Here is a 71228-nt window from a genome sequence, read left to right as displayed (position 1 = left end):
CAACGTCTCTTTACAATGATTTTACCACATGGCAGTGAGCTCTTTATATGACAGGTTTATGCAACCTGAAGTCATTATTACTCATTCCAATCCACAGGACCTCCGTCACATCATGAGTTTTCATCATCATCATTGTTAAAATAGTAGTAGTAATAGTAATAGTGCTGCTGGTTAACATTCAATATACTTGATTACAAACAAAGTTATATATCAAGTCTAGTATGGTGCACAGGTTTTATTTTTAACGTCCTATTGAAATGTAAAGAATTATTTATTTTTTTGAATCAAAATAATCACATTTTTGGAGGCTGCAACGTGTTCGGAAACTCATGAAACTGTTGCATGGCATGTTTCACCGATATGCATGGAAATTGGTACACACGTATCGTGACCAGACAAACAAAAAAGCTTCTTGGACCCACCCCCAAACCCAACAGGAAGTCAGCTATTTTGTGGTCATTTTTGTGATTTGCACTCTCAACAAATTTCTCCTAGGGAATTGATTGGATCGACAGGTTTTTTTCAGTGCAATCAAATTAAAAAAAGTTGTGCTATTTGTGACTGTGCGTCTGTGGCGTGGTGTCAAATTTCAACATATTGCCAAGAAACAGGAAGTTGTCATAACTTCAGTGATTGTGTCCAATCTGCACCAAACAAAGAGTCCCGCCCTGAACACGTCTACATGCCAATATTCAGTATGTAAATGCTTCTTCTATCCCTGTGCAGAGGTGCAGAGAACAGCAGAGCCAATCAGCTTAATGCAAAAAGACAAAGAGAGATAAGATAAAAGAGGAGAGGAGGAAGAAGAGGATGAACTTAATCTACTTCTCTGAGCGAGGAGAAAAGGCTGAGACATGACTGAGGTCAAAGAACTTTGCATTGATGAACAGAACAACAATTTTTTTAAGGTTTGTATCAGATGATAAAAGTCATTTTATATTTCATGGCTTTTCTCTCAGCTGACAGATTAACACAAAGAGCTCCTCTCTGTCTCACAGATTTAAAGCTAAAAACTTCAAATTTCACTTCACAGATTTGAGATTTCACCTGAATGTAAACATCAGGACTCGTATTCCAGCGGTGGGAAGTAAGTTCAGCATGTGGGTCCAAAATGTTGGACCTGACCGCAGTGGAAACCCGGGGCCTCCCCAGCATTTAGAAGCTGACAGATGCTGACTTGCATATGTTGGACAATTAGCATAATCCGGGTAAAACCCTGGGTACTGAGGTTCTGCTGAACAGCTGCATTACTGCGTGTCTGTGTAAACACGTAGCTAGCTTAACGCTAAGAAAACAGTCCTTGTTGTTGGGTTCTACTGAATTAGGGTACTGGCACCTGTTTTGGTCTAGTTCAGCCACCGGTTGCTTGGTTGTTCCCTTTGGACCGAGCTAGGCTAGCTGTTTCCAGTCTTTATTCTAAGCTAAGTTAACTAGCTGCTGGTTGAACACCTTCAGCAACAAACGAGCACAACAAAAATAAATTCCTTCAGAGTAAAACATCATCCCAGACTGAAGCTTCCAATCTAACTATTCATTGTTTTACTTTTTGTATATTTCTTGTATATAGTCTTGTGTTGTATTATCACAATAATAAAACTTTATTTTAGCCACACAGACACACACACACACAGACACAGACACACACAGACACAGACACACACACACACACACACACACACACACACACACACACACACACACACACACAGGAAGTGTCCCAGTTCAGCCTCAGTGTAATATAACAGACTGTTATTATTATTGTGGGGACGATGATATTATTTACTGTGAGATCAGTCAGCTCCCCAAAGGACAACAACTTTATTACATTCAGAGTTCATTAAAGCTGCAGCGTGTGCACACACACACGCACACTCACACACACACACACACACACACACACACACACACACACACACACACACCACACTCACACACACACACACACACACACACACACACACACACACACACACACACACACACACACACACACTCACACACACACACACACACACACACACACACACACACACACACACAGGATATTACATCATCAGCAGGTCAGAGTGATCATGTGCAGCTGATCAGATGTTTCTTTACATTCCAGTAAAAAACCCAGAAACAAACCGATTGTACAGTGTGTGTGTGTGTGTGTGTGTGTGTGTATAAATAAATAAATAACTCTCAGCCTGGGGGTCGGGGGGCCACTAGGATGGGTGTAAGAAAAGGTTTTCAGGTCTACCTCTCAGCATTACGTTCTGTGAAGGAAGCGAAGCGGACCTGCTGAAGGCATTGATCGAGGATCATTTGATTCACAAATAAATTCTATCAACACAGAGAATTTGAGCAGTGGACCTGGAGGCTGAAGGAATATGTTGAGTTTGATAAACATAGCTATGGCTAGGACTATTTAGCATAAATTAGCCATCCTACCCTTCAGTGTAGCAAAGCAGTGGATCAGAGGGGTAAAGTTTCATTTGACAAATGGACTCAGCTTGAGAGAGCGTTTCATTTGTGCCATGGAGAGAAAAGGAAGATACTTTATCCAAAAACATTGGTGGACACATTTAAAAATCATTCCCATAGATAGGCTCGTACATTGCAGGGTTCTCAACTGACCCGTCTTACTGACCTCTCTTTGGTTCCTTGTTGCCCCTGTGGAGGGCGACTAATACCAGTCAGTGATAGTGGGTCATTTCAGTGCTTTTTCAACCACTGTAGGAGTTGTTCCTCTTTAACTATGTGTTTTAGTATGAATTAATGCAGTGTAACTAGTTGTCTGCAACATTTAATTCTTCAGTTTGTTCTTTATTAATTCTACAGATTAATAAAGAATTCCAGAGAAAATGGCCAAACTAGACCATTGCACATCAAAATCTCCCATCAAGATCAGGTGGCCACACCCCAATCTGCAATATAACTGCTATATAATGGTCTGTTCAGATAGCTGATGAAAAAACATTAAAAGATAAAAATGATTGTGAGAAACTTTCAGGGTCTCCAAACTATTAAAGTCTGTATGATTGTTAAAAATGATAAAAAATACATTATACAGAGAGAATTCATCCAAACATCCTGCAGTTATTGTGTTCATTGTGTTGGTTCATTGTTCGGTTGATCAGCTGTTCTCTGCTGTTGTTGTTATTGTTGCAGACATATGGATATGATATCTGTCTGTTTCTGTTTGTCCTGACAGACTCAGAAAGGTCTGCTGATCCTGTAATTACCCACAGAACTGTTTGAACTGACACTTTTGTCCTGAAATGTCACCTCGTCTCCACACAGCTCGAGTGATCCGTCCTGCTTCGATAATTAACAACATTTTCATTGAAATAACCGCACTTGTTGTCGTCTGTGATGGTGATAATAATATTGTACTGCTGAGAATAAACTGTGTGTTGTGTTTTTTTATCATTTCACCTTCATTGTTTCTCCTCTCTACTTCCTTCTGCAGTAACAGTGAAAGGCCAACAGCGCCCCCCGGTGGCGTCAGTCTCGGACTCACAGTGGAACAGCACACATACAGTTATGAAGCAGTAGTTTGCAGTGGAGGTTCAGAAGGTGGAGAGTTTCGTCCAGATGATCTTTATGGATTATACTGATACAAGCAGGGCTCTCCTGTGGTTCTCCCTTGTGGTTCTCTCCCGGGTTCTCACAAGGTGCTACTATGACTGATTGGTTTCCACCTGTGGCCTTGCTGCTCATTAGTCCAACACTTCTGAAGCTGGCCAATCATTATGCCAAGCCCTCAGTATAAGAAGCCTGAAGAGTTCACTCTCTCTGACACTGTGTACATCCTCGATCGAACGAGTTGTTGCAGGCCGTACCAAAGCACTTATTTCTGTACTGAGGATCATCAGCTGTCGCTGTCATCAGAAACAGAAGAAAAGGTTGTCTCAAATCTCTAAAAACATATCTTCCTTCCCTTTTACCTCCTTCTTGTTCCCTTGTGTCTCTCCACCCATCCCTGGAAGGAGGGACTAAGTGAAGATGCAAAAAAGCGCCATGAGACGCACCCTGCTCTGCTGTATTCTGTGTGAGCTCACACTCTCGGGTTACTGGCTGCTGCCACTGTTGTGATGTATTGGTAAAGCTCTTTTTTAAGATAAGACAGTTGAGCCTTTTTAGGGCCCGAGCAGTAACACTGCAGGTTATTATTATTATTATTATTATTTCAATACTAAATAAATCACATTTTAGCGGCCTTAACATTCAAAAATTCATGAAACTGCACAAAATTTGATGTTAGCAAAATGGATATTATTTTTTTATTTTTATTTTCATTTTGTTTGGATTTTTTCTTCTCAGTTTAGTTTTAGGTTAAATATAAAACACTCAACAGACAAACATGATACAAATGTGATAAATTATAAAAGTGAAGAACGGTGCCTGTCCATCCTGAACAGCAAGTCTACCAAAACAGTCCAAAAACAACAGAGATCACTTCAGAACCTCCACTGGGTCCTTGTTCAATGAAGAGTTCAGAATCCTCATCATCACTTACAAAGCCCTCCACAACCCCCTCTGACCTCACTGACCTCCTGCGACCTCCTCACCCCTCTCACCCCTCTCACCCCTCTCACCCGGCCCTCCCTCACTCACATCCTTTAAAACTGCCCTCACAACCATCAGTTTGATTCTGCTTTTAATCTGTGATCTTTCTTTGAGTACCTTTTTGTTTTAAAGTATTATTATTATCGATATCAATGTGATTTTTTTGTTGTCAGTCCTGATGAACGTGATCCGATCAGTGTGATTTGACAGCGACCATTTGGAGACTGACAGTCTGCTGATACACTGAGCCAACGCTGACATCTGGTGGACGGAAGTAAAAACTGCAATCAGCTCCTGTAAAAGATGCCGTTGTTGATCCTCTTTTACAGTGAATACGAGGAGGTCCTGATGCACAATTAAAGTTCTCAGAAATAAACACATTGATGCAACTAGATCATTGTTACAGTGAGATAATATGCATAGAGAATAAAGTGAAAAGTTTAACCCTGAAATGAGGGTATGAATTTAACATTTTCCCTCTTTTAAATAGTTCAGGTGTCATGCTAAACAATTAATCAGCTACTTTCTAGTTTTGTATAAAAAGTAAAAAAGTGAAAGAAAAAGTTATTCACATGTTTTGAGCGGCCTTTATGTAACTTCTGCACATGTCAGAACATTTCCAAACCTACAGCCCTTGTGGGGTGTTCCTGGTCTGCAGAGGTCAGTACCTATCAAAAGTGGTCCAAGGAAGGAACAGAACCGGAGACAGTGTCATGGGGGGCCGGGGCTCATTGATGCAGGTGGGGAGTGCAGGCTGGCCCGTGTGGTCCAATCCAACAGACGAGCTATAGTAACAATACTCTGCTTAAACCTGCTTAATAACATCTTTTGCCTCAGTGCTTTTGTTCATGTATGCTGGGGGATACAATGAATTGTGCTCTTGTTGGAATGATGAGTTCCATTTTAAAGTAAAAAGCAACGGGCTACTATTTCTTTAGCCTATATTTGTAACATATAATCTCCAAGTAAAGTATGCCGAATTAGCTGTTAGCAGCTCCTTTTAGCAGCGTACCTGTTGATGTATACATTACTTTGACACTGAAGAAAACTTAAAAATGTGATTATTCTAAAGCAGCTTCTGCACCTATATTTTTGAGAGGATAATAACTTCCTCTGAAGTCACGCTGACTCTAAAGATAATGATGAATCTTGCAGCACAGTGCTCCTTCCATTTCACACCTGAGAGACATTTTGTGTTGTTTCTGTATTATTTGATGCTCTGACGGCACCAGTATGGAACGGTCAGCAGAGGGCGTAATGAGCTTTGCTATGTCAGTGCACCTTCAGGGTCAGGGTAAAAAGCTGCGAAGGTAAAAGGTAAAATGTGATAAACAGCATTATAATGAAGCTCTGTAGCTCTGCAGAGACCTGGACTAAAGAATCTTGTTCTCTACATTTAAGAAAACAATGTTTGTTTGGTCCCACAGACCCCAACAGATCATCACCATCACTTCAGTTGTTTTTCAGTGAAAAAAAAAGACATCAGTTAAACTCAATAGTTCAATATTACAATATAAAACAAAATCTCGATAAATATTCACACAAAATAATCAAGCTGAATAACTCGTTCAGAAACATTTAAGAGTTCACACAGTTGGCGTATATATCAGCATGTCCTGAAGGAAACTACAGGAAATTGTTCATTTTAAAGTGGATATTATTATTATTATTATTTAATATGATGTGATGACAGTATATATTAATATTATTGATCAGAGTGTACACTGACAGAGCTTCAGTCTCTGATCAACAGCCTCGTCCTGCATCAGAAACCAAACAGCTGATGGAATAATGAGAGAATCCTGTTATACTGAAACCCTGAAAGATAACTGAAAGTCCTACTGACAGTCAGACTGTGGACATATGACGGCCTTTAACTGTGTGTCTGTGTGTGTGTGTGTGTGTGTGTGAGAGAGAGAGAGAGAGAGAGAGAGAGAGAGAGAGAGAGAGAGAGAGAGAGAGAGGAGAGAATTGCTTTAATGACAGATATTAATGATTACCGCTCTGGAGTTACGATGTAATGTCTGAAGGCTGAGGACTTTAACTCAATTTGAGAGTCTGAGTGCAGTGAAACAGAAACAGTAACTGATGTTACGGGATTCTGCTTCGGTGTTTTGGAAGTTACGGCAAAGACAACCAACTATTTTATCCAAAAAACAACAAGACTCACTCACATTTGTCCTCTTGATGAAGCAGATCTTCACTAAGTAAATATTCACCCAGAACATCATATAAAGAAAAGAGTTTCTGCTTCCACTGCAGGAGCTCAAACATCATCTGTCTGGATCCAACTATATATAGGAGCACCAAATCTCACCACTCTTTGTTATCTGCACACACACCAGAGGAGGTGATAATTACTGCACACACACACTAACTCACTCACAGACATACACACACACACACACACACACACACACACACACACACACACACACACACACACACACACTCTGGTTCTCTGTTTGCAGCTGCTGATGACACCTCCATCACACATACTGCAGGCATTAACATTAACATCCTGTAATAACACAGCTGTCCATCAGTGCAGCTGCAACACATACACTCTCACACTCTCTCTCTCTCTCTCTCACACATACACACACACACACACACACACACACACACACACAGTGCAGTGATTACAGTCAAACAACAGAACAATAAACAAGTTGTTGTTGTTGTTCTACGATATAAATGGAGGATGTATAGTATTGCAGTAGAGCAGCAGAGTTTGTGGAACCTTCCTTACCATGAAATAAAAACATTAAACCAACACATGACACTTTTCTGTAACACTTTTCAGCTACCTATTGGAAGGAAGGAAACGTACCATAACCTTTAGCCCAAAGCCTTCCCTTTAGTAACATCTGGGCCGCAGTTAACAGCACATCTAATCATTCATTTACGCCAGTGTAAGCATATATAACATATAAATATCTTTAATTAAACATTAATTAAGATTTTATGTTAAATGAAAGCTAAAAACTCGACGAGTCAGTTAAATTCTGTTATTTTAGTATTTTTGTATAGTATATTATTATATTTAGAAAGATATTTTCCAGGTAATAACTCTTTTAACCATGCCTCCTAAATTTTGCCCCCAAGACACGTTTGACCAATGTGTATGAAAATCGTCACGCACAGGAACGCCAACAGGAAGTCGGCCATTTGAAGTTTTTGTCATTTTGTGGATTTTGTGCATTTAAACAAGCTCCTCCTATCAGCTTCAGATCGGGTCAGTCGGTCGAAACATCATCACGATTAAAGGTTGAGCTCTTTGTGTCCATGAAACAGGAAGTCCAGTCTCCACAAACCTCCGCCCTGAACACATCCACATGCTGTGGTGCACCATCGCTGCCTGCAGCTTTAATTAGGTTTATTTTGGTTAAATATGCTAATTAAAATTCTCTGTCTGGTATATTTCAGGATTCTAGTTAATTGATTGTTTTCCAGTCCTTTAAATATCTTTGTTTATTATCTTTGTCTATTTGTTTCACTTGTGAGTACAGAATTATTTTCATCACTCTGGAACATGAATGTCATTTATTTTTATCTGGGCTCGGACGGCTTTGTTGGAATGTGGCCGAGCTCTCAGTGTGTTTTTACTCCAGATGTACTTTTTCAGTCTCAGTGCTCTTGTTTAATGAATGAGCCCCAAACTTCACTTCAATGTAGAAGTATTGGTTAAAATCTTTATTGGGGGGTTTAATTTGAATAGGAATTTATTATTATATTATTAGAGTGCATAAGCTCTATAAGCTTGATCAGCCCGTGCACTTAAAGCTCTCTCTCTCTCTCAGCCGATCTCTTCTTCAGTGAACTTCCATGTAAACAAACTCTCCATCCCCACATAGGTCCCCCCCCCACCCCACCCGCTTCTCCATCATCGCCTCCGTCTCCCAATGAGCTCGGGTCCATCGCTATAGCAACTGGTTGCCACGAGCGACGAGACACAGCCAGCGCCAGCCAGCATCCTCCTCGCAGTTGTTGTCGACGAGGCAGAGAGGAGAGAGAAGGTGCGGCAGCAGAGCAGCAGAGGAAGACGTTTTCTCCTCTCGCCAAAATAAAACCAACAAAATAAATACATAGAAATACATTTAAAAACATCCAATTAGACGGCTGGATCCTCACGTTTCTGCTTCCACCTCTGGAGAGGAAGCGAGAGGATGGGAGGATGGTGACAACTTGTTCTTCCAGGAAAGTGTTGGAGTGCAGGCGGTGACCCCCAGTAAGACCCCCGCCGCCGCTGCAGGGTGAGTCCCAACTTCCCTTCACGTTATTTCACCTGAATGCTGTCTGTCAGGGGTTCTGTGGGTCTGCGCGGGTTCAGGGTGGTGCAGAGTGGTGAGCCGTGTCGTGGACCTTTCTGTGTGTGATGGCGTCTGCAGCCTCAACGCTTTCAGGTTGTTTAGTCTGCCTGTGTGACCCCAGAAATTTTGTCAACAGGTCTTTAATATGTTTCAGCAGCGGGAGGTAAATGTTTAAAGACCAATAATCAATATATTTTAGATTTATTTCATTCATTCAAACAAAAAGATAAATGCAGAGATCCAGTTTGGTGGTGGGAATAGGTCAGGACCAACCAAAGGGATCCATAAATAACAATGTAAGGCAACTCCACACCCTGTTTTAGCTTCAACACGCCCCTTTACAGGGAATGAAAATAGCTGTCGCAGGCAGACGGTATCTCATCTCTCAGTATCGACTCCAGAAATCCAGAAACAGGTACAAATCAGAGATGTGATCACCAGGTAAGTTTAATTTGATCTTTTTAAAAGGAGAGAAAGTGAGTAACTCCGGTGTGGCTGCAGCAACAGTTCTTTATTTATTTATTTATTATTGATTCATTTTATTTTCTTCTTCAGTTTATAAATTGTCAAAAAACAGAAAAATTTGATCTTGTTTCATTCACTTTTTACGTCTTTATGGATCTGGCCCCCTGATGGCTGGCTGCAGTAAAGGTCATAAAGCCGGGGCGTGGCTTTTTAACCGTGGTGCCAATCCCAATCACCACAGCTGATTACCGGCACCAAATGACGTCAACAGTCGTATACGAGAGTAAAGATCAGCCTTTCCTTTAAGATCCCTTAATTCTTTAACCTGGTTTAAATAAACAGTGTTTTGTGTGATTTGCAATAAATTGATCAAAATGTGGCTGAAACGTTCTGATGCTGATTTGTAAAAACGTCTGAATTCATGGTGAAGACGAGAAGACCTCATGTGTCTCCATTTATGGAGACATGCTTGTGGGAAACCAGAACGTAATGAAATACTAAAGAAAGTGTCTCTCCCTAACGCACATACACTCTGATGTCTGTATCAACTGGACTTCAATGGTGTCTAGAATCAGTCCCTCCAGGATCTCACAAGCATGTTGTGTTAGGTGGTCTTTATGCTAAGCTAAGCTAACCACGCCCTGGTTAATATCCTCCTTCTCATCTCACCGCTGGAGTGAATATTCACCAGGACTGTTCCTTTAAAGGAGAGATGAATCAGCACGCTGAGGTCAGAACAGGTTCAGGTTCTATCCAGTTGATCCAGATCAATGGTAGACCTGATCCCAGAGCCCAGAGCTGACGTCTGTGAGGTCTTCAGGCCATGAGAGGATGTGAGAGGAACTTTTTTACAGATCACGTAGACATGTTTCTTTGCACCATCAGAGGTGAAAATGTGCCGACTGAAAACTAAATCTGTCGACGCGTTTCATCCAAAAACAGCCCCGCGGCGGTCTGCACGCACTCAGTACGAACCTGAGAGCGAGACAGTGAAGATGGAGAGAAAGAGAAAGAGGAGTATTTATATCCACACTGACCTCTTTTAACTTCATTTATATTTAGATTTCTGATAAACTGATCTGTGATGGAAATAACAGCGAGACAGAGGGAGGCAGAATGGTGCAGATGAATTTATAAACCATCAATCAGCACTAAATCTGACGGTGGAGGAATCCAACAAACATTTACTTTATTTACTTTATACTTTTGCTCCTATTCAAATATTTTACCTTTTATCACAATGATTGAATAACTTTAGTTTCTGTGGCGTCAGAATATTAAACAACACACCCATCAATTAAATACATTTGTGATTTATGTAAAGTTTAATCAATTTTGGGTTAAAGATATTCACAATACAGGAATGGTTCCCAACCTGGGGGTCAGGGCCCCCACTAGAGGTCGCCAGAAGTTCATGTGGGTTTGCAAGGTCTTCTTGGTTTTAGAGGCTGAAAAAAAACTTTAATATACATTTGGTCAGTTTTAACTTTTATATTCATTTCTGTGAAGAAAACAAAACAAAATTTGTACTTTTTAGACTACGTGACTTCAGTTTTTGAACTCTTTATTCTTCATTTAGAATGAATTGCTGAAAGAAAACAGAAACAGACTGTTTGTGTTGTTTTTCCTTTTTAAATTCAAAATGAATCTTTGGATAAAACCTGATATATGGAGCCATGTTTGCAAAACTATTCAGATGTGTGAGTGGAGAGTTCATCGCAATCCGTGATTTGTAAATGAGTTAAATTTTATAAAACAAATGCAAATTACAAAAGAACACACATTTCACACGCCGCGATAAAACGCCGTCGGTATTCTACAACGTGTGCTACGTCAAAAAAAAACTCGGTTTACTATCCTCCCCTCTCTCTCTCTCTCTCTCTCTCTCTCTTTCCACTGTGGTCAATGATAGTCTCTCGACCGCCGGTGTCCAGCAGTCCACCTGCTGAGATGACTTATTGACGAGCTGTCAGGCATCGCCGTGGCAACAATACCTTCCCCTCATTAGCAGCACATACAGCGTTGTTGTAGAGACGGATCGATGTGTCCACTGTCAGCACACAGTGTTCATTCACACATAATGAGTCTGATTTCCATCTGTCCGACTGGAAGCTCCCAGTGAACAGCAGCTGCTGACGGACGGGTTGACTGCAGAGAATAAAGGACTGACACCCCGGGGCTAAGTCAGCTAACGCTGTCGTCAAACTGTCCTCTGTCCGTCTCTGAGGTTGTGTTCACTGGGAGGCTGCTGAGCCCCGTTCAGTTGCTAACGCTAACAGCAGCTACATTAGCAGTTAGCGGAGGACGTCAGAGGGAAAACCAGACATTATTCTCTCCATACAATCTGATCCACTTTCATTATTCTCTCCATACAATCTGATCCACTTTCATTATTCTCTCCATACAATCTGATCCACTTTCATTATTCTCTCCATACAATCTGATCCACTTTCATTATTCTCTCCATACAATCTGATCCACTTTCATTATTCTCTCCATACAATCTGATCCACTTTCATTATTCTCTCCATACAATCTGATCCACTTTCATTATTCTCTCCAGTTTGAATCTCTGATGAAGTTGTGTTTGTACAGTAATCAGTGAGCTCTGCTAGCTAACTAATGGGTCTTCGCTCTGTGACGAGTGAATATCAGATATTATAGTTTAGTGTCACAGGAAGACACAATGACTGGATTTAATATAAAAATACAAAGACATTGATTATTTGTGAAATGGCAGACATTGTTAAATACAGGAACAATTTAACTGAGGATGTTAAAATGACTTTAAAGTTCTTCTGCTCAGGACGACCTCTGAACTCTGTGACGCTACAAATAAAAGTGTCAGTTTAATTAGGAGCCAAAGTACACACACACACACACACTCACAGACACACACACACGACACACACACACTCACAGACACACACACACACACACACACACACACACAGACACAGACACAGACACACACACACACACACACAGACACACACGACACAGACACAGACACACACACAGACACACACACACACACACACACACACACACACACACACACACACAGACACACACACACACACACACACACACACACACACACACACACACACACACACACTCACTGTTCCTCTGTTGTTTCTATAAATAAATAAATAAAATGTATTTCTTCTGCTGCGAACACTTAAAAGTCTAAAACTGCCTAAAAATAAAACTTTTAATTTTACTCGAATAGAAGAGGAAGAGACCTTTCTTCTTCTACTAATGTACGGCCAAATTGCTCCACACACACACACCCCTACGCACACACAGACAGACTCTCTCACACACACACACACACACACACACACACACACACGCACAGGCAGGTGGTTAGTAATGGTTATTGATTGGTAGTCGTCTCTTCTGATCTCTGCCTGTAATTGATCAGTGCTGCTGTCACCGGGCGTCGGCTGGACGCCAACTCACACACACACACACACACAGTTTGACAGTAATAAGGGGGTAATGGCGGTCAGTAGCGAGAGTTACATAACATGATGATGATGATCATAATATTATTACACACACACACACACACACACACACTGACAGAGAGGATCATCTTTCAAACAGATTGTAGCTCAGCGCCGCTCATCCACCTTCCTACAGAGAGGGAGGAGCTGTGGGAGTGTGGGTGTGGGTGTGAGTGTGAGTGTGAGTGTGAGTGTGTTTGTGTGTGTGTGTGTGTGTGTGTGTGGGGGGGGGTGTAAAGCATGTCCTGTACTGTAACATTTGATTATTAATCATTTTAGACTCAAATAGTGAATCAATCATTGTTGTGCTCAAAGCTGCAGCAGGTCATTTATTTATTACATACATCAGAACATGAGACAGATAATCTGTGAGAACATCAGGTTCCTCTGGTTCCTCTGGTTCCTGCTGATATCTTCATTATTAATTATTATTGATTATTAATTGTTTGAATGCACTGTTTATCCAGTTTGAACCCACAGTTTTACCATCCACCGCAGTCGAGGCTTCAGTCACTAACACACACAGACACACACACACACACACACACACACACACACACACACACACACACACACACACACACACTGACAGCATTTAGCACTCATTTGTCAGAAGCAGACGGCGACAAATCCGACGTTTTCCCGACAGAGAGGAACATAGTTCATGTGTCGACTTCCACAGTGTCTGCTGACAAATCACAGCCTCACACTCCTCTAATCCAGAGAGCTGTGATCACCACACACACACACACACACACACACACACACACACACACACACACACACACACACACACACACACACACGTTTGATATGCTAATTATCCTGTAACAATGTCAGGTGATTTGTTTGGAATGAAGTCAGTCCGTGGGAATAAGTGCAGATATACGGTATGAGAGACTGTGGCTCTGCTCGTCGCTTCTGTTGATATTAAAGAATAAAACTGCTCACACAGGATCTGTTGATTCCAGATAAACAGTGAAATGTGTTTGTGAACAGATCTGAGGAGAGAAATAGTCAACAACAGAATCTGGATCCATATCTGATCAGCACTGTTTGACAGTTTGATCTGAGTTTGGTGCGTTGAGCTGGACGGACTCACTGAGAATGAGCTGTCAATCACAAGGTAGCCCCGCCCTAAAGCATACCCTGCTTTATGGTCTGTTTTACTCTAAATGGGACCATCAGTTACTAAATGAACATCATGCTGTATGGAAGAAGACTGAAACTAGAGACTGAGACCAGAAACTCATCAGGAAACTGTTTACTGAGATAATAAATGAAGTGAGAAGTTGACTCATTCTCCATAAGACTGAATGGTATCAGTGTGTTATTGCAGCCAGTGGAGCCGCCCTGCCACTTCCACTTCCTGGAAGCTCTGTCCGTTATAAATATTTATACATATATTTGTGTGTGTGTGATGAGCAGTAAATTGATTGAACACCATCATCTCTCCGCTGTGTGAGACTCAGAGGAACTACATCAGAATAAGTCAATAAATAAATAAAATAAGCTCCATCAGTGGGCGGAGACTGCTCAGTTGTCATGGAGACGGAGTAAATTCAAAGGTTCACTTACTCACTTTTCTGAGATGATGATGACACGTGAGCCAGCTCCACTCACTGACGGTTGAAAGCTCTAAAAAGCAAGTAAGTGAGCCTTTGAGCTCTTATCACACTTTAGATGATGTTGTGATGTGCTCTTGTTTACCCAGCATGCATCTCTCTCTGGCAGGCTGTATTATGTATTAACACAACAGGTTCTAATGAATGAATGTGTACAAATAATAATGAATTCATCTGTTTTCAGTTACACTCTGAGGGTTTTCATTATGTGTGTTGTGTGTGTGTGTGTGTGTGTGTGATGAGCAGTAAATTGACTGCATGAATAAAACACCATCATCTCTCCACTGTCAAATGCAAACGGGAGACTCAGAGGAACTACATCATCTCCTAATTGAATTCTGTCTTGCATGAAAGCAGGACACACACACACACACACACACACACACACACACACACACACACACACACACACACACACACTCCTCCCTGCTGTGTGAAAACATCGGAGCAGTAAATTGATGAATAATCCAGAGTTGGATTCATTGTTAGTGAATTACATCTCAGTTTCCTCCAAAGTGAAAAATCAAACGGCTGCAAGCTGCGACATCGATTCCGACAGCGTTTAGAAATAATGAAGACGAGTTTGTTTAAAGAATAAATGGTGATTAAAGTCCCTGTGCAGTCAGAGTAGATGTTTAAGTGTTTTTATCACATGTGTCGCATAGATAGTCTGACCCAACAGTGACCAAACAGTCATTTCTGAGGTATGTTCAGGAATTCTTAGTGCTATTTCAGTTTCCTGATGAACAATAAACGGCTGATGATTCATCCAGCACTGGGGGCGTATACTAATACTGGTTCTGTTCTGGTTTTCTCTCTGATGTCCTCCGGCTGCTCAGCTTCAACTCTCTGTTTAGAGTTTCTTAAAGGACAGATAGCTTTAGCTGCTTTAGTTAGCTGCTAACTGTACTGAACCCTGAACCGGGCTCAGCAGCCGGACCGGGATCGAACGCAGCCTCCGAGAAAGTCAGGGAATAACGTTACAGTACCGAGGTCATTTACAGAGTTACCCGATGGACAGATTGATAAGTGGCCAACTGCTAACTGCCTTTAACTCGGTCAGCTGTAAAATAAGTGACTGACGCCAGGAGCTAAACCCAGCAATCCTTGTCGGTCCAGCTGTTTGGTCCAGCTGTGTTCACTGGAGAGTAGATGCTTGGTGCCTGTTTTTACAGATAACATAAATATAAGGAAGCAAACAGAACTCTACTTTCTAGGAGCAGAACTGTAATTAAGTACAACTTTGAGGTGCTTGTACTTGACTTCAGTACCTCAACTCCTTCTCAGAGGGAATATTGTACTTTTTACTCCACTACATCCATCTCTTCTGCACCGTCAGGCATCATCTTCAACTTCAGCTGATCACTCACTCACACGGACATTTATATAGATTTGAAACCTGCGTCCATAGAGCTGCTTTTGTCTACGTTCGCAGTGCTGGTGATCTTTTTGTCACCTCTCGCACAGATCGTACGTGCTGTAGTCGGTGCGGTGTCTTCTAGTGTCACTTTCTGTCCAAGACACGAAGAAATGAGTGTCGGTTTGGTGTCTTCAACCATGAGACAGCCTCCAGCGAGCACCAGCAGGCCAATGCAGGGCTCAATCCTTCACTCCCCGGTACTCTACTGGAGAACCAGAGGGCAGTCGGTTTGGTCCATGCCTGAGGTCGAGTGCCCTGGGCATTGAGAGTCTGCTGAAGGTTCATTCAGAAAAACAGAGCAAACACTTAATGTGATACTCTTTTGCAGTAATGTAACTAATGCTGTCAGATGTAGTAAAACAGGCAACATTTCCCTCAGAGATGAAGTACAGGAGAAAGACACTAACCCGAGTTCAGTACTGGGTTGGACTTCACATAAGGCCCAATAGTGATAACAGTCAGATCACATTCACAGTCTTGTGTGAAAACTTTGTACCTGCCGTGATTAATAATGAAGGTGTGTTTGGCCTGCTGGTTTCAGACTCTCACACAACCACATCAAGCTCTCACAAACGCCCCTCAGTGTCCTGCTCGAGGGAAGTCTGTAAAAACCTCCGACTGGCCTGGAAAAGAGTTTTGATGTCTGTGAAAGAGGTGAATCAAACATGTTGGTGATTCTGGTTCTAAATGTATTCCTTCTCTAAAAGTTGTACCCGGGCCAACCCAGAACCTGTCTGGGCCCCTGCTGGCTGCGTTCGCCTCAGGCTGGTTCTGAATTTCAGAAAAGTTTTCATTTTGTATTCATGGGTAAAAACACCAAAGGAAGTCATCAATAATTAAGTCAAATATCTGTCAAGAATAAGAAAAAGATGCTTAGCTGTTAAATTAATAAAACAGAGAATATTTAAAAACAGATTCAGGTAACACAGCAGAAAGATTAACACATTGATCTAAAATACTGTAAAACTTCTAATAATAGAAGTTATTTGTTTAAATCAATGAGCTCACGCCGCCTTTATTGGAGACAGGCCTTTAATTCCTTTTAGTGATGGGAATTCCGGCTCTTTTTAGCGAACCGGTTCCTTTGGCTTGGCTCACTAAAAAGAGCCGGCTCTTTCGGCTCCCAAGTGGCTCCTCAGATTTTTTGTTGTTTAAATTTATTTATTACCAAATTATGTGTAAAATGAATATCTAATGTAAATACATGCATTAACCTATATCAAATGTTTTTTATTTATATGGATTTATTAATATACTCAACATGGAACAGAGTGCTACAAAAATAAATTATAAAATACAAAAACAAAGACCCATCTTAATTAGAGAAAAAGCTGCTTGATATGACATTTTTAACTTTGCACAGTCTACACTCTACCTTTGAACTGTCTATCACATTAAAATGTGTCCAAACTTTACCAAGTTCCCTGTCACTCATTCTCCTCAGCTTTCCAGTGTGTAGTCTGTCTATGTAGCGCCAAGGTCTCTCGCTCTCTCAGGTCTCCCTCCCACCTGTTCGTGTGCTCACTGTGCCGTGTGTGTCTGTAACCCCTCCCCCCCCTTCTGCTCAGTGTAGATACACAGACGCTGCCACACATTTTGACCAATCAGGCGGCTTTAACAGAAAAAACAGGGAAAAAAATCCGGATCTGGCTCCCGATCAGGAGCCGGCTCTTAGAGCGGGATCGTTCGCGACCGACCCATCACTAATTCCTTTAGCACCGAACTAATGGAAATAATCTCAAACTGCTGCTTCTTTCACAAACAACTAGCAGCTTGAATGTAGTTTTTTCTCTCTGCAGCCGCCATGACACTTGAGTCAGCGTACCGACAGCGAACAACAGACTTCAAGTGATAACGATATGTATATTTTATATATCTCAACAGCTTATAACTCACTCAAGAGGGCTTAAAGAGGTTTTATATATTCTTATTTTTTCTATGAAATCCAGATCCGGCCTCTAATAGAGTTTAAGTTTGCTGTGGTTTACACTGGGGAAGGCTTGTGAGAGCAGCACCAGGTGAGTTGATGATCACAGCTGGTGGTCATTGAGTAATCACTCTTTCCTTATATTGCAGTAGTGTGCTGGACCAACTGAGAGTGAGTGTGAGTGACTTATGAAGTTGTTGTGTGTGGTGACAGCTACACTTGAATAAAAGTTGTGTGTACAACGGACCAGTGTTGTCAGAGAGTGCTGAGGGAACCCACAGTAGCATAAAGACCTGTTCACCTGGTATTCAGATAACGGCCTTTACTGAGTGAGCTGCACTACAGGTACCACTGTTTTTATAGTGGAGGCAGAGGTGGGCACTCCAGTTACAAATTTGATGACTTTAGACTCGACTTAGACCTTAATGACTCGTAACTTCAGTTGGACTTGAACCTTTTGACTTGAAATTGATTGACACCTTCCCCCAAGCCCAAATATTAAAATAATCCCACCAGTCCATTAATTTCCCTTCATTTCCTAAAAACTAAAAAAAGTTAACCCATCAGCAGCCTGAATCCAACACTGAAGTAATAAAACCTGCAGTTCTTCTATCAGCCACTAGAGGCTCCATATTAAACTGTCCAACAGCAGAAATAAACATTTACAACCTGGTACAAACAAAGACTTTAGGTCTGTTCTTCACATCTAAACAGATTTTTATAAACTCACCCGTTTAAATTAAATCAAGGCTTAAAGTCTTTTTTTTTGCCCATTTTTGGATTAGCCGGGAGTCATCTCCCAGCTCACCATCTGGTGTGTTCGCTGCAGAGCGGCCATTACACAGCACTGATCTGTTTAAACAGAGGAGAGTGTCGACTGAGATAGTTTGAAGAATCATCTATCAGATGTATTGATGACAGGATGAGATTGATCAACTCAGCAGATTCACACAACGACAGATCCGACCCAAATCCTGCATGAAATTCTAAAAACAATTTAAAAGAAGTTTATTTATTGCCATCAATAAAATATTTCACAATAAAGCTGAAAGGTGCCAACTGAGCCGCAAGAAGGCTTTTATTGTGAAACATCTTTGCGACATTATACTCAAACTGAACATAAAAGGGATATTAGGGATATTTAGCAGATGTGAACAAGATCTGCTCATTAAACCGCTGCTTCCACCAAATGACTCTCGATGGGAGTTTGTGTTTTCAGACATTAATCTTCTCAGACGGATCCGGTTCACAGGAAACATGTTGTCCTGTCCATGTCTCTCCTGCACTCAGAGTTCATGTTCAGTAAGACTACAATTCCTCTGAATATCAATGAGATTTGGTTTGATACTTACTCTGAAGCTTTCCGCCATTTCTTGTGACCTTCATGGCGTTTACTCAGTTGCCATGGGGATAACAGGCTGTGTGTGGGAGGAGATGGTGACCTTGCCACTCTCGTAGGTCATGAGCACTTAAGTGCAGGTAGAAGGCAGAAAAACACCAACAAACAGTTGACTGAACCACTGGCGCAGGAAGTATTGGGATTCCCTGAAGGAAAAGTACTGAAACCACATTGTAAAAAAAGTTCCTTTAGTAAAAGTAGAACCAGTAACATCTAGTTTAAGTATTAAAGTCAGAAAGCAGAGCGTTGTTTGCTTCCTCATATTGACATGTTTCCAAAAAACAGACAGCGAGGGAGGGAATAACGCTGACTGTGCGTTACTTTTCTCCTTAAAGCAGCTGTAGCGCTCCTGTTAGCCGGACTGGGAGCTCTGTGAACAACAGGGCCAGACCAGGACCGAATACAGCATCCAAGGTGGGTTTTTTTGCCAGGTTTGGTGCCTGGCTACCTGGGACTGAGTCAGCTAACGTTAACTGAACAAGCTAACATTACTGGTGTTTTTGGAACCTAGGTGGTATCTAACAAACAGAAGTGGAAGCATTGTAATCAGATAATCGACAGACAGAGCACGCAGCTACAGCAGCAGTTAGCTGGGGGACGTCAGAGGGAAAACCAGACAATATTCTCTGCATAAAATATGATCCAGTTTCACCCAAATCACTGATTTGTTGTTGTTGTTTTTGTACAAACGATAAAGTTTGTCTTATGTTTGTTCCTCTGAAGACAAAGTGTAAAATGACACGCTGTGGTTGTACAGCGGGGCCGATCCTGCAGCTGAAGAGGTCGAACTGTTCCTTTAAGAGGACACGTCAACAGTGAAAGTGAAACTTTCTTTCAACAATAAAAAGGAAAATGAAAGCGAACACACAGCTGGCGAGGAGCAGTGAACAGGTATAAAATATGATAGCATCAATAGAAACAGATGTCAGAGCCTCTTCCTCTCTCACCCAACAATTCATCTTCTTTATCATCTCTTTACAATCTGGAGCTGAAAATGTTTCTGTCAGACACAATAACAGAAACACATTTTTATCCTGTAATGAAGAAAAGTTTGTGAGAAATATTCATATTTCAGAGTTTCACCCTCAACCTCTGACTCCATCGATGCTTGTTGGCTGCTATAGTAAGAGGATGTTAGAGGGAAAACCAGAAATGATTTTCTCTAAAATTTGATCCAATTTCACCCAAATCACTGATAAACGTATTTTTGTGTTAAAACAGGATTTTGTCAGTGGCAGGCAGACATATTTAGCAGCAGGAGAACTGCCAGTTTCTCTTCTTGGGTTAATGTTAGAAAGTTCATTTTCTTCATTTTATTCCACCCCCCCCCCATACACACACACACACAGATTGACATCCTCCTCTCTCGCCCACTTTCACTCCTCCACTCTCTGTACGCCGACACATTTTACAGCCAACACTCCTCCGGCAGCGGAGGCGTCTTGTGCAACAACAAACAGGCAGTCCGCTAAAGAAAGGAGATAACTCGTCGTCTTCATATCGAATGAAACGACAATGTGAGCCTGAATCAGCTGGTTCGGCTGACAGCGCCCTCTAGTGGACGAGGAGTGTCAGGCCTTGCAGACGCTACCAACCACGCCCATTTAGATCATTTGTTAGCACCACAAGAATTCGTCATTAAAGGGTTGTTACACTGTAAAACCAGAGTTAATGAAACCGTTTAGGTAAAATTAACTCAATTTTGTAAGTCTTTTTAGTTAGCTAGTGAGATATTGCTAACATTAGCTAGCTTGTTTCTTGTAGCTTTCATCTTTAACCACCTTTATAAATGTAAACCCACTGCACACAGCTTATCTAATGAGGCATTTCATTTAAAGGGGGAAATCATTTTTAATTTGTTAATTTGGCAGTTTTTATTTGTCCTGTGAAAATATATCTAAAAGTAATCAATCAGGATTTTTTTTCCTCTTTAACTTAAAACCAGTGTGCTAGAGGGACGGCTTCATATGGTGAAGCACCACCAACCAAGTGGCAACCTTACTACCATCAGATCATGTATGGGGGCCTGATGCAGGCATTGAACGTTGGTCATATTACAACAGGATGGTTTTAAAGTCCCCGTAAAACAGGAAGTAGAGTTTGCTGTTTGCTACCTCTTATTTACATGTTTCCTCTAAAGACAGGAAGTAGGGAGGGACTAGTCGCAGATTTTGATTGGCGTTTACAGCAGCGAGTAGTGCTAAGTGTGTGTTACGTCCTCACTGCTGTGCAGCTAGCACTACGAGCTACCAGATACCATCAGTGTCTACTTTCCAGTGAACACAGGACGGACACAATCTCTGAGACCGACGTTCATGCTACGTTTATGTCCAATGAAATGCTTTCTATTTTATGACGCCTTATGACGGACTGTTTCTGAGGGTCAAAGTCAAAGATAACGTTACATTACGAAGTAAATATGCACGTCACATAACTCTGATCAGTTTTAATGAGGCGACTGCAGGACGTCCATGGTCGATTTGCTGAGTCTGCAGAGTTAAACCCTCTCCTCCCTCCCTCTTTAATATTTCACCACCAGTCTTCTTCTTCTTCGACATTTTTATTCAGTTCAGCTTCAGTTTCTGCAGGAGAAAACCTTTAAAATGCAGCTTGTATGTTTATGTCTTTCCTGGAGAGAAACGAATCCCTTAACACTGCTGTTTATCATCAGTTATAATTTACAGATCACACACACACACACACACACACACACTCACTCACTCACTCACTCACTCACTCACTCACTCACTCACTACACACACACACACACACACACACACACACACACACACACACAGCAGTATGTTCTCCTTTTATAATGCAAGAACTAAAGTCCCAGAGTCCCTCCAGGCTCCTGCTGCTGCCGTGGAAAATGTGTGAAAACTTAAAAAAAGTAATTAGATTTGATGGGAAATATCACACTGACCTCAGAGGTGTCACTCTCACTATGAAAATCCATCACAGCGTTACAGGGCTGAACCCTTTGAAGAGGAATCTCCGTAAAATCAAAGAAATGTAAAAAAAAAAGTTATCTGAGAAGTTCTAAAACTTAACGAAGGTCAAAGCTTCATCACTGTACTCTTCTTCACTCAAAGAGCCAAATAAAACCAGAAGAGTGTTTAATAAGGAAGAGCTGATATTAAATCTACAACAATTCCTCATTAAACACTGTACATTTATATTATACCAACGTTGTAGTTGTCTGCCAGAAGCTGTCATACATTGACTGTTGATCCAGTCTGAAGCCACTTGTTTAGATCTTGGTGCTTTTTAGCTCTAGTCATTTGAACCCGATGAAGGATTTTAGTCATCGGACGTCTGGATCTTAAGTTATCAGAGAAACAAGCTGAGCTAACGTTAGCAGCAGCTCGGCTCGCAGCCCCTCCGGGACGTCCTTTGTCTGTCCAACAGCGAGGTGGAACTGCTTTATTCAGTGTTTTTAGTGGTTTTAATCAGAGGGTCATGCAATGACGGCAATGGTGGTGAAGACAACAACTCCCTTTGATCCCACGCTGCTTCACCACCTCATCTAACTACATATTTTGTTTTAGTTTGAATGTGAGAGACCTTCGAGTGCCCACCTCTCCTAGTTTTCCTTTAAACTTACAGTATTTAATTTCTAACAGTGGCGTCTCTTTTGGATTCTGTTCATCTGAGTGGGGTTAGGGTTGGGCTTGGCTTTAATCTCCATGTGGGAAGCAAATGAAGTGCTTCTTTCTTTCGAGAACGATGTGTTTGAAACAGATGACGCCCACAGGCTGCTGGCGTGAGAACAACAGTGAAGTTATAAAGAATCTGAAGACTTACGAAACAGCTCTGTTTTAGGAGGACAGAATCATGAAGGCAAAGAGATTTATGTGTTATTACACTCTTATTATAACAGTTGGTACTATATAATGTGTGTGTAGGTAATGTAATTACGGAAGCAAACACACTTTCACTTTTATGAGCTTCTTAACAACAGGAGCACTAACCAACTGCTCCTACAGGAGGAATGCATAAACACTTTCTATCTGCTCAAGTGGACAGAAACAGAATAAAACTGATTAAAAGCACCTCTGTTCATGTTTCCAACAATCACCAACTCTGGTTTGGTGGAAATAAATCCTTAATTCACTGACGTAGATGATAAAAACAGCAGTTTCAGTCGGAGCAGACCGGCTATGGAAACAAACCACAGAGAGGCTGCGATACAACACAGGCAGAGAGAGAGAGACACCACGTGACTCTGTGTCTTTATATAGAGAATATAATGTTTAATATCTCATAACCTTTAAGTCCAGTTCCTGTTTGTTTTCTCTGCAGGTCTCTGGACTCCGCTACAAACACCATGTGTCCCTGCTGACGGTCCCTAACTGGACAGAAGAAGAGGAGCGTCTAAACCAACCAGTCATTCTCCATCCCAACATGGCCGACGACCTCTACAGCAGCACCTTCTCTGCTTCTGAATCAGACTTCTCCTCCTCCTCTTCCTCCTCAGCGTCCGCCGCCTTCCTTACGCTTGAGCAGAGGGCGGCCTTCATCTTCGTTCTCATCCTCTTCATCTTCCTAGGCCTGTTGATCGTCCGCTGTTTCCGGATCCTTCTGGACCCGTACCGGAGCATGCCGTCGTCCACCTGGACGGACTACATGGAGAAGGACACCTTCGACTACCGGATTTCCTGACAGGCAGCCTGAGAGGCAGCAACCCTGACAATCAACATGGTTAAACTGAGGCGACAATCACACTGAGAGAGAAAAGCAGAAACACGAGCACACATTTCCCCTCTAGTGGTGACTATGGTGTAGTACAGGAGAGTCACCAGGCTATTAGACAGTATGATGGGACATTAGTACCAAGTAAAAACTTAAATCATTAAAAATAAACAACTAAAAATATCACAGATGGAGATAGAACAACTTCATTAAAGAAGGCTGCAGAGTCCCCATGAAGTCAAAATTGATGTTTTTATCTCATATCTCTTGTGCTATACGTCACTTGTACTCCAGTATCTGGCCCAACAATGACAGAAAAGTCATTTTTTAGGAATTTCAGTTATTCTTAATGGTGTTTCAGAATTTGTTATCACCTGAAAAACAATAAAAAGTATTTTATTTTTATACTAGTAAATATTTTCTGATGTCCTCCGGTTGCTCAGCTTCAACTCTCTCTGATTTACAGAGTTTTCTGATGGACAGATAACTTTAGCTAAAGTAGCTAACCGCTAATTAACTGCCCCTACCTGTATCTGGCATCAGCAAGCAACAGCACCGGGCTCAGCAGCCGGACTGGACACAGCCGCCGAGACAGACTTGAACACACATTGTCAGCTATCATTAAAACCTAATTTAGTAATTACATTTAGATCGTCGGGGGGGAAGAAGATACCCAGGCAGGAAGGACACAACCTGACCTGGAAAGTCTCGAAAATAGTGTGCTTGGTGGTTTTTTTGCTTTCTGTCTGATTGTCGCCTCAGTCTGCCTGGCAGGCAAAACATCTGGGCAAAGAAACACGTGTAAACAGTGCTTGTAAGATTAAATGAAGAAATTGAACATGTTAATCAGAGTCTAATTCTCTGTTTGAGAACTCGTCCGAGGACTTGCTCATTTCCTGCCTGTCGCTGTGATTCCTTTGCCCAGATCTGAGAAGGTTGTAGAAATCCCTCCACTCTGCAGCGCTCTGACTGCACTGCAGGATTCAGCAGCAATGCAGCGAGAGCATGAAGTAAATGTAAGAGTGTGAAAGCTGAGGAGGGATTTCTATGACTGCCATCAAACTGCCTGCCGGGCAGCGTGTTAGGGTTGCTGTCTCTCACGGGAGCAGAATTTTTCTTTTTAACTTTTTTGTTCTCCTTTTTCCCAAAATGGACAAGTTACTAACTTTGACTTAAAGAACTCATCCAGATGATGCTCAGTGAATGTCACTGAGGAAACAGGTGAACAATGTGGTGTTATTTTTGACTGAGTGAGGAGGTGGAGGCCTGTGAGAGTTGAATGCAGGAGCACAGAGGAGTAATGGAGGCTCTGTTGAATCGTTCTGACTGCAGAGACGAGACAAGTCGGTTTCCAGCGACTCTGCGTCGTCCTGCCAGCCTGGCCGTTGCTTAGTAACTGGTGTTTTTCAGTGCCAGCTGATGTCTGAAACGCCAGGCGTCTCACCACCCAGCCGATTGGCGCACACACAGCTCTGTCGCCTTAGCTCTGAGTAAGAGGAGACCAAATAGAGGCCACCAAGAACACGGCATGGTGAATCATTTCTTTGGTTCCTCCTCAAAACAAACCCTCAGCTGGATGTTTCTTTTACAGGATTCCTAAAAATGTAGAAAACCTGCCAGTTATCACAAGAAACATTCAAATCTGCACAGAGGAAAGTTCCAAATATGCACAAGCCATCTAGAATATTTCTAGTTTGATGCAGCCATAAAACCAGACACGCTGTTCCACCGGTGGGACACTAACACCATGTACTATGAATAATTAATAATAATGATAAAACTCATTTGTACAGCCCTGTAGCAAAGTGTTACATGCAGTTGAAACAGGATTAAAATATTTAAGTAGTCCTTCCAGGAAGTTGCAGTTGAAACAGTGAACACAAAATCAAGCATGACCTAGCAATTTTCCACAAATTGAACCAATCATAGTTTCCTACGGGTTCAACACCAATAACAATTCCCTAAGCAGAACATGTTGATCCATATACCACCAAACCACCAGAGAGTTTATTCTCACTGGAACAAGTTGCCTACAAATAAAATCACAGCAACAATCCCAAATAAGGCAGTGAAATCCTGGAGGGACTGGATAAGTTAGTACATGGAAATACTCATACTACAGGGTTCAGGAAACAACTCTACAGGCAGACAATATCCCTGCCATGAATATGTCTGATGACCACACTGAAGGCCATAAATGCCTGTTTGTGTTCTGCATCCTGAGCAGACAAACAAGAGCATTGTGATCCGTCTGAACTATCACAGGAACAAGCTTCCTTCTCGATCGTTGGGTACAGTCTCTGATGACAATCAAGTTTCTTGGAGAAGTAAGAAATCGGATGCTCAACCCCCCCCGAAGAACAGCACCCATGCCGGTGTCGTTCACATCTGCAGCCAACTTAAACGGCGCAAGGACAGGTGCGTTTACCAAGTTTAGTCAGTTTGGATGCCAACTGGCATGTATCAGATCACCTTCTCGCTTAGTATGTCAGAGAAAGGCGACGCTACGGTGGAAAAGCTTTGACAAAATCCCCCATAGTAACCCACCAGAATGATAAAACTATTTATACAGCACTTTTCCAGACAAATTAAACTGCAATAAGGCAAAGAAAATCAAACAATTAAACACCATTAAAGCTGCAAGCAGCGACGAACAGGCCCTTGAGATTTGCACGCGTCGGCGTCATACTGTGGTCACGATATAAATATCATACATAGACCTTTCACATTAATCAGATGATGATCGACATGCAAGGCTTACTTCCTGTTGCCAGTAGGTGGCGCTGTGACTATGACCGAATATTGACATGTTAAGGGTTTGGGGTTACACTTCATGACCAAACCTCAAAATTTCTTTAACTTAATAGCCAAATTTGAAGTCGACCCCAATCAATTCTGTAGTAGTCTGTTAAAATAAAACACCTGGAAATGGCAAAATCTGACATGCAATACTAAATGTCTGACTTCCTGTTGGGTTTTGGAGGTGGCTCCAAGATGCTGTCTGGACATAATGTGTCTACTGACTTTTTTATGTCTGGCTATCATGTAGGTTCACTGCTCAGCCCTGAAAATAACAATCAATCCTAATCAAAATCGATTCCCATGAGACTTTATCAATTTAAGTTTTTTACAGTAATTAAACTAAATGAGCACAAGCACACAGTTAACCTGGAGCCGCCCGGGGGCCCCTGGAGTTCTGGTTGGTAATCTAGTCTTATGTTTAAGAGCCAAACTTTCATGGAAATTTAATCAACACTGCAGTGATGTTTTTCTTGCTTTTACTCCTCCCTTGCAGCAGCGGCAGCAGAGCCCCTCAGGCGACCAGCAGAAACTCTTGCTGTAATGGGCTTCCTTGTGGTTGGAAGTCTCCTTTCAAACCTTCGAGCTGAAAATCCCCCTCAAGCAGAGAAATGGTTTGAAGATATGAAAGGCCGCCTCCCTCTGGGCTTTTCTCTGTGGGGGAGGGGGGCTGAACACTGAAACACACAGCAGGGTTCACTTCCTGTTTGGATGAAGATGCTGGAAGAGAGCGGGACGATGGCTCACATGAGAAAACATCTAATGGAAGTTACATACATAGAAGTTAATTTTCTGGATTAGATTTGTCTATTCTTAGAGATGATCTTGTGACCGATCTAGAGTCACCTCCTGGCCCTGGTGGGGGTCCTCACCCTCAGATTTAAGACCGCTGTCCTCCCCTTCTCCATGCAGTGTGGCAGAAACCCTCCAAGGTTGTTCCTGTCTCCTCCATTTTCAATCGGTGAAAACTTCCTGAGGCTCTCCGGAGGGGTCCTCTCTGCAGGGAGGGTGACCGAACCTCTGCCTGAAGGAAAAAAACATCAACAGAAACAGAAGAAATATGATTTATTTTGGGGTTTCTCTTCCTGACTGTTGGGAGACTCTCCTCGTTGAATTGTCTGCTGACTGGACGCAACAGTGACAGATGGAAGGGTGGATCTGACATCTCAGCCACCACAATGGAGGGGTTTTTTCTCCTTTTCTGAGGACTTATAAAAGATTTGGGGCCCTCTTTGATCCCTTATAGGGCCCTTCCAGACATCAGAGGTGGAATATTTTTAAAAAAAGATGGATTTTTGGTTTCTTGCCCAGCAGGACACAAGTGGAGGATCACTGAAGAGTTTCATCTCCACAACGATACAGATTTATTTAGGAAAAGCATCAGCCCATGTTCGTTTTCTTTCCAGTTCAATGCCTCTAATCACAGAGTTTCATTTTCATGGTGTTTTATCATCTGAAGTGTTTTTGTCAGTTTTGAGTCGCCTGCTGTGCTTTAGAAAGCATCGTGATTTCTGTTAATGCTGGAAAATTTGCTCATTTAGGCTCCGTTCACACTGCAGCTGAGTTTCTAAACTCAGACTTTAGTGCTTTTATGTTAGTTAATGAAGATCTGAACAGAGTCACAGGTTTCATCTGCAGACTTGATAAAAACATGGCTGTAGATATTTTGGAAGGCTGTAGTTTAGGTTTCACATCCGTTACTTGAGCAAAGAAATCCAACAATGTGGACTAAAGGGGGAAAGGCGCAAATCAAAATTTAGGCACTTCTGGCTCATTTTTGCCAATTAGAAAAAAATCAAATTTTTCAGCCCTTTTTGTCCAACAAAATGTGCCAAAAAAAAACGTTTCTGTTTTTATTTATTTGTCCCAGTGGGGATACATTCCCCCAAAAGTTGTTTTTTTTGGTCCAGATTTTGATTGAAAAAAACAACTTTAATCGCCCAAAAAGCAGCACCTGTTCCACATCAACTTCACCCAGGTTCTGCCACTTATGTCCAAAGTTTGAGCAAATCATCTAACATTTGGACAAAGTCGTTCTTCAGGGGTTGAAGCTGAAAATCGTCACCACAGCAAAACACCAGTCTTGTTTTATGTTATTTCTTTTTCAAACATGGATTTTCTTGTTATTGAACGCAGCTCTTCAGTCGTCCTCCTGTCTGTCTGAGGTAAACTGATGGACTGACAGAAAGATACACACACACACACACACACACACACACACACACACACACACACACACAGATGCTACTTCTATACTTGTGAGGTCCATTATTGACACAATATATTTTCTAACCTAACACCTAAAAAGTTTACAAGTTTACTTTTAAAAAAATCCTCACTTGTCAAACATTTTTGTATTTTTACAAATATGTCCCCACTTTCCAAAAAGGTCCTCACTGCCAAGATGTAAATCTTTCATTTGTCCTCACAAAGATAGAAGAACAAACACACACTTTTAAAAGAGTGACTAAACCCCGAAACTATCAACACGCATCAACACCCCCGCAAAATGTCTCATTATATCTGAATCTGATCCATTCAGTCTGATAACATTTGAAAAGTTTAAAAGAGAGGCACAATTAAATATTTTATCTCCATTAAAGTTAGCGGAGGGCTAAACCAGACCTTAGCGACTCAGCTGGCGGAAGTCTCTAGTGTGCTTGTTCTATGGGAAGATTATGCAGAAAATCTGGGTAATTTGGGGAATTGTATTAAGTTCTTCTTAATACATCCGTTGCTAAAACCTCACCCCACTCTGCAGACTGCAGCCTGCTACGTAGCCTACCCTGACACTTCCCCACAGACACCGGAGAGTTAGCCTCTAGTGGTTGAATATTTAGCTGAATTTCGGGGTTTATTTACATTATAAGTCCCCACAGCAGTGAGGACACACACACGATGATACAGTATACAAGTGTATCCACAGCTACAGTACTGCCTTTGTCTTCACGTGCACATCTTGTAAGCCACACACACACACACACACACACACACACACACACACACACACACTGCTAAAGGATACTGTGTCTCCACACACACTCACACTGGCTGTCGAACACTCGCAGCAGCTCACTGCCGAACCAAACCCCCAACCCGACTTCACTCCCAACCTCCAAACCCCGTCCATCTCTCCCTGGATGTCTTCACCTCTTTCATTCCCATTCGTTTCTCAAGCACACGCTTTTATTCACTTTATCTCTCTTGCCTTCAGATTTTCTTATCCTCATGGCTGGCTTCTCTTCCCTCGAGCTCTGTCACTGTTTAAATTTCTCATTTAGCTTCACAGGCTTGACAGGTGAAATACATTTGTGTTGCAAAAGCATACGAAGAAGGGAAATACTAGATAAAGGAAGAAGGAACAGTAAGGAGGAGCTCTCTGGGAGGAAGACGTCTTACTCTGTCTTATCTCCTTGGTTCTTCTCTCGCTCGTCTCTCCCTGAAAGAGCTAAAACTCTCATTACTCTGCTGTCAGCGGCTGCAAGAGGGAAACCAAATCTGTGTGGAGGCTTTTTTTCAGTTGCAGTTAGTTTCTTTAAGGCTCTGGACAGCTATGTATACCTGGTGTTGTCATGTGGGGACAAACAGGTTTATAGACCAACATTTTGAGGACCCACCTCCAAGTAGGGACAAATAGTTGGTTAAATATTTATTAGAGCTTTAAACCTATAATCGCTAACATTTTGGCATTAAACTGTGTATAAACTCTGGCTCTATGTTCTATATGGAGTTGAGTTCTTACATTATCCCAAATTTTTCCAACAATGTTCAAACTCATAAATCTATAATTTTATTCAGGTAACGCTGCGTTTCACCAGTCGCCTGTCAATGGCATCATATCCCCTTTCTGCCTGCGTCAGCGATGTGGTTGTCTGCAAGACGCTGTTTTTATATCTATCAGGATCAATATCTCTTTGCGTTGGGGAGCTACAAGCTACAGCCAATGAGAGCAGTCTCTCTCTCTCCGGCACCAGACTGGACGTGGTGAACCGGGTAGTTAATAACAGCCTCACACACACATACAGACGATCTGTATCTGATCCACAACCAGCTCTGATTCTACTGAGAAATGATCAATATTAAAAAGGTCCGACTCTCATTCCCATAGTCTTCTCCCTCTTACAAGCTGAGGCGACAAATCATCAAAAACTGTATCTTTTTTGATTACTGATCAGAATACACTGTATCTTTATGGATGATATTGATCAGTATACACTGTATCTTTATGGATGATATTGATCAGTATACACTGTATCTTTATGGATGATATTGATCAGTATACACTGTATCTGTATGGATGATATTGATCAGTATACACTGTATCTTTATGGATGATATTGATCAGTATACACTGTATCTTTATGGATGATATTGATCCTGTATTGACAGTCAGACTGTGGACATATGACGGCCTTTAGCTCGTGTTTCTAGAGTTACGTGTTGTTACGAACACGTTAGGAATTGTTAAAATGTGATATTTCTTAAAGGGAGTTTGGTGCAGGGAGCTTTTAGTTGGATTCAAACTGCTGATATGGATCATTGTTAACGTTTAGTCTCCACTACAGCAACACTAGCTAACTGCTAAAGTCTGATAAGGTTGTCTGATTGTATTAGTTTGATTAATGCTTTAATAATGGAAGTATTGATTATTGATGCTGGCTGATCAGGATCATTATCAGCGGACTGTACTCTTCTTACAGCATTATGCTCTCAATGATTGCTCTTTGTGCATGTTTTTACACTCCTGATGAAACGTAGACACCACACAGACTCGGGGAATACTTAAAAACTCCAGATTATAAGACAGTTAGATGTATAGGACTTTAAAAGTCCTGTAGTGGGACCAATGCATTAGCTGTGTGTTATTGGAGCTGGTTTCCCCAGGATGACAGTGATGGGTTTAATTATTAACTGCTTAAAGAGTACCCAGAGACAGATGGAAAGGAGACAGAGAGAAATGAGCTGAATCTGAGAGAGAGAGCAAGAACATAATTTTCTTTTTGTCGCCCTCTCCTCCGTCTCTGTTTCTTTTTAAATCAGTGAGACGGCGAGAAAATGAAGCTGAATCCGATCAAGATAAACATAAGAGAGCAGAAAGAGACGAGGAGAAAAGAGGAAGCGAGACATCAATTAAGCCTCACAGATAAACAGCGGGCAGAGCCGCAGGCCGATTTCATCCTACAGAAACATCAGAAGAGCTCATCAAGAGACAGGAAGCTGTGTTCATTTATCCAGCCCAACCTGAGAGGCAAACATACAATTTCATCAGTAATCACGAGCACGCAGAGGGACGAGAATCAGACAAATCCGACTACAGCTACACCGACTTCTGCTGCTTTCAAGTGTTTATTGTATTTTACAGTTTTCAAATCCCACCATTCCACCAAACCCTAGACACAATCAGTCAATTAGGTTATTTAATTAATTTAATAAAGTTCTTAAACCAAACAGGGCTCAGCAGCCTCCCAGTGAACACAACCTCTGAGACAGACAGGACAGTTGGTACCGAGGTGATTTATGGAGTTTCAAGATGGACCCGTTGCTAAACCCACCTGAGTCCTTTATTCCCTGCAGTCAAACTGTCTTCCGTCAGCATCAGATGCTGCATTCAGTTCCGGTCTGCTGTTCACTAGGAGCTCCCAGTCCAACAGAGTCAGCTAATGGATACTACAGCTGCTGGACTGGGGGGACGTAGCACATAGTTAGTCCCTCCCTAACTGCCTGTTTGTACAGGAAATCTGAGGAAGCAAACCGCTCTCTGATTTTGTTTGACTCTAAGAATAGTTAAAAACTAATTATAATTTCTTCTTCATAAGAGGGAAAAAATGTTTTGGAATATCAATAAATTCAATTGTTGATGTTAAAAATTGGCATAAGGGAGGAAAAACGTAAACATTTAGCTAGTTAAAATTTTAACTTAAACAACTTTACTTTATGAACTTTTCTCATTAACACGATTGTTATTTTTAAGATAAAATAAAAGTCTTGTTAATGTGAATTATTTTCTTTCAGCTTAATATTTGTATTATTTACAATAACTGTTTACCAAAACTGGAGCACTTCTCTTTAAATCAACTGTATTGTTTTTTTTAAATATCAACAATTAAAACCACATTTGTAATAAAAGTAACTTTTAACGAGTTTAAATTTTAGAGTTAGATTTACAGTGTTTTTCTATTAAACATGAATCATTCTTTTTTTAGAATCACAATTACACTTATTAAACAAAAACATCTCTAGTTTTGTTCTTTCTGACCTTCCGTACTTTTGTGGAACTCAGAAATGAGTATTTAATCACAGACTGCTATGAATATTTGTTTATATCTGTATTGATTGAATTTCTTAACATTTCAGAGAACAAACTGACAGACGTGAGAGGACGACAGCTGAGACGTTAAAACTCGAGCAGCTTGTTGTTGAGTGAGGCGTTCGCTTTCTGCTGCAGAAGTCTCGTTTCTGACTCAGGTTTCAGCAGAAATTCATGAGTTTGTGCGTCTGAGCCTTCGTCTGATCCCTTTAATTCTGCTGTCTGCCTTTCAGCCATCTGCATCCTGCTCTTCCTCCTCCTCCTCCTCCTCCTCCTCCTCGCCTGTCCACCTTCCTCTGCTTACTCATCGTCTTGATCGCTTTCCTCCTCCTCTTCATCATTCTGTCTTCCTCCCACACCTTCATCCCTCCTCCTCTGTCTCATCTTAAAGTTCACTTTCTCTCTCCTCCTCCACCCCCTCCTCTTCCTCCTTGCCTTACACTAAGCCTGTTTACATAGGATTAGAAACTCCAGCAGCTCTGCCACTGCTGTCTTTTACCCTTTAAGGGAGTCGGAACTGGCTTTCTCTATGCTGGTGTGTGTTTTTCTCTGTGTGTTCGTGTTCAATTTTGGGAACTGCCGCTGCCTTTGAGCTGCTGGTTTACCCAACTCGTTTGTTTTTCTTCACACTGTACTTGAAGGGAAAATCCACCCTCAGTCATGAATGGAGTATTGGATGGGCCTTAACGGGCACAGGGCCGGGAGTCCAAGGGGTCAGGGGATCCCTGGTCCAGAGCCTTTGTTTTAAGTGACTGTTAACAAGTCTTGTTGGAAAGTCAATATAAGGACAACAAAAGGATGCAAACTGACCCATACAGAGACCCAACACCACAACAAATAGACTCAATACGACTGCAAACAGACATAATATTACCGCAGAGAGACCCAACACAACCAAAAGGAGGCGCTAAATTACTGCAAACACATCCAAAAAACTGCAAGAGACACTAAACGACCTTAAAGAGACCCACAACCACAAGACGGAGAGACGGAGAATGATTAAATGTCTGCAGTGCTTTGCAGGAAGAGTGGGGAGCTTTTTAAATGTCTGTTCTTGGGACTCATTGTCTTATAATACGTCCGTATCATTTTTGATATAAACAAGTGAAGATTCTTGTAATTTACTTTTGTTTTGTACTTTTCTACTCAACCTGATCTGATTATTCTTTAGTTTTTTAAAAGAGTCACCACCTCCTGTGGGTGAAAATATCTTACTGCTGAGGAAAGGCGGTAAGGTTACTAGCTAATGATCAGCTGATTAATATGCAGCGCTGCGTGATGAAGCTGGTGTTTGTTGCACTCATGATGTACAAATGTTTGTTTGTTTGTTTGTTTTTTCCATTTTCTGGCTAAAAATTGGGTTTGATGCAATGCATGAAGTAGATGTTTATCCACAGGAGGAGAAAATGTACAAGTTCATCCTAAGTTCTGTTTTTATATGAGTGTGTGTGTTCTGAATGGCTGGGTTTTTAAGGTGGATTTTTCCTTTAGGTACTTCCTGTTGAACATGTATCTACCCTGAAACTGTGAAGTGTTTCATTTTAAATGCATTTTTTCTATGGTCCTTTCTGTGTTGTGGCTTTGAAAAAGTTGTGTCACCGAAACAAAAACAACCGCGACTGTAAATTTCAGCTCAACATTGTTCGGGGCTTCGTATGAATCACGTGTCCTTCTTTCTGCAGCGTTATTATTATCTGGTTCTCCCTCAAGTCGCAACTGAAAATACACACACTGATGTTTTCTTAGTGTTTACACTGTGTTATAACCTCAATGTCGTAGTTCATCAATGCAAAGGTTTTAGTTTTGATAACAAATTCAAGTAGGTGCTTCATGGACTAATGAATTTATTTATTTTTTGTTGTTTGGCTCTGCACTCAAAAAACAATCGAACAGATAAATGAGGAAGTAAATATCACTGAAGTCAATACATGAAAGTCTTAATTTGAAAACCATGTTGTTTGACATTCTTTATATGTCTGAAAAGAGGTTTTTAAAAGGCACAAAATGCATTATACAAAGAAACTTGTAAAGATGAAATTCACGGGGGGAACTGGTCTATTATTTTATTTATTATTGTTTTTTCAAAACTTTAACATTTTCACATTTAATGCAAACATAAATCAATACATTTAAAGACGTGGTTTTCAAAATAAAATATTTTAGTGCTTTGGTTTTGATTTCAGTGTGCACAAACTTCCAAGTAAATACTTTTAACATTAAATTTAAGTTTAAAAACAGATTAAAAAAATGATTAAAGAAAAATATTCCCAAATTACGAAAATTAATAAAGAATAATTAAATGCAAATATTTAAGTGGTTTTAAAATATATTCTCTAGCTTCTGACTGTACAAAATCCAAAACCTTCTGTTTATTTTCTTTCATTACTGTGAATTGCGATGAATTACAAGCAGATCATTTTTGTTGCAGATGTCACACCCTGCCTTTCTTTTTCCAGTGAAGATGATGTGCAGATTGTGTGTATCAGTGTGTGAACAGAGCTCCTCTATATTTTCTAAGTGGTTGAAAGTTGTTGTTTCCAAACTGAAGTGTAGATTTACCTTCCTGCCTACTGTCTCAGCTCTTTTATGAGTCCGCGCTCTTGTTTTCTAAAGAAATAAAACTTCCATCTGGACCTAACCTGATTTTGTATGTGTACTTTTTTAATTCAATTAAATTCAGTTTTATTTGTATAGCACCAATTCATAACAGAAGTTATCTCAGGACACTTTTCAAATAGATCAGGTCTAGACTGAACTCTTTATAACATTATTTACAGAGACCCAACAGTTCCCACCATGAGCAAGCCCTTGGCAACAGCAGCAAAGAAAAACTTCCTTTTAAGAGGCCGTCTGCCTCGACTTACAGTACTAAAACCCTGCCCTCCCATTAACAAAAGCTCACAAATACACAGCCAACTAAACAGGTCCACTGATACAGATGGTATTTTGCTTGTTATAAATTGTATATACAGCATTTTCATCATTTTACATACGCAAAACAAAATTTGTCCTCTGCATTTGACCCATCCTAAATACATTATAATGTCAGAGAGGAAGCTGCAACCCCGCCACACTGAATAAAGTTATCCAACACCAGCCGACGGAGTAACAGCAAGCCCTCCAGATCAGCCCTGCCAGTCCCTTTCAGAGAGATATGTTGTCATATTCAGGGACGTCGTGGTTTATTCACTCACAGATCAATAAATAAAGGGTTGTAATCTATAGTTTACCTTTGTATGTACTACACTCCTCATTATTATACTCATATTATTGGCTTATTATGACTGAAGCTTTTAAACACAAGGAGCATTTTAATGTTACAGACCTAACATTAAAGATATGTATTGACAGGAGAAATTCAGATTCTGGTTAGAAGTGTTTGGACATTAAGCTGCTTCACATCGTCTCCTCGCTCTGCGGATGGTCATATGGAAACCTAATATTAGGCTGTATTTCCATAATCTGCATGTGTCTGTGTGACTCATCATACATGAAGGCTGACAGATGGTCGATGGGTGGAGCGAAAAACAAGAACAACAACATGCTGTTACTTTAAAAAAAAGGAGGACAAAATCACACCAGCAGCGTAGAAGTGGGTCCTCAACAGATTAGAGGGACATCAGAGCCTCGACCCCCAACATTCAACAGTAGTTTTTTTAATAGTTTTTTCCTCCGACGAACACGTGTTGGATATAGAAGACAGAAAGAGCTGAGTACAGATCTAATGTGTCATATCTTAAGTCCAGCTGAGTCTCCTGCAGAGTAATGAGGAGTGTTTGTGATGTTTCATTTCTCTGAATGTTTGAACAGAAAACTGAAATCTTCCTGCAGGGAAACTTCAGACTTCAACTGTGTCAATCTGCATCACATTATGTGAATTCAACATATCACTTTGCCTCTGGCTGCTCAGCTTGTATTCTATTAAAAAACAATGTGTGAGGTCAGTTGAGCCCACTGATGAGTTAAAGTATAGAGAGATAGTTAATGAAGAGAAAGATCTAGGTAGATATTCACATAGAAATATATTTTTGAAATGTGAGATTAATATGTCTGTACATGTTGGCTAAACTTGAAGGTTCTATATATGAGATGTAAATCAGAAATAGCAGTAAACTGTTCTCTATGTAAAGACACAGAGTCACATGGTGTCTCTCTCCCTCTGCCTGTGTTGTATCGCAGCCTCTCTGTGGTTTGTTTCCATAGCCGGTCTGCTCCGACTGAAACTGCTGTTTTTATCATCTACGTCGGTGAATTAAGGATTTATTTCCACCAAACCAGAGTTGGGGATTGTTGGAAACACTAATAGAGACGGTTTTGGTGAGTTTTATGTAGTTTCTGTCCACTTTGAATGAAGTTATGATGATGTAATTTTAGTGGACGTACATCGACAGGCACATTTCGTCCAGAAAGATTAGCGTTAGCTTACATTGCAGCCATTGCAGCCCTTCACCAATATTTTCACATCTAACTGAAGTAAGGGTTATTTCAACCAAAGGAGAGTTGGTGATTGTTGGAACAGTGTTACACGCTGTACCTATAACATCTGGATTGTGCTCACTGGTAACAGGATGAGATGTTCACATGCTGCTAAGAGAACATTATAATATCCTGAATATGACCTGATCATATGTCCATATTGACAAACTTGTATAAATTGTATCTGGATGTGAAGACAGGCTCCTGAACATGTTTCTGTCCTCGCTGTCCACTGTGTGTTAACCTAATGAAGTCACTGTGGGCTCTGTGTCAATAATGTAAATCTACTATAACCTGAATGTTCTCTTTATTTCAGCAGAGTTATACCTGAGGGATTAGGCTGCATTGACGAGAGATGTTTGATCAATTAATCAGCAGCTGAGGGACTGAAGCCCACGCAGAACATCTGTTATGAATCAGTGAACACTTCCAACGCGGCACTGCTATCATTTGTGGCTACATGATGTATTGATCAGCTGCCTCATCAATAAATGAAAACAGCTTCAGGGCCTTCAGAGCAGAGTGATGAAACAGAGGTTCTATTAAAGAGAAAAATCCTCCTCTGATCCTCGACACTGGCTGATCTTAGTCGACTGAATGTGCTTATTTTATTATTATAAAAGTAAAAAATACATTTAGAAATAATACATCATAAATTATATCATTGGTTCCTTATATTTTGTAATAGCTCATAAATGTAACTTAATGAATCAAAATCATGTGATGTGTCCCATAATTCTCAATTTTGTGAAATGTATAATATATAAATCTTTACCTATTAAGTTTTCTGACTCATTAATCAAGAGCGCATGTTGTCATTGTGTTGATTTACTGCGTTTCCCAGAATGCCAAAGCAAAATAATTATCACTAATTCATTTAAATACGTTCAGTTCAGTAATTGATTGGGTCACAGAACATAATGAACTATGGTTTGCGATTAATACTCGTATCATTACACCCCTACAACATGGTCCTACAAATGTTTCACAATAAAAGCAGTATTGCACAGTTAAGTTCAGTAGCCCAGACCAGACAAACACTGACTGTAGTCCCGTACGTGTTTTGGACCGTTATAACATTTTTGCAGACACATATTTCTAATTTCCACATATGAAGCTGTTTGGGGTGATTCTGGCTGTTGCAGTAATGTTAGCTTAGACGTAGGACTTTGTTGATCTCTGTGTCATAATGAGTGTTGGTCATTTGTAGACGTTAGCGGACTCCATTTATAAGCTAATGTTAGCTAGTGTTGCCCACTGTTGACACTGTAGGGAAGCGGAGACCAAAATGTCACATTTTATACTTTGTTTTATTGAACTTTTGCCTGTTTTTATATAACGACCTTTGATAGCTATCTTTGATATTTTATTGCATCTTGAGATTGTGATTTGGTTTTATTTGGGGAGAACTGTTTTGAGAAGAGAATATTGTAGAAAGTGTGAAAATTATCCTTATAGTGGCCATTGTAGCTATTTCAGTACAGGAGTGTGTGAAGTATAGCAAGTGCATGCTCTTATCTAACCAAATCTATCACTCTATATTTTTCAATATATGCTAAATCTATTAACATATATATATATATATATATCCACAAGTCTGCATTCAAATGCTAACAACATCCACACAGACATTCTTTGGATACTAGATATCGTGTTTTAAACAAAGTTCAGATTGGTCCACAGTGACCATAAATGTCTTACTGTACTGTTACTGTAATACACACAACCTGCACAACATTTTTCTATTTCACTAAAATATCGCCACCAAAATGTTTAACAATACACCCGACACCAGCTGAATGATGTGTGACTTTCTTATTGTTTTATATGTAAGTGCTGTAGATACCGGTCAGATATCTATACAGTCTTTTTGATTCATATACTACTAACAATAATGATATCATTAATATTAGGCGGCTGTCAGTGCTGTAGATATTGGGCAGAAATCAGTGCTGTAGACACAGGGCATATGTTAGTGCTGTAGGTACAGGGCAGAAGTCAATGCTGTAGATTTTTGGATCTGGAAAGATGCATTCTCACATTATTTTGCAATTCCAGCAAGCCTCCTGGTATCCTGCTGAAGTCTTGCAAGATTATTAATCTACAGCATAAAATTGTATGTTTGTAGCATTTTCAGCTTTGAGACGATGCATTTTCCAATTAATCCAAGTGGGTTTATACAAATAAGGGAACACTTACTCCTTTACCAAATCACCAAATTATAATCTGTAAAGGAACTGGTAACTAAAGCTGTCAGACAAATTTAGTGGAGCAAGCTACAGGTAGAAGGGAAGTATGAACAGTTTTTACTGTTTAACCGTGAGGTTTCTCTGACATTACATATTGTACAAATATAATCCAAGGTTTTGCAGAATCATCCAACGGGTCGGTTTTATATTATAGTAATAATATTTGTTCACTTTTATCATAAAGAATCTGATGAAGATACGGCTACATCAAAAGACAAACTCTTGACACTTTGTCCTGAATGTAGCGCTAAAAGAAAGCTCCCCCAAATTATTAGGATTCGCCGTCTGGTGATCATGAACATTCTCACTCAGTTTCACTGAAATCCAGTAATTATGGACATATGAGCGGTGCCACACAGATGAGAAGATGGACGTGGTCATCTTCAGGCCAGAATTAGGAGAAAAAATTGCCTCTTTAAGCAGTGCATTATGGGAAGTATCAGCATCAATTCAGCACAATCGAACTATTTGACTTCTCTTTTTCTTCTTTTACCTACTCTCTCTATCTTTCTCTCTGTCCTCTCTGGCCCTGATCAGAAACCTGCTCAGGTCTGCTCAGGGTTTCATCTCCTTCATTAAAATGCTTCGCCCTCTGGCGGCTGCATCGCTTCACAGGCCTCATGCACACACAGAGGTTAGATAAGGTAAGACCGACATACACACACATTTTAATCAAGGTAAAACCAGCCGAGTCAGCACAGACCCTCAGCAGGGTTTTAAAGGCGTCATCACGCCCAGATGTTCACACGTTGTTCTCAGCCACAGTCTACAAAAGTCCAGCTTGTCAGTTGAAAAAGACGAAAGACGAAAGAATTGGAGACGTTATGCTGTAACTGACCGTTCACTTAGACTAGCTAATTAGTCTCAAATTTTATAATTACATAAATGAATAATTAAAGGCCCAGCTTGTAATAATTTAAGAGGGATGGAACGTGAATATAATATGAATGCACGGTCGAAGAGCGAATAGCACCAAAGACAAAATAATTGGAGACATTATTATGTAATTTACCGATAGCTAAAGTAGCATATCATTAGCTAACAGCAGCTTCTGACTAGCCACCAGTGGTGGAAAGTAACTCAGTACATTTACTCAAGTACTGTACTTAAGAATAATTTTTCAATACTTTTACTATTCTTGTATAGTAGTATAGAGTATTTTCATTTTATACAACTTTTTACCTCTACGGTAGGAAATATTATACTTTTTACCACTTTTGTCTGACAGCTTCAGTTTCTTTACAGATACAGATTAAAATGTGTTTATGAACGTATACTATGGTAATATGATACTGTGCTATAGATTCAACTATTCAGCAGTATATAAAGTAGTTTAAATGAGCTCCAGCTGCAACATTAAAATGCTGCATACGTGTGAAAGCATCAGTAATAATATTCCAATAATGTTTATAATAATATAAAGGAACCATTCTGGCCAACAAGTGCTTTTTATTTCATACATTTTTTTAATACAGATTTTTCTGTTGCAATTTTAATTGAAATCTTAAATGTAGTACTTCCTTTTAGAGAAAGAGATGGAGAAGTATTTATTCCAGCCCGCACTGCTAGCTACTGTTAGCTATCAGTCTTTTTAATTAAACTCTATTAAATTCAGTTTAATTCCTCATCAGCACAGCAGGCAGCACGCTAATGTTCTCATTAAAGCCATAATGTTTCCTCCTCATAAACCAGCAACCAACCAACACTCCTCCTCTTTGTCAAACCCTTTTTATATTGTTTATATTTTTATTTAATAATTGGTGAGAGATTATTGTTGTTGTTGTTGTTTTTAAATACCTGAGCTGCTTTATTATCCCACATGAGGATTTAAAGGTTTAACTCTTTCACAGTGATTTGGTTTAATTAGAATTTGGAAGAGAATTTAATAGAATATTGGATGGAGAGAGAGAAAAAAAAGGTTTATTTTTACTGTAGATGCCAAATAATGAAAGTGATCATTATAGAGTATATAACCTTAATTTAACCAGCATTAGCACAGTGAACACGGACAGACACAACTGTCACTCACTGTAGGTGAGTCAATGCACTAAACCAGTTAATAGTTAACAATTTCATGTGATTTTTAAATCTATAATCTGTAACATCACCACCTAGAAATGTCATTAAACTCTAAAGCTATGTTCTATATATTGGTGAGTTGTGCTTACATTACCCATAATGTCATACAGGATAAAGATAAAAGATAAAGAGCTAGATCTTAGAGAGGATGCACCTTCCCAGTATTTTGTTTGTGGTGCTGAACCAAAGTCTTAAGTTCCAGTGTTGAACCCAGGATGAACCCCAAAGGCCTAACAGGTAGCACACACAGATAGCCAGGAAAAAGATGACTAATCTCAATTACATTGATTCATTTTGGCCATGTCAGAATAAACATGCTAACATTAAAGAGCTTCAGGCTCTAAAAATCAGGATATTCAAAGAAAGATGGAAAAAAACCCACTAAAATAAATAAACACTAGAATAAATAAGGTGGAACAGCTTTATTCTATGTTTTAACAGTATTGATCAGAACATTAAACTTTTAAATCACATTTTCTGTTGATATATTTGATTTGTTTAAATTATTTTATGTATAGACTTCAGTAGCTTTTTGACCAAAAAAAGATGAATCAGTGGCACCACCTACTGTCCAAAACAACACATCACAACAACAACCACTGTTACACTCACTGACACATACAGTTTTATCAAGGAAGGTAATGTTGGTGTTTATAATAGTATTCATAGTAATAGTAGAACAAAAAGAGCCTTTTCCGTTTTTATAATCAGTAAAAGTGAAGAAGTATCTATACACTGATGATCCAGAGGAACACACAGGGTGCTGATCTCAGAGCAGTTCAGACTGCAGCACTGAGTCGTCTCCACTAGTTGTGATTCCTCTGTCAGTCACTGCTGGATGAAGCTCTCCTCTCCACTCTACCTCCCAGTAACATGGCCCAGTCAGAGCTGATGCTGCTGCTTCAACCTCTCTGGATCATCAGGACACAGCGGATCCTCCAACACAACCTCCTTCATCACCGCTCACTGTTAGTGAAACAACTTCCATCTGAGGAGAGAAGGAGACAGAGGACAGCAGAGATAAATCAGTGTTTACAGAGACTCCCTCCATCAGCACATCCAGTATAAAGAGCAGCAGGGACTGAACACATCATTACTGCAGAAACAGAGAGACATTCACTGCCCACTGGAATGATGCATTTACTGCTGTTAGGGTTCAAAGCTGATAAAAACCACAGTCTCAGTCACATTTGAATGTTTCATCTGAAATCTTACAGGACAAATGTATAAATATTCAAACTATTTGGACAAACAAGAGAAAAATGGACAGATATACATCTGATGTTAAAGGTCCTACATGTTCATACAAAGACTGAACAGCAACACATCAGCTGTGGGTACTGGACTCCAGCAGAGGTCCTGGTCTGTACAAAGACCACATGGTCACTAAATGTAATGATGCTTGTTTGCAGGCTTCAGTCAGACTGATCTCAGAGCTGTGACAAAGACCAACTGATCAGTTGTTTAGTGTAGAAATGAGAGAACAAACAGTGTGAGATCAGACTGGATGAATGAGGACCACTGTCTCTATACATCTTGTAATGCTGTCAGCTGGAATCCAGCTTTATTTCCTGAACACATGAACACAACAACAACAGTCGTCTTCACATCAACTCAAACACATGATCACAAAAAGCTTCTGGCTCTCTGATTGGCTGACTGTTCTCTCTCTCTCTGTCTGTCTGTCTGTCCAATCCTGAAGCCTGTCCCCATTCTCCTCTCACAGCTTCACTGAGGAAAGCAGCAAATACTGGATCTGTGTTTAGTCCAAGACTGCTGGAACCAGCATGGACTGACTCAGACCCTCTACTGACCTCAGAGTCTGCAGTCTACAGTGTGGACTCTCCACAAGATCAGACAGCAGCTTCACATCTGAATCCTTCAGGTCGTTTATACTCAGGTCCAGCTCTCTCAGATGGGAGGGGTTGGACTTCAGAGCTGAGACCAGATAATCACAGCTGATCTCTGACAACCTGCAGTCCCTCAATCTGAATAAAGAATAAAAGATGAAGATAAAATCATTAATACTATATTGATCCTTTGAACAGCGTGTGTGTGTGTGTGTGTGTGTGTGTGTGTGTGTGTGTGTGTGTGTGTAGGATCAATATCATTATTTGTGAAAACACATTGAAATGAACAGAAAGTAAAGAAATATTTCTCCTTCAGTAAAGTTGATCAATGATAAACATTCATTTACTTCAACAACTAACAGTGGACATTTTCTACAGTTTCTATAAGAAAAAGTCTTTGTGACTGCAGACTAAATTTATTCAACAAACATGAAAATATGAACAAAAGGAAATGTACAACTTTATGGATGTAAATTATGTATGAACATAAATTAGGTTCAATTGTTAATGAAACACATCAGATCTACAACAGTAACAGAGAGTCAGTGAACTGACCCCAGAGTCTCCAGTCTACAGTGTGGACTCTCCAGAAAACCACACAGCAGCTTCACTCCTGAATCCTTCAGGTTGTAGTTGTCACTCAGGTCCAGCTCTCTCAGATGGGAGGGGTTGGACTTCAGAGCTGAGACCAGATAATCACAGCTGATCTCTGACAAACCTGCAGACCCTCAATCTGAATAAAGAATAAAAGATGTGAGTTTAGAAGACAATGTTCCTGCTTGAAATCATTCAGTGTTTAATAATCTGTTCAGAGCTGAAGAAGGTTTAGAATGTACAAGTTTAGAAAATGGAAACTCCAAACACCTGAACCCAACAGGATGCAAATACAAAGAGTGAAAAAGAGCTCTCATTAATATTAATGACAACGTGCTGCTGCTTCAATAAAGACGTAGTGACTTCAGCTCTTAACATCTGCCAGCTCCACCAGTGGCTCCATCTATACAAACTCATGTTGTGCAGCCAAACACAAAGAAAAACCCACAGAAACTGATTGAAGGTTCCACTCAAGATCCCAAAGTTTACAAAGATACCAAATATGTCAGGATGGATTTTGGGGAAATGTGAACAAAAGACATCAACAATATTTATTTTAGGAATAGTGGAGTCATAAAATCAGCTTCAGTTTAAACTATTCAGTCAGTATAAGGAACATCATATAGCTAGTGATGGAAATGAGGGAATCCCAGTGAAAGTTGGGAGTGAACAGCGCTCCCTCTCAGATGTTTTTATAGGGTGATATCACTTATAGTTGTTTTACACTGTTTGTAAAGCTTATTCATGAAAGGAATAAAACTGCACTTGAAAGCACCACAAATCACCTTCAGTGTCCCACTCTCACACTGTTCCGCCCCTCCATGTTACTCTCTCTTGCAGTCTGCAGACAAATATGGCAACAGCACCAGAGATATTCCAGACAGTGGGTTTAGTGGAACCTCTGAGACGATGGAAACGGCTGGCAGGTTGTCTGAGTTTCTCTCTCCCCCCACTCACAGAGCCCGACACCCCGTTTTATTTCCTCAACGATTCAGTCCGTATCAAAGCGCATTAATTAGTGAAGGTCTGCTGCCAGAATCAAAATCCCAGTTGGTTATCGGTTTGGTACTCAGGACTATCTGAAGTTCCCACCAGCAGGGGCACTGTGGCCTGTTTGTATTGTTGCTGATTCCACCCCCTTAGTACCCCCTAATAGAGCCCCCACCAGCCAGTCAGTCGATTTGGATGTGCACATACACATCACATTTAATAGCTTGCAGCCAGTCTGCTGTATTTCTTTTTATCTCGCTGTTTCCGTAACAATATGATACAAATGTCCAGAGAGCAGAGGAAGAACATCAGACAGGTGAAGATGTTAGCAAGGAGCAGCAGCTCACTCTGAGCAGGTGGATGAAAGCAACCCTGGTGATCATGATGATGATGATGATGATGATGATGATGATGATGATGATGGTGGTGGAATATGTGTGAGTTTGTCATGTTCAAACGAGTTGGAGTGATTATGTGGTTTGATCGTGTCAACTGTGTGGCTGTATCAGCAGCCAACATCCAGTGATATGATTTAATGATAACTATAATTATAAAGGATTACCGATTGTTCTTGCTATATTAAAGCATTGCAAAGAGAGTTTGCTGATGCTATTGTGCTTCTATTTTATAGAAAGAATCTGTACCCTTTCATTGGTAATGGCTGACTAACAGTGTGTGACACGGTGAATAAAGTTCTTTCTGCGTAACATAAAACATTTTGAGCCACTATTGTAAGGTTTTGAATGTGGAGCTCAACGTTGCTCTGCCACAGTCAATGGACTAAACCACTGAAGAAGAAAACAGACTTTAGCATTAAGATACTCAGTGTGGATCAGTATAATATCAGCAGTATGTCTGCACTTTACTGTCAGCACAACTTTCACATCATATTCATCTCAGCACATAAATAAAACATGGTGTCTGACCTCAGAGTCTCCAGTCTACAGTGTGGACTCTCCAGAAAACCACACAGCAGCTTCACTCCTGAATCCTGCAGCTTGTTGATACCCAGCCTCAGCTCTCTCAGATGGGAGGGGTTGGACTTCAGAGCTGAGACCAGATAATCACAGCTGATCTCTGACAAACTGCAGTCCCTCAATCTGAATAAAAAATGAAAGATGAGGATAAAAATAATTTATAATCCAATCAGATGTGTTCAGGTTTCCAATGTGGAGCTCAACATTACTATGTCCTAATAAATGAGGGTTTCTCTAAGATGAGTAGAGTGACTTTGTTATTGTGGTATTGTGGATCATCATAATGTCAGCCTTCTACAGACATCATCCAAATGTCAGCACAACATTCATACACCTATTCATGTCAGCACTGATCAGTAACATGCTGCTGCTATATCATTATCAAATCAGACATGTTTTTATTTATTTATTGTTATATTAACAAGTAATTTGGATGAATTTTACGCAGATTATTTCCTGTACAATTCTCTGTCTTGTGTTTTAATCATTTTTTAACAGTCATACAGACTTAATATGCTTCTTTTTTCAAATGTAGTGTTTTCTTGTCCCTGGCACTTGGAAATTGTCCTATTAGACAATTTACTTTATTCTTCATTCACTTTTCTTTCCAGACATGAACCAAATGCTGGGATATAGGTCTACTGTGTATATACTGTGTGTATTTTTTAAGTTTTCTTGCACGCCTTAAAATCAAGAAGGCATTGCGCCCCCCATGAGGCTTGGGCGACCTATAGTGGGGGTCCTGACCCCCAGGTTGGAAACCACAGATTTAGACTCATCACCACTGTCATCTCCATCAACACATTATTCCTGACAATGTGTTGAACCTTTGCACATAAACAAAAATAAGAAATATTGATTTCATTTTGCAGCACATTGAAGCATTAATACTTCACTTTTCTTGATGACATGAATCCAGTTTGAGTACAGATTAAACTGGGAGCACAAACTGTTCATACTGACAAACTTTAAAATAGAGCTGTTGTGATTTTGTCAGAAAAACCCATAAAACAAGAGAACTGAAGGAAATTTAAAACTTATGTTATGGATTTAAATTTGATAGACATACATGAGATACATACAAGAGAAAAATACATGAACTGACATCAGAATCTCCAGTCTGCAGTGTGGACTCTCCAGTCCTACAGACAGCAGCTTCACTTCTGAATCATACAGGTAGTTTCCACTCAGGTCCAGCTCTCTCAGATGGGAGGGGTTGGACTTCAGAGCTGAGGCCACGACTTCACAGTGAGTCTCTGAGAGTCCACAGTCAGAAAGTCTGTGATCACAGAGAATATAAAACTTAAATTATAATTAAAGCTGCAAGCAGCATTGGGTGGGACCTCGCACTCCACGCAACTCGCGTCACGTGCCGTCGTAACACGTGCGGACCACAACATGAAAATGTCACATAAATCAGATCAAAATAGCCACGAAGCGCTTACTTTCTGTTGCCAGTAGGTGGCACTCTCACTATATCTGAATATTGTCACATAGACGTGTTTAGGGCGGGACTGACCAATTAAAGCTGATCTAATCAACCTGCAACAAGGAGCAGTATAAAACCTCTCTTCCTGTTGCCAGTAGGGGGCACTATGACCATGAGTTAATGTTGGCATTTTTAGTGCAAAACTAATCACACACCAAGCCAGAATTTATTTTCACGTTAAAATATGAGGTAAAGAACATTTTTAAAATCATCAATCAACAATCATGTTGTAATCAATATTATCAAAATTATTAGTTCATAATGTTATAATAATCTTATAACCTTAATACCTACAAATATTTGCAGTCTGTGCACGTCAGGGTGTGCTCCGGCTATGTGATGTGACAGCTTATCATGTGTGGACCACAATCATGAATGTCTTTAGATTGCGCCGATTAAATTTGAAGTTGATCCGATAAATTCCCTCGGAGGAGTTCATTCAAATACAACGCAAAAAAACGCCAAAAATGACCACGAAATTCAAAATGGCCAACTTCCTGTTGGGTTTGAGTTATGGGTCCAAGAGGCTTTTTTGCTTGTCCCATCATGATACACATGCCTACCAATTTTCATACATGTCGGTCTTACGTGTCAAATTCTGTCGTATCGTGGGAGTTGCAAAGGAGCCTGACTCGAGCTCCACTGCTTCAGTCTCTAAACTACTGAAGGAAGTTTTGCATCTGGATAAGGACATTCTGGTTGATCGTTCCCACAGAGGCCTTGCAGGAGAAGGCCCAATGGATAACCCCGAGTGATTGTCGCCAAGCTGCATTACGACCAGGACTGCATCGATGTGCTGCGTCGAGCCAGAGAGAGAGGCCTGCTTCTGTACAAGGGAGACCCAGTGGCCATATTTCCAGACTACACCGCGAGCGTTGCGAAGGCCTGGGCTGCGTTCAACAACGTCAGGAACCTACTCTGTGGTCGACAAGAGATCCGCTACGGGATTATGTTCCCAGCTCGACTCCACATCTCCTACAACGAAGATAACAGACTTTCTGGACCTGGAGAAGGCAATGGCGTTAAGACTATTATCCCAGCAGCGGAAGTTGTGAAGGGAGGACACCGTTTTCAGTTTTGTTCTCATCTCTTTTCTTTTGGACGGATACTATGCGGTGGAAGGTTTGATAATCCTACTCAAAGGCTATTTACTTTTTTTTTTTTTTTTTTTACTTGAAAATTCTTAAATTACATGCTATTACACTACTACATTCTCTTATACTGTGGGTGAGTATACATATTTGTTAATGTTGATTTTCATTTGTGTGTATGCGTGCTTATACATGCAACCCCACACAGAATGCTTGAAGAGGAGCGAGTCGGTAAAGTCATTTTCCAGTACGCTACATGCTGTGGCCCTCACACCCAAATTTGTTTTAGAACAGACAAACCCTCAGTTAAGTGGTACCTATAGATATTTTTGTTCAGATGTATGTACATAGGTACGTGTCTAGAGGCATAGGTTTATTTATTTATGATGAATATGTTTTCATATATTTTATTTTTTACTTACTTCTTTACTACTTATCTATTTCATTTTATCTTTCTATTTTATTACACGAGATATTGCTCCAGGGATGTTAAAAGTCGCTAAAGACTTGTTGTGCTTTTTGGTTCCATTACTGAATACGAGGATAGGCGAGAGCCAGCCTACTTGACACTAAGTTGTTCCCCATTACCATCACTTAATGTGTGGTCCTGTCTACAAAGGGTATTGCAGGGGTTGGGAACCTACCAGACCTATGATATTTGATTGTATTTTTGACTGTCTTCCATGTTTTAAACTCCGTCTTGTTGATGTTCTGGGGTGTATTTATAGAATATTGTCCTTTATGACTACTAATGGCTAATACGAGTAATTTAGGAATGATCTCAGGGTGCATAGTTAACTTTGTAAGCTGGAATGTGAAGTCTTTGAACCATCCTGTAAAACGCAGGAGGGTATTAACACGTCTTAGTCATCTTAAAGCTGACATTGCATTCCTCCAGGAGACTCATCTCCGCACTACTGACCAACATAGATTGAGAGGTGGATGGATAGGACAATCATATCACTCCAATTTTGGTTCTAAAGCATGGGAAGCAGCAATCCTAATTAGTAAGAATATTCCTTTTGTAATGTCTGGCACAGTATCAGACCCTATGGGGCGATATATTATAGTGATGGGCAGACTTTATGGATTCCCAGTTATTTTAGCTAACATCGATGCCCTAATTGGGATGACCATACCTTTTTTATTAACACCTTCTCTCGAATCCCTAACATTCACATCACCTAATTCTAGGCGGGGATACAAATTGTGTACTTTCTCCAAAGTTAGACCGTAGCTCCTCTAAAACTTCATCCAAATCAAAGTCAGCATTAACAATCAAACTCTTTCTCCAGGCTTATGGTGTAGCCGATGTCTGGCGTTTCCTCAACTCTACATCTAGGGGCTATTCCTTTTTTTCCCCCAGTCCATAAAACGTTCTCACGGATAGATTATTTCTTTATTGATAAGAAACTCCTTCCAATGGTAGTTGCTTGTGAATATCAGTCCATAATTATTTCTGACCTTGCTCCCTTGAACATGAAGTTACGCATTCCCAGTGCAGATTCCGGCTATCGTCCGTGGAGACTTAACCTGTTACTCCTCTCAGAAGATACTTTTGTAAATTTTATCAACGCAGAAATTAAATTCTTTCTCGCCCACAATCAGACACTGGGAATGTCTTTCTCCATAGTGTGGGAATAGGGGACGGGTTATTTCTTACTGTGCAATGCGGAAGCCAACACCAAGCGTCTTAAGCAGCTGACAGATGATATTCTTAATTGGACATGAAGTATAGCCACCCGCCCTTGGATGATATACTCAAACAACGCCTATTGGTTAAAACAGAGTTTGACCTCCTCTCAACGCGCCAAGCTGAAAATCTCATTTTAAAGTGCAGACATAGCTCATATGAACATGGAGAAAAGGGGGGGAAAGTTTAGCACACCAGTTACGTCAGAAGACTGCCAATCAGTATATATCTGAGATAAGCGATGAAAAAGATCTAAGACATACAGGTCATTTGGAAATAAATTATTGCTTTTTTTGCTACTATTCCTGCCTCTACACCTCTGAATCACCAGAGAATGAATCCGCATTAGATGAGTTTTTCTGCAGTCTCGATGTTCCCAGAATAGATCCAGAGCTAGCCACTGTACTAGAGGATGATATCTCCATTGAAGAGGTCACAGAGGCGATTAAGAAGATGCAAAGGGGCAAATCTCCGGGGCCTGATGGCTACCCATCAGAGTTTTTTAAGACATTTTCAGTAGCGCTTGCCCCTCTCCTTATATCCGTCTTCACAGAGTCACTCTCTTCAAATTCACTCCCTCCAACAATGCACGAGGCAACCATTTCCCTTATTTTAAAGAAAGATAAAAATCCCCTCCACTGTAGCTCATATCGTCCGATCTAAATACAGATGTAAAGCTTATTGCGAAGCTCTTGGCTCAATGTCTTGAGGTAGCTCTTCCTTCAATTATTTCACCTGACCAGACAGGCTTCATGAAAGACCAATATTCATTTTTTAATGTTAGATGCCATCTTAATATCCTTTATAGTCCCTCTCCATCTGACACTCCAGAGATTTTACAATCTCTTGACGCTGAGAAAGCTTTTGATAGAGTGGAGTGGGACTACCTTTTTTACACTTTTGGGAAATTTGGCTTCGGTCCAAAATTTGTGTCCTGGATTAAAGTTCTCTACTCCTCGCCAATGGCGGCAGTACGTACCAATAATAACCTCTCTCACCACTTTAAACTGCAAAGAGGCACTAGACAAGGCTGCCCAATGTCCCTGCTCTTATTTGCTATTGCAATAGAACCGTTAGCATTAGCTATTCGACAGGATATTAATATTAAGGGAAGTGTCAGAGGGGGATTAGAGTGTAAGGTATCGCTTTATGCGGATGATTTGTTGCTGTATATTTCAGATCCTTTGTCAAGCCTCCCTAACCTGCTGGGCACATTGAAAGGTTTTGGCAAAATATCAGGTTATAAATAGTGCTGTCAAATGATTAAAATATTTAATCGCGATTAAACGCATTAATGTCATAGTTAACTCGCAATTATTCGCACATTTTTATCTATTCTAAATGTCCCTTGATTTCTTTTTGTCCCATTATTTTTTCTCATTTTAATGCTCTTATCAACATGGAAAAGTGGATCGGCTTGCTTTGTGCAAATGTTGTTTTTATTGAAAAATCATCCATTGTCGCCTGGCTTTGACGAGGGGGCGGAGAATTCGCATCAGCTGTGTGTTTGGCCATCAAGTGGTATTTCAGACTGGACATGCTGCAATGATAGCTCAGTTCACAATGACAAAACACACAGATCACTTTGGTCTTGTCAATGGAACCATTTGACAACTTTTTAATAGTAAACTTTCCATTCTGAATATTATTGGCATCCATTTCGGCGTCTCGCGCTCGCCATCCACTCAAAACGTAACGTCTAATACTCTTAAACAAGTGTGTGCGGCGTGCCTGTTGTTTTGTTTCCGGTCTAGCTAGATCCGGTGTGGTGTTGTAGTTTTTCTAACGTTACTAGTTGTTGCAACATCATGTGAAAAAAACTACGAAGTCAAACAAACGTTAATCTCGCGATAAAAATATTGACGCCGTTAAAATGGGTTTGCATTAACGCCGTTAAAAACATGTTTAACTGACAGCACTAGTTATAAAATAAATCTTCAAAAAAGTGAATAAGTGTCAGTCAACATATCTGCAGAAAGCATCTCTTTTAATTCAATCCCTTTTAAAATAAACGCAAAAAAGTTCAAATATCTGGGAATCTGGGTTACACATAACTTCAAAGACCTATATAAGGCTAATTTTCTGCCCCTGTTAAATGATCTGAAACAGGATATTAAACATTGGGATTTGTTGTCTCTTTCACTGAGTGGAAGGATCAATACCGTCAAAATAAATGTATTGCCTAAGTTCCTTTATCTGTTTCAGAACCTTCCCATATTTCTGACTAAAATCTTTTTCAGCTCCATAGATAAACTCATATCAACCTTTATCTGGAACAAAAAAAAAAAACACGCATATGGAAATGCATACTGCATAGACCGCGTCTCTAGGGTGGCATGGCACTTCCCAATTTTTTGTTTTATTATTGGGCAGCCAACATTAGAGCACTATTGTTTTGGATGTCAGATATAGACAACTCAAATACCCCTAAATGGCTAACATTGGAGCATACTTCCTGTGGACCCTCTTCCTTATCAGCTTTATTGTGCACTGAACTCCCACTAGAAAAGCCCATCTCTTATTACACCTTTAAACCTGTTGTGGCATATTCGGTAAAAATCTGGAATCAGTTCAGGAGATCATTTGCTCTCAACAGCCTCTCCCTTTTTGCTCCGCTAACGAAAAATCACATTTCCTCCTTCAATGTAGGATGGAGCCTTTGGTGTGTGGTTCAGGAGTGGGATACATTAATTACAGGATCTCCATGTAGACAATAACTTTGCATCTTTTGAACAACTAGTAGATATATTTAATATCCCTAGATCCCACTTCTTTAGATATCTACAATTGCGAAATTTTATAGCCTCACGTTCCAATTGCTTTCCCTTATGCCCCTCAGTATCTTTGTTAGACTCCATTTTCAAGCTGGGGAAAAACTTAAAGCAGGTTATAGGTAAGTTATATGGCCTTCTCAATCTATTTCAATTGTCAACCTTAGATTATCCCAAACACAAATGGGAAGAGGATTTAAATGAACAGATTCCAGATGCAGTGTGGCAGAAAGTTATCAGGAGGATCCACACATCATCTATTTGTCAACGACATACAGTTGTACAATTTAAAATAGTGCACCAACTTCACTGGTCAAAGGTTAGGCTGTCTAAAATCAGACCAGAGTTAGACCCTACCTGTGATCGATGTAAGCAAGCTCCTGCAACTCTATTACACATGTTTTGGACTTGTCCAACACTACACCACTTCTAGCAGTCCATTTTCAACACTCTCTCTAAAATATTATTGCAGCCAATAGATCCATCCCCTTTACTAATCTATTTGGTGTCACTCCACAGGGTGTGAATTTAAGTAATTATAAGTCCAATGTGGTGGCCTTTAGTACACTGCTGGCCAGACGACTGATTCTGTTCAGATGGAAAGACCCTCTTCCTCCTTCGTACTCCCACTGGATTAAAGAGACTATGCAATATCTGAAGTTAGAAAAAATAAGATACTCTCTACAAGGGTCTGTTTTGAAATTTTATGTAACCTGGCAGCCTTTATTGACATTTGTGGATCAAATGGAAACCGAAAATGTAACCCTATAATACATGTGAACCTCTTATTTGTGTTGTTACATATGTTCTTTCTATCCCTGCTATATCTATTTACATGGCTTGCCTTATCAACAAGTATGCAAAATGACTGTCTTTGATTTCGTGGTACAAGTCAGAGGGGTATTGCACAAAAGTAGAATAAAGAGATCCAGGATAATTGAGCAAGCGCGGCTTGACTTAGCCTGCTTGGCGCATCCTGGCTTAATTGGTTGCACGTTTGCCGAGCCAGGATTAAAAGGTGCAGCTATGTTAAGCCAGGTGTAGATAGTCGGGATAAGTGCGTGTTCACGGCATACTGAAATAGACCTTGCGATCGCTCACAGAATCACTGATGGGAACATGGATAAGAGCCGCGCTTCATATTTCACGGCCGCTGAACAACAGCTCCTGATGGAGTTCTATGAAGAGGTGGAAGATATCATAAGAAAAAAAGGCAATACCAATGCTAAAATTAAAGAAAGAGAGAAAGCCTGGCAGACAATAGCGGACCGGCTTAATGCTTAAGTAGTCCAAAACTGTACAATTAATAAACAGTGCTCCACTGGAACTGTCATAATTAGGCTCCAATTAAAGGACTAAAGGAGTTACTTTAAGTCCACTAATCAACTGTTGTACACTTTGCTTTAAATGTGGCAAGTAGAGGTGCATGTTCCTTAAATGTAGAGTATGATTAAGTGCAAACAATTATCCACAATGTGTGTCATTTAATCTATTTTTATCTATTTTATCTTTGTATCCTTCATAAAGAACAAACTTGTCTGGCCATAAAAGGACCTGGCAGCAAGTTAAAATTAAATACAAGAACATTTTGCAGGCTGGTAAGTGACTTTAAAGTAGATAACAGTGAACAAATGAGGTGAATAGATTAGGTGTCTGCTGACAGGTTGAATGTCTGTATGATTATAGCAGTTTAAAAAAAAAGCCCATAGAACTCGCGGCCCACCAAGCCAGGATATGTGCTGCAAACGGTTCCTTTATTGAGGTTCTCTGCATCCCCAACAGAGGATGGAGGAAAGGAAGCTCCCACTTGCAAAACATCTCAATATAACACAGACCATCTGTGGTACACTGCGAGCATGGCTTCCTGCCGTCTGGTGCTGTATTTTTGGACCCAGCAGCCTACATAAATATCTTAGTCCATCACCTGAGAATCTGTATCTCTCACTGAGATAGTCCTCTCCAACGGCCAATGGGTCTGACCTGTCCCAGAAGACTCTTTCATGACTAAATGCTCGTCTGAGGATTAGGGCTTCCTCATCCAGCACATCCTCCAAGAAAGGGCAAGCCATTATATACATGGTGTGTGTGTGAGTGTGTGTGTGTGTGTGTGTGTGTGTGTATATATATATATATATATATATATATATATATATATATATATTATGGCATGCCGTTTAGGAAATGAAGCTTTGAATATATGGAATGAACCTTGAATATATGGAATGAATCTTTGAATATACTGATAAAAATGTAAATAATATAAATGACATTAAAAACCTAGTTGTATCCTTTTCATCAAAGTGATAGCCTTCTGAATTAGCTGGTTTTACAAAATGGCATCAGTTGAAATATTACAATACTTTCTTAAACTGGAAAACTTTTTTGCTTTTTCTGTCAGGATTTAGCCTAAGGCCTGTTGTAGTCGGCCTGCCACCATTAAAAAGGGAGTGAACTTCTTTGTCAGGAGAACGGTATTGGGCACGGGTACTATGGGAAGGATTTTGGCCCGTACAAGCACTTGCCAATGAGTTAATAATGTCCTCGTTGCTCAGTATTGCTGCCACAAGGTTCCTGACTGACTCATTCTCACTTCTACAAGATGGCAGCAGTGCCTTGATGACCAGTCAAGTTTCATTCCATATATTCAAAGATTCATTCCATATATTCAAAGTTTCAGTCTATATATTCAAAGATTAATTTCCTAAACAGCATGCCATAATATATATACTACATTGCCCTTGTCACAGATTTCATTGAAAACACCTTTGCAACTTCATCAGCTGTGTTTTGTAATCTCAATTACTGCAATAAACACATATTTATGCAATTTGACAAGCAGTCTTCATTAGCATAGCAATATAACACTTGTCCTGAGTAATAATACTACCACTTGAATCAATATAAAAAGACTGTTGCAATTACAAACAGCCAACAGATTTAAATGAAATAAGAAATTACAATATATATGTAATATTTTAATGCAGGATAATTAAAATGATGCAACATACTTAGAAAGACCATGGACATGCTGTAAAACACATTAATTCTTCACAGGATTGACGGTGGAAATACAGGTGAATCACTAGGATTAATCTTAGCCTGGCTGTTAGCCTGGTCTGGAGCAGGCTAGCTGCAGAGAATAAATCACCATAGTAACTTGGCCGGGATAAGTCTGACCTGCTTTCATGCAACCGACTTGAGGCTAAATTAAGCCAGGATAACCAACATATCCCGGCTTAATCCCTTATCCTGGTTTTGTGCAATACCCCTCTGGTGGGTGGGGGGTGGTGACTAGGGATTAGTTATTGTTTGTATTGTGTTTGTGTTCCATATGTTGTGAAAATCTTAAATAAAAAGACCTTATTAAAAAAAAATTCAGTCTGTCGAAGGTTAAGGTATTGTCTTGGTCCCGTAGATGGCTAAATACGTGTCTTGGTGGCCCAGAATTAGCCACCAAGACACGTAAGACCGACATGTACGGAAATTGGTACACATGTGTTTCATGATGGGACAAGCAAAAAAGCCTCTTGGACCCATAACCCAAACCCAACAGGAAGTCGGCCATTTTTAATTTTTTAATATGTATTTTTACTCTAATACTGATGACTTCAGCTTTACTTTGATTTATAATGTTAATCACATCTGGACTTACACAGCCTTTCTGCAGTTCCTCACAGCTGGAATCAGTCTCCGTCGTCCCTCCTCTGATGTGTTGTATTTCTTCAGGTCCAACTCATCCCGAACCTCCTCTGACATCTGCAGCATGTAGGCCAGAGCTGAGCGGTGGATCTCAGAGAGTTTCTTCTCTGATCTGTTCTCTGACTTCAGGAACTCTTGGATCTCCTGATGGACTGAGTGGTCGTTCATCTCCATCAGACAGTGGAAGATGCTGATGCTTCTGTCAGGAGAGATATCATCACTGTTCATCTCCTTCAGGTTGTTGATGGCTCTCTGGATGGTTTCTGGACTGCAGTCTGTCTGACCCAGCAGGCCTCCTAAGAGTCTCTGGTTGGACTCCAGAGAGAGGCCATGAAGGAAGCGAACAAACAGGTCCAGATGGCCAATTTTACTTCTCAGTGATTTTATCATTGCTTCCCTCAGGAAGTCATCCACAGTTGAATTAATGTGTCTTTTTCCCAAGAAACTGTTCAGTATGTCTGTGTTCCTGTTGGTGTGGCAGTGGAACATGTAGACTGCAGCCAGAAACTCCTGAATGCTCAGATGAACGAAGCAGTAGACTGTTTTCTGGAAGGTCACACTCTCTCTTCTGAAGATCTCTGTACAAACTCCTGAGTACACCGAGGCCTCTGTGACATCAAGACCACACTGCTCCAGGTCTTCTTGGTAGAACATGATGTTTCCTTTCTCCAGCTGTTCAAACGCCAGCCTCCCCAGCTTCAGAAGAACTTCCCTGTCAGCCTCCATCAGCTCCTGTGGACTCGTCTCATGTCCCTCATCATACTTCTGCTTCTTCCTCTTTGTCTGAACCAGCAGGAAGTGTGAGTACAGGTCAGTCAGGGTCTTGGGCAGCTCTCCTCTCTGGTCTGTAGTCAACATGTGGTCCAGAACTGTAGCAGTGATCCAGCAGAAGACTGGGATTAGACACATGATGTGGAGGCTCCGCGAGGTCTTGATGTGTGAGATGATCCTGTTGGACAGATCTTCATCACTGACTCTCCTCCTGAAGTACTCCTCCTTCTGGGCGTCAGTGAAGCCTCGTACTTCTGTTACCCTGTCAACACATTTAGGAGGGATCTGATTGGCTGCTGCAGGTCTGGAAGTTATCCAGACGAGAGCCGAGGGAAGTAGATTCCCCTTGATGAGGTTTGTCAACAGCACGTTGACTGAAGATTTCTGTGTGACGTCAGACACAACCTTCTTGTTCTTGAAATCCAGTGAAAGTCTGCTTTCATCCAGGCCGTCAAAGATGAACAAAAGTTTACAGACAGCGAGCTGCTCTGCTGTGATCTTTTGTAATGTTGGATGGAAAACATGGAGCAGCCTGAGAAGACTGTACTGCTCATCTTTGATCAAGTTCAGCTCCCTGAACGAAAGCAGAACCACCAGACTGACATCTTGGTTTTCCAAACCCTCTGCCCAGTCCAGAGTCAACTTCTGCACTGAGAAGGTTTTTCCAACGTCAGCGACGCCGTTCATCAGAACCACTCTGATGTGTCTCTGTTGGTCAGGTAAAGCTTTGAAGATGTCGTGGCACCTGATTGGAGCGTCATGGAGGGTCTTGTTCCTGGAAGCCGTCTCAAGCTGCCTCACCTCATGTTGGGTATTAACCTCTTGTCCCTCTGTGATGTAGAGCTCAGTGTAGATCCTGTTGAGGAGGGTTCCACTTCCTGGGTTATCAGTTCCTTCAGTCACATGTTCACATCTCTTCCTCAGTCTGATTTTATGTTTATCTAAAACCTCATGCAGACCATCACTCACTAAAAAAGATAAAACATTTGAGACAAAACATTTTGACAAATTTGACAGTCTAGTGATTATTTTCAGTCCCAATAAGAAACAATGTATATAAAATGTAAGAATTGATGAATCTTAGAGATACAAAGATCATAAAGTCCACTTATTATTGACTGCTCACTGTGGATGTTCTTGCAATATTTAATACAGAATATGTTCATGTCTTGTTATTTAGACTTGTTTTCATTGAATAGCAATGCTAAAAAAGACAAACACTTCAAATCTTGTTGACAAATATTGATTTTGTAGTACTGACAGATAGAAGGTTTATCTATTTATTTATTTATTTATCTACAAAATGGGGTTGCACAACTGAAAGGAAAATAGTACACTCCACCAAGAAGCTGTAACACAAAGTCTGCCTTCACACAAGCAATAAGCTTCCTCCAATTTACAGTCCAAATGGACAAGACTTTTTGACATCAGAACAAAAACTCTTTTCAATCTGGCTTGTCCACAACAGACAGATATCTGGCTAACAACGTAACACATCCAAGCAACCTCTTTGCTTTATGAATAGGTAATTTAATGGGTATATAGCTTCACATCGCTCAACAGCATACGTGGCACTGGCTTCTGCACTGGCTGCCTGTGAAATTCAGAATAGAATTTAAAATCCTCACCTATAAAGCTCTTCATGGTCAGGCACCTTAATATCTTAAAGAGCTCATAGTACCCTATTACCCCTCTTGAACACTACGCTCTCTGAATGCTGGGCTACTTGTGGTTCCTATAGTCTCTAAAAGTAGAACAGGAGCCAGAGCCTTCAGTTACCAAGCTCCTCTCCTGTGGAACCAGCTTCCAGTTGTGGTTCTGGAGGCAGACACCCTCACCACATTCAAGAGTAGGCTTAAGACGTTCCTCTTTGATAAAGCTTATAGTTAGGGCTGGATCAAGTGAGTCCTGAACCATCCCTCAGTTATGCTGCTATAGGCCTAGACTATCGGGGGATTTCCCATGGTGTACTGAGCTCCTCTCTTCCTCTCTCTTTCTGCACTCATTCATGTTCCATTAATGCATGTTACTAACTTCACTTCTTCCCCGGAGTTCTTGTGCTTTCTCATCTCGCAGGTTCTCATGGATCCTAGTGAAGCCTCCTGCCATGGTCCTGCTAGATTGCCATTGCCAATACTGTTGTTGCTGTGCACCTGTCTGTCTGTCTCTCACTCTCTCTCTCTCTGCCTCTCTCTCTCTCTCACCCCAACTGGTCGAGACAGACGACCACCCACCTAGAGCCGGAGGATCTGTCCTAGGTTTCTGCCTTTTAACAGGCAGTTTTTCCTTGCCCTTGTCGCCAAGTGCTTGCTCATGGTGGTACTGTTGGGTCTCTGTAATTAATGTTCTTAAACTTCTGTTATGAATTGGCGCTATACAAATAAAATTTAATTGAATTGAATTGAACTGAACTTTAAAGTGGTCCTTATTTGTGGTTTATTTTCTAGCAGTTTTTAGTAATACTTAAAACTTTTCAGCACAAGTGGTGGAGTCACAGGGGCATAGTGGAGGGTAAACCCAAGTTATTCACCTCTAAGCCAGAGTTTACTCCTCTAGAGCCACTTTATTTCCAGTATTCATATTTGATCACCCAGTTGCACATGCAGTCTCGCTCCACAGGCAACCCAGCTGTTGTTTCCTGACGTTTTTTGCCAAGGCGTTTTCAAAGCAGGCGTGCATGTAGCGATGTGTCTGTGTGTCCTTCCCATCAGGAATACATGGTGAGACACAAGGAAACATTTCAAGCAGAGAAGGACCAATGAAATATGTTTTTAGAGGAATGAGACGTCCTGTCTTCTGGAGCGACGACCATTTTGAACAACTGTAGAGACTTTGATGGAGTTTGTATCTGCACACGTGCACTAATATACATACATATGACTATAAATACATGTATATATTTTATCTGTTATATCTGAATATAATTATCTGTTGTTCCATGTGAGGAGCATGAAGGAACTTTTATTTCTTTGTGCATGTTTGTGTTGTACAATGACAAATAAATTACCTTGATGTAGATCTTTGCACATATGTCTTTCCATATCTGTGTATAGAAAAATAGAATTACTACAGGTCATCCAGTTACTGCATCAAAGTCAGCATGTTAAACATATTTTTACATTTTTCCCATATGGTCACTCAACATTACATATACAGTTGTGTACATTAGATTTTGTATAGGTCAGTTCCTTTGTTCACACTGCTATGGGCTTTGAACTTCCTGTCCATGTCCTGGAAGTTTGGACTATGCTTTACAATGTGCTCTGCTATTACTACTATGCATTTATTAAAACCGATCAGTCTGACTGACAAAGCTGACCATCAGCTAAAATCAATGAGACTTTCAGACATGAGCTCATTACATTAAGCTCCACGCCAACTAAACAGAACCAATTGGCCCTCGTCCAATCAGGTCATCAGCCAAACAAAGCCTCTGATTGGACAGCAGAGCTCCACCTCCACACAAAGAGACGTTTTTAAAGTGTCAGTCCAAAGCAGCAGAGACAGAAGACTGAACACAATGAGTCCAAAAATTGTCATCGCCTTCATCGCCATGGCTCTGCTCCTCATGGCATGTGAGTAATAATCTTTACTGGGTTCATTTTTGCATCTTTATTAACAACGGACGACAATATGACATTGCAGCTTTAAAGCATTTACATAGTAAAATGTCTGTAAACACTACAGCTATGTTCTATTGTATTAAGTTGTGTTCTTACATTAACCCAAATGTTTCCAACAATGTTCAAACTCAAAGAAATAATTTTATTCAGGTAACGCTGCGTTTCACCGGTTGCCTGTCGATGGCGTCATATCCCCTTTGTGCCTGCGTCAGCGTTGTGGTTGTCTGCCAGAAGCTGTCATACATTGACTGTTTATCCAGTCTGAAGCCACATTTTTACCATCCACTGTTTAGATCTTGGTGCTTTTTAACTCTAGATTTGAACCAGATGAAGAATTTTAGTCATCAGGCGTCTGGATCTTAAGTTATCAGACCAAGGTAACCATGGTATAAACTTGGAGGGGGTCCAAATGAGAGAGATTTCCCACAATTCTAATTGAAAATTTGCACATTTAAAACATTTTTTGATGAATGAATAGTCTATGATTGCCTGAGATCTAGAGCTATTTACTGACCCTTACCAATTAGAATGATGTATTTTGCAGTAGTGTCAAATAGGATAATTTCCAATGGGGAAAGAATTTCATACCCAAAGCATGTAAACATTGTGATTAGAGCAACAACTAAAGCAGTACTTGAACTGTGCTCTCTGTGCATTGTGACCAAATATCATATTCCTATTTTACCAGAAAAACAAGGACTGACTGTAATTAGTGCTGTACACACAATATTTCCTATTTTGCCAAATGTTTGTTCAAACATCACCACAACATTTGACAATAAACACGACATCAGCAGATGCAGGGATTTTAACTCATTAACCATGAGGAGAAGAAATATTTTTGCACAGTGGGTTCCTTACAGTGGGATGATCCCAGTTTTACTGATATAGACCCCGCCTATTTGTGCCTTAAAATTATTCCACCATTTTGGATTTTTTTTGGGACATATTTCATCTAATCTTCTCCCAAATCAGTGCATAGCATATTTAAATTAAGCTAAACAAGACTTATAAGTCTGTGTTTGGGTATCACTTATCGTTTGTCTGTAATTGGTTACCAAACTTTTGAAGGTGTGGCCCGATGCACTTAACAGGCCATAATTCTTCGATGTTGAATTTGATTGCAACTATTAATATAATAGTAACAATAATGATATTAATATATCATATTTTTTACTGAAGTCCAATAATTCTACAGTAATTGTCCTTCAGAGACAGTTATTAAAGATTTCCGGGACAATTTGACAATAATACCCAAGTAAGAGGTTAGGTATAGATACAGGGCAGATGTCAGTGCGGTAGATACAGGGCATAGGTCAGCGCTGTAGATACAGGACAAAGGTTGATGCTATAGATACAGGGCCGATGTCAATGCTGTAGATACAGGACATAGGCCAATGCTGTAGATATAGGACAGAGGTTGGTGCTGTAGATACAGGGCAGATGTTAGTGCGGTAGATACAGGGTATAGGTTGGTGCTATAGATACAGGGCAGATGTCAATACTGTAGATACAGGACAGAGGTTGGTGCTATAGATACAGGGCCAATGTCAATGCTGTAGATACAGGGCAACAGTTGGTGCTGTAGATACGGTGCAGATGTCAATGCTGTAGATACTGGGCATAGGTCGGTGCTGTAGATACAGGGAAGGACAGAAAATTCAAACATTAAAATATGCTGATAAGAACTCATTTCCTCTGTTTCAGATGAGGCTGAAGGAGGTTGGTCAGCTTGTGAGACGATCGGTGGATTCTGCAAACCTCCTGGAACATGTGGCGTGTAAGCTACTGTCATATATCATCATCATCATCATCATCATCAAGAACCTTCTCAGAAACATGGCCTTGTTTCAAAGGAATAGTTGTACATTTTGGCGATCCTCTCATTCTCTTTCAAAGAGTGACAGGCTCAGATGGAAATCAATCTCATGTCTTTGTTCGGACGTGGTTAGCCTAGCCTAGCATAAGGAGCCAGGAGATATTTCTGTCATAGGTAACTCGTGTTTCAGCGATAAACAGAGAAGGTTGAAGAACCCAATCAGACATTATTCAATGATGTTTCAGTAATAAAGCCAAAAAAATACATATTAGGACAAAAATGTAACAAGTATGAAGGAGCTACCGACAGCTGCATTTAAACTCACAGCCGTCTTTCCAAAACTATCAGAATTACAGCATGTAAATGTACTGTGGCTGTAACATAGAGACTGACTCACTTCTGGAGCCAGCCTCCAGTGGCCATTTGAGGAACTGCAGTCTTTGTTACTTCTTTGTGACCGGTTGGCGTTACCAGATAGTTTATGGATCTGCCTGATGCATGCATTACGAATTAATCTACATTAAGAATAATTATGAAGACAAACCATGGATTACAAAAGGGCTGCAGAATGCATGCAAAAAGAAAAACACATTATATGGGAGATTTCTTAAAAGCAGTTCAGAAGAGGATGAAATTAAATACAAGAGATATAAAAATAAATTGGTATGCATTCTGAGAAACAATAAGAAGGAATATTATAGGAAACTGCTGGAGAAAAATAAAAGCAACAATCAAGGAACATGGAAGATAATTAATAGCCTAATTAGAAAAGGTGGTAAGAACAAAGACTATCCGTGTTACTTCACTAAAAAACATGATGTAACTACAAATAATAAAAAAGAGATAGCTGATGAATTCAATGAATATTTTGTAAATGTGGGACCTAAATTAGCTAATGAGATCATAGAGCTGAGTGACATCGAAGGCATTAATAGATGTGATAAAAATATGAATTCTATGTTTTTAAATGGAGTAAATGAAAATGAAATTTTGGACATTGTAAAGGAATTTAAAAATAAAAGGTCTACGGATTATAATGCCATTGATATGTCAATAGTAAAGAACACTATCGAATTTACTGTCAAACCCCTTACACATATATGCAATCAAACATTCTTAACAGGAATCTTTCCAGATAAAATGAAGATAGCGAAAGTTATTCCCATTTATAAAAATGGAGACAGACATTTGTTTTCCAACTACAGACCAGTTTCTTTACTTCCTCAATTTTCTAAGATTTTAGAAAAGATATTTGTAAAAAGACTTGATCATTTTGTCGAAAAATACAATGTATTAAGTTAGCAACAGCATTGATTTCGAGCCAATAGATCAACCACACTGGCTATAATGGAACTGGTTGAAAAAATTTCTTCATCAATAGACAACAAAGAGTACACAGTGGGGGTATTTATCGACCTCAAAAAAGCTTTCGATACAATAGATCACAAGATATTAATGAATAAGCTGGAAAACTATGGCATTAGAGGTGTAGCATATTCCTGGCTGAAGAGCTATCTGGATAACCGGTACCAGTATGTAAATGTTAACACTGAAAATTCAGAGCTTCAAAAGGTCACCTGTGGGGTACCCCAAGGGTCAGTCCTTGGACCCAAACTTTTCATTCTCTATCTAATTGATATTTGCAGAGCATCAGAGCTGCTACATTTTGTTATTTTTGCTGATAACACTAATTTGTTTTGTTCACATAAAGATCTGAATGAGCTTTTGGATAAAGTCTAAAGTGAATTGTATAATTTGAAAAAATGGTTTGATGTGAACAAACTGTCATTGAATTTAAGTAAGACAAAATTCATAGTGTTTGGAAATAAAAAAAATTAACAATGAGGTTAAACTCAGGATTAACAAAGTAGAAATAGAGAGAGTGTAAGAAAACAAATTCCTGGGTGTAATGATAGACCATAAATTAAACTGGAAACCCCACATAAACTACATTCAATCTAAAATATCAAAATCTATTGCAATACTGACATCTTGGACCATAAATCATTATTAATTTTGTATTCCTCATTCATTCTTCCTTACATTACATACTGTATAGAGATATGGGGAAATACTTACAAAACTAATACAAATTGCATTTTTTTGTTGCAAAAAAGAGCTAGAAGACTGGTTAACAAGGTTGAATACACACACCCCACCAATATGTTATTCGTGCACTCTCAAAATTTGAAGTTTACGGATTTGGTTAACTTTAAAACATTACAGTTAATGTATAGAGCACATTGTAAAACACTTCCAGACTGTATCCAAGGGTTATTCACAAAGAGGACAAGCATTTATCCACTGAGGGGAAATTTCATTTTTGAAAGGAAATGGGCAAGAACTAATATGAAAAGTAGAAGTGGGTCAGTGTATGGAGTGAAGTTATGGAATGATTGTGACATTGAATTGAAAGAAAGTAAAAATATGGGTTCATTTAAGAAATTTTTTAAAACCAAAACATTAGAAAGAAGTGAATGTGGGGATTTGTGAATTTTTGAAACCAGGTATCTGGATATTTATGTTTTTAGTTTGTTAGGAGAACTTAAATTGTTAATTTATTTTACTTTGTCATGTTGAAAAGTCACTGCTACTGACGTAAGTTTTGTTTGAAGAAACTGAAATCATGTTTTAAAAAGGACAAAATAAGCTTAGGCCTCAGTCTACACCTTTTTTTCGGTCAAAGAAAACAAAAGAGAATAAAAGAGAAAATAAATAATTTGTAAGAGAAACATATAGGGATGAGGAAAGAATGATGATAAATTAATTGTTTTGTTTATATGTCTTGTCACTTTTTTCTCTTATATTTGTTTTGTTTGTCTTGTTTTGTTTGCATGAACAACTGTTCAAGAAATTATTCATGGAAATTATTGTGAATTCATTTTTTAAATGATCGGAAAAATAAAACCTAAAATCTAAAATGCAGAGTATAGTTGGGTCTGCCGACCAGTCATAGCGAGTCACAAGTCTCTCCCTGATCAATCCTGCTTCAGACTGATGTTAGGACCACCCACACAATTTACATAGAGACACACAAATATCTATTTTCATTACCAAAATATATGTATTCTTCATATAATTATGTATTGAAGTATTTATTTCTCCATTAATCTATTTTTTTATTTAAGTCAGACAGCGTGCAATGTTACAAACATCAGACAATTATTGACTCAAAACTGAACTTTGATGAACAGTAATAAAACATAAGAATAATGAGTTTGATGTTTCCCTGCAGGAGGGGACACCTGAATGCTGCCTGTCCTCCCGGATTATTGTAAGTGTGATCATCAAAGGAAAAAAAAGACTGGTATAATGTGTTAGCATTAGCATGAATTAGCTTGTGTTGTTTCTGAGTGTAATCCTAAACTGTTTTGTTTTTCAGTTGCTGTTTTTATGCCTAACGAAGTACAATGGAACAACAGCATCAATAAATAACAACCTGACCTGCATCCATTTGTTACTCGTTACTTTAATTCATTATTCTAAGTATTCTTGGGTATATGAAGAAGATTTAGAGCAAAACAAAGATTAGGTCCAGTTTAAGCTTTGGTCACATTAAACAACTTCCTCTCTTTAATCTGAAGTCTTGAAGTCGTGGTTTTTACATGACGTGACACGCAACAGCAACAGGGTCACACACTATAATATAGTGAACTGTGAGACACAGACGGGTCTTATCAGAAGGACTGGGATAGGATTTATCTCTTTGCCTCTGCATTGTTTTTACCTTCATTCCACTGAGTGTTGCCTTCAGCGGGGATCAAACTCACTGTCGGGTAAAAATGTTCAAACCTGGGTCAGAAAAATGCCTGTTAATCTTCCCAACGGCCGCTAAAAACATCCTTCAAAATACTTATTGGAGTCAGGAAAATGCTCTGGAGTCTGCAGAATCTGATGCATCTGGGTTTTATTGGAGTCAGCACAAAACAAAACAATGAGTGAGGTCCCGGGACCAGACTAACTCTTCTGCATTCAAACACCCTGTTATATTATTGTATAGGAGCTCCTCCTTTCATCACACCACCCACTGGTGTTTTCAACATTGACACTTTTGACAAATCAGAACCAAAAGTATAATTTGTGAGTAGCAAACGTTGTTTTATTCCCAAATTTAGGACCAGATCAGATTATTTTTATTTTTCCATATGGCTGAACTCTGTAGATAAAATGGTCTCATTCTAAGGTGATTGTTATTTTCAGCTGATTATACACTAATGAAAACATAGCTATTAATATTAAGTCTGACAATAGACCCTTCTTTGATTTTTATTAATGTAGTTGTCTCACCCTGAAGTCAGTGGGGAGTCACCCTGAAGTCAGTGGGAAGTCAGGACTGATTCTTCTGTGGCTAATATTAATTTCATAATGATCCTTACTGTCTGAAGTCCAGCAGCAGTTCAGTGACAATGTGCAAACACTACTGGGTGAGCTAACTATTCAAGAGCTTCAAAAAAAACATTTAGGGAATAAATTAAAAGTGAAACCCTTTTCTTTCGGCACCACTACACCACTGGATTCAGGGACATACTGTCAGATTATATTGCTTTTACTAGCTCTATCTACCTGCCTACCTGTACAAGTCCTGTGATAACATATACATACATATTTATATTATTTTTTATTTCTTTAAGGAATACATACAAACAGGTACATCCACATACAGGTCGTGGATGTACTACGATATCAGTTGTTTTTACAGGGAGTGCAGCGGTTTCTGTAGCTGTCAGCAGAGTTTCAGGCTTTTCTCCACATTCAGCTGCAGAGAGCACAAGTCAGAGTGGCTTCAGTTACTGCAGAGGTGTGCACACACAGAGATTTCCAACAAACCAACTTTAATGTCTGCTGTCCACAGCTGGTTGTGTGTCAGAGTCTTGCCTTTGACTTTATTAACACCTGCAGCATCACACAGCAGCAGACACCAAAGTGCAGCTTTAAAAGGAAACGCTTTTACACCAGCTTCATTAACCCGCATAATGTCAGTACACTGAAGTAAAACAGACTTCATGTATCCTGTGTAAATGAACTGCACAAAACACAGATTTAAGGGGGGGTCATTTCTACAGTACTGGTTGTACTAGTCCATCTGTTCAAGTCTCCAAGTCTCGCTGTGTGTAAAGTGGTAATGCTGCTTGTTCTTACCTTGCTTTGTCTTTTGCAATATGTATTTCTGTGTATGATCATGTTTTTTTTATATACTTTTACCTTTGTAAAACATATGACATATTACATACATATTCACATACAGTAACCTGTCCCTGAAACTAATCTGAGAAAAATCACATTCTGATTGGTTTAGTCCTCCACACCTGCAGCATTTGTTTCTACAGTGATGGTTGGCTATCATTCTGTTGTGTGCACCATTGGCTTTAACTATAACAGGTTTGCACATGCTTCACAAATTCAGTGTATTTTGTCACACAATTGACCTTTCTAACAATGTTAAAAAAAAGTATAAAGTAATTTGTGGAGGTGAGGATGAAAATCTGAACATTTAAAATTCAAATGATGACTGAGAAGACTACTTATAAAGACTGTGTAATAGGATGGAAACACCAGGAAAACTGCTCACAGACCTTGAGGTGACATTGGTGGATTGTTTAAAACTCCTTAGGTTGTCTGTCGAGAGGCGTTTTTATTAAAGGAAACCTCAGACACACTCTGAATCATTGAGCCAAAAACCCCACGAGGATTCAGCAGCTACGATTGAGGACACTGATGTCAGGTCCAAAAACAGTTTGGTGTTATTCTGAAGCCACATTTTTACCATCCACTGTTTAGATCTTGGTGCTTTTTAACTCTAGGTTTGATCCGCATGAAGGATTTTAGTCATTGGACGTCTGGATCTAAACTCTTGGAGTTATCAGAGAAACAAGCTGAGCTAACGTTAGCAGCCAAACAGCATCGAGGAAACTACTAACAATAATAATTGCAGACTATAATAAGCAGTGATGAAGTAACGTTAGCCTGAAGAGCCTGGTTATGTAGACGTTTCTAATCTCAGCACTGTAACAGAAAGAGAAGACCATTTGGGTATTTTCAAAGAGACACACATTTCATTTATAATGAATGAATATCTACACTGGAGCCTGGTGTTGCTGCTTCTGTACATTATGTTAATGATGAAGTGGTAAAAATAACGGCGCCTCCACATGCCTGTTCCTCTTTTACAGTCTTATTCTGAGTCCAGAGTCTCGCTGCATGTGTTAAAGAACCAACCGCTCTCTTCATGTAGCAGGAAAACAAGAACCAGCCAGAGTCGTGCAGTCTGTGGTCAAACATCTTGTTGGCTGATGAAACAGTGGAGACAGCTGTGTGCCACTGGTCTTTATTCATTCGTCTCAGTTCTGGCTGTCTCTCCTCCGTCAGGACTGAACTGAAACAGACCGGACTTCGAGCTCGGTGTGAAGTAAGTGTTAAAACAAACATGTGATGATCTTATAGAATCTGACACGTTGCTGTAGATTAAAGTAGCAACAGTATATAAAGTAGTTCAACATCTACATCCACATGAATGCAGCAGTAATATTGATCCATCACATATAATAGTCCAACCTGTTCTTGCATTATCACTACTTTTATTTTATGTATGCTGATAATACGCACGTTCTCACTTAAATAACATTTTGAATGCAGGTCTTGTAACAGTATTTACAACAGTGTCGTATCAGTACTGTAACTTCAGTAAAGGGTCTGAATACTTCTTCCAGCACACAGTTTTTTGGACAGGCGGGAGAAGGTTTTAATTAAGAGGTCATAATTCAATTCAGCCTTCCTCATTTAAAGCGGTTGTTCCAAACCTGGGGGGTCAGGACCCCCACTAGGGGAGTGGCGAGGCATTTCATAAATTTCTGTGACAAAACTAAATTAATTTGTTTGTTTTAAAGATGATCTCACAGGATAAGGGACACGCTGAAGACCTAAACACAAACTATATTCAGAGAGCCTTTTCTCTCTGCTAAATGATGAAACATTTTAAAAATCATAATACAGGCAGAGAATTGTATAAAAAGTTACTTAAAATATCAGAAAAACTCATGTCTGATACATCTGATATATCTCTCAATATTCACAGGAAATAATCTGCTTAAAATGTATCCAAATCTCTTAATTGTCTTTAATGTTTGGGTTTATCAGTTCTATACTGTTATTGTTGTTAATACGAAATATTAATAAAATATTTCACTTATTTTACTCAATGATAGAAAATTGTGTCCCTGAAATAAAAAGGTTAGGAACAAATGATTTAAAGGTCCAGTGTGTAGGATTTAGCGGTGCCGTTGCAGATTGCAGTCAACTTGCCTCACCCTCCTGTTCAAAGCATAGGAGAAACTATTGTGGCAACAAAACTAGCAAGAAAAGTAAAAGGCCCCAGATCTGCTCGGGGTCCCGCATTTACAGAAGCTAACTGATTAAACAAGATGTCTCACTCGTTAACTACTTCCATGATTAGCTCTGAAAAAAAAACACTAAAAATGTTAAAACACAAAGTCACACAAGACAAACAAACTACAGTTCTGGAGGTAAATTGTTTTTATGTATACCAGCTTCAGTGTCCTGTCGGTAAACCTCACATAATCTGTGCAGAGGGAGAAATCGCTGTTGTCACACTGTCTTTATACTCTTATAATTATTATAATACAGGGTGATCAGAAACATATACAACCAACAGATCAGTCATGAGTTGTGACGGCAGACACAATGCGATTGGTTAATGCTTTTATCCATGTTGCGAAAGCTCAGAGAAATCAACCTCCAACTGAGGTTGATTTCCCTGCGTCATATTCACGTCCTGAGGTACTCGAGACAAAAACACCAGTTTGAAAATATACAGTGCTGTGAAAAAGTATTTGTCCCCTTCGGGATTTCTTATTTTTTTTGCATATTTGTCACACTTGAGTAAATACAAAATGCAGTTTTTAAATTATGATTTCATTTATTAAGGGAAAAAAGCTATCCAAACCTACCTGACCCTCTGTGAAAAAGTGATTGCCCCCTAAACCAAATAACTAGCTGTGCCACCCCCGGCAGTAACAACTGC

General features: G+C 40.0%; 2 long non-coding RNA genes and 1 pseudogene across 2 annotated transcripts; 2 read left to right on the top strand and 1 right to left on the bottom strand.

The window, feature by feature from the left end:
• Positions 1-23882: 23882 nt before the first annotated feature.
• Positions 23883-35657, top strand: LOC127358129 (uncharacterized). Its single transcript, XR_007882346.1, has 2 exons — positions 23883-26331; positions 27209-35657. It is a non-coding gene; the product is annotated as an uncharacterized LOC127358129 (long non-coding RNA).
• A 7426-nt stretch (positions 35658-43083) lies between these two features.
• Positions 43084-58914, bottom strand: LOC127358288 (protein NLRC3-like; annotated as a pseudogene).
• Positions 58915-61161: 2247 nt separating this feature from the next.
• LOC127358127 (uncharacterized) lies at positions 61162-66639 on the top strand. Its single transcript, XR_007882343.1, has 4 exons — positions 61162-61323; positions 63079-63151; positions 66426-66464; positions 66573-66639. It is a non-coding gene; the product is annotated as an uncharacterized LOC127358127 (long non-coding RNA).
• Positions 66640-71228: the final 4589 nt, after the last annotated feature.

This window comes from Dicentrarchus labrax, unplaced genomic scaffold (genome assembly GCF_905237075.1).
Source record: "Dicentrarchus labrax unplaced genomic scaffold, dlabrax2021, whole genome shotgun sequence".
Taxonomy (NCBI): domain Eukaryota; kingdom Metazoa; phylum Chordata; class Actinopteri; family Moronidae; genus Dicentrarchus; species Dicentrarchus labrax.
Note: the sequence above shows the minus strand (reverse complement) of the source record. Positions and strands in the feature narration are given on the sequence as shown.